Genomic DNA, 72,089 nt, shown 5'->3' on the forward strand with positions numbered 1-72,089 from the left:
TTCCTTTTGCCGTTCTGATCCCTGTTGTGGACCTCTGTAGACTTCTCCACTCATTGGGCACCTGCCTGTCGACTCACTCAGAGTTTAGAGAGTTGATGTCTCTCCTTAGTGCCATTATCCAAATCGTAGTGATTTAGGTGTTGTTTTGATGCTAAATCCCTAAAGACATTTCGGAAAACTTGTGGATGTCACACACAAACTCAGCCATAACATGTTTTCACCTTGATGTCACATCAAAGCCTTGTTGGTGAAGAACATCTTTGCATTGGGACACCTTGAGGGAAGAAATGGCTCTGGAGAAAGAGAACACCTGGGGAGGCTTTAAGGACATGCAGGTATTGCATTTGTTCCCCTGCCGTTCAGATGTGAAGCCTTGGCTTGACTCTGGATTAAGAAACCTCCGAAGTTCTCTCTTGGAAGAAGGTGTTGGTTTCCTCCACCTCTTCTTATCATTGTTTCTTCAAAACAGACGCAAAACTGGAGACGTGGTCAGGAACACAAGTCCTATTGCTGCTTCTGCTGCCCCGGGCAGTCTTGGTGGGTCTCAAACCCAAATGTCCCCAGACTCTGAGGAAGGATGAGGTGAACACAGGAAACCATTACAAGCCAGGAGAATTTCTCGTTGGTGGCATAGTCTCTGCAACAAAGGCTGATTTTGAATACCTACGCTTCAATAAATCTCCTCTAACTGAATTATTTATGTAAGTCAAATTTCATGCATTTCATGAGAGCCACTCTATCCCTTTCTGATTTCAGTATCCTCTCTTACCATGAATGGTCCCCCTGATCTATTAACTTTTCTCTTGAACGTTGGGCGCTATCTAACAAAATTAAATTCAATGGTGAAAAAAGTAAGGTTCTACTTTTAGGCAAGAAAAACAAAATGCACAGGTACAGCATATGTGGTACCTTGCTCAAGAGCAGTAACTGTGAGAGGGATCTTGGACTCCTAGTGGACAACCATTTAAATGTGAGCCAGCAGTGTGCTACAGCTGCTAAAAAAGCCAACACAGTTCTAGGCTGCATAAACAGAGGGATAGAATCAAGATCATGTGAAGTGTTAATACCACTTTATAATGCCTCAGTAAGGCCACACTTGGAATATTGCATTCAGTTTTGGTCGCCATGATGTAAAAAGATGTTGAGACTCTAGAAAGAGTGCAGAGAAGACCAACAAAGATGATTAGGGGGCTGGAGGCTAAAAAATATGAAGAACGGTTGCAGGAACTCGGTATGTGTAGTTTAATGAAAAGAAGGACTAGGGGAGACATGATAGCAGTGTTCCAATATCTCAGGGGCTGGCACAAAGAAGGAGTGAAGCTATTCTCCAAAGCACCTGAGTGTAGAACAAGAAGCAATGGGTGGAAACTAATCAAGAAGAGAAGCAACTTAGAACTAAGGAGAAATTTCCTGACAGTTAGAACAATTAATCAGTGGAATAACTTGCCTCCAGAAGTTGTGAATGCTCCAACACTGGTAGTTTTTAAGAAGATGTTGGATAACCATTTGTCTGAAGTGGTGTAGGGTTTCCTGCCTGGGCAGGGGGTTGGACTAGAAAACCTCCAAGATCCCTTCCAACTATTCTATTATTCTATTATTGTCTCTTTCAGTCTCATTTTGTCATTGGAAATCATTTTCCACTCTGCAGCTGATGTGGCTGATTTGAAATTCTCAAGTAAATCACCAGAAGGTATCTTTTCTTTTTCTGGACTTAAAAAAAAACCCACACAAGATCCATTTTTCTTGACATCCTCTGAACACAGCTGGACTGTGGATGGAGAAGAGATGATGGCTTTTCCCTTCTACTCCTTCCTTTCCCCATCAAGGGGTCAACATGAGTACCAAAAATGCAAGACAATTGTATTTTTCTCTGCAGTAATTCAATTTTTCCCTCCACAATTTTTATTCTGAACCAGAATTCACTAAGTAAAAGAAAAAATCCCAGGTCACAATTGAGTTTCTATGTATGAAACTCAGTTGGGATCTCTGAACAATGAATTAGAAAAGGTGGATTTTGTATATGATAACTGCAACAAGATTTTTTTTTATTCCTTCCTTTCCTTTTCTTCTTAGGGTTCAACTTTTATTCCACATAAATTTCTTATGAAATATGAAAAAAAGCCAAAGTTAATAATCACTAGATTACTTTAGATATAAGATGCATTCCTCATCTTAAAAGAAAATATGTTGAAAGATTCCCATTGTTCCATTCAAATACCAGAGACAGTTTTTGGAAATAATCCACTCAAATATATAATGAAATGTTCTCAAACATCTTAGTCTTGGGTGGATTAAAATATTATTCTTATAATTTATAATGATATTGATTGTTTCCTAGTATGATTTGATTGTTTATTTGTACCCTATGATTATCATTAAGTGTTGTACCTTATGATTCTTGATGAATGTATCCTGTCTTATTATGTACATTGAGAGCATATGCACCAAAGATAAATTCCTTGTGTGTCCAATCACACTTGGCCAATAAAGAATTCTGTTTTATTCTATTATTGTTCAAAGGGTTAATTAAATGTTCTTCCCACTGATTATGTTGCAATATATTCATTCTTTCAGGAGAGCACCAACAGAGCACTGGAAATTGCTGTCCTTCCTTATCACCATCCAAGAAATCAACCAGAATCCCAACATTTTGTTCAATGTCACCCTGGGTTACAACATCTACGACAATTATTTCAGTGCACAAATAACTTCAGAGGCTTTGCTGGACCTGTTTTCAGAGGGGGAGGCCAATGTTCCCAACTACAGCTGTGGAAGGCAGAGAAACACAGTGGCTGTTCTTGAAGAGGCTGATACCGACATCTCCATTCAGATTTCAACCATGTTGGAAGCCTACAAAATCCCTCAGGTGTGTCTTTGCTGAGAAGATGAATTTTTAGTCATGCAACTTTCAGGATCTTTTACATCTTTTGTTATCAATGAAGAGCAAAGTTCTAGTATAGGAATTGTATAAAGTAAGGAAGAAGGGTCCGTTGAATGGGGGACAAGAATCTGAGCAGACAAGAATCCCCTGCATGGCACTCTTAATGCAGATTTTGCATGTCTGCTGGCCATTGGCAAGAACATAATGCCACAAAGAAGTGAGAAGAGAAGCAATGTAAAAATAAAATGACCAGAGATTCCCTACAAAAGTAGATGATTCCTCTATTAGGGCTAGATTGTTGGTTTTATGGGTTTATAGAGTTTCCTTTCTTTCCTTTTCAGATCAGTCACAGTTTTCTTTCCCAGATTCCGAGTGATAAAACTCAGCTTCCTTTCTTCTACCCAATGCTTCCTGCTGAAGGAGTCCAGTACCCAGGGATGGTGAAGCTGGTTCTCCATTTCAGGTGGACCTTGGTGGGTCTTCTTGCTCCGGACACTGAGAATGGACAAAGGTTCATGAGGACATTGACTTCCATGCTGATAAAGAATGGCATTTGCCCAGTTTTATCACAACCCTTTCCCCCAGATCTTCAAAAGCTATTCATAGACATGTATCTATACCAAAATTGGAGGAAGGTGAAGGTCTTTATTTATGGCGCAGACATGAATACGTTCAATATAGGGTTTTTAATTATGTATCATATATCTGAAAGCCTTACTGAACCTCTTAGAGGAAAAGTCCTGATCGCCACAACCCGTTGGGACTTTGCAACCAGTATTTACTGGGCAGGAGATTACTTACCCACTCAATACATCCATAGTATCTTTTCCTTTCTTATGAAGAAAAACCAAATGATAAAGTATGATGGATATCTGCAGTCGGATTCTCCCATGGAAGTCTTTGCAAAGAACTCCTTCCTGTGTTCTAATACCAAGGATCCCTTTTCGGTGAAAGACTGGAGACGGTGCAGGGAGAGAGAAGAATGCGGGGCTCTGAGGAAAGAAGAGATGGAGCCGATCCTGGCTCTGGACAGCTATTTCATTTACAACACAATCCAGGCTGTAGTTCGGGCCTTCAATGCTGCTTATTTATCCAGATCCAGGAGGACCACATATAAAGGGGATCAAAACATGAAAAATCAAATGCTGAAAGCATGGCAGGTATTTCTTTTCCCTCACACATCTCTCCATTCTTCTTCTTCTTCTTGTGCCCTATCTGTCATCAGACATTGGAGATCATGTTGGCGATCTCTCCATTGCAGTTGAGAATCAATTTTTGTAATGTCAAGAACCATGTAACGATTCTGATAGTTAAAGGTAAAGGTAAAGTTTCCCCTTGCACATACATGCTAGTTGTTGCCGACTCTAGGGGGCGGTGCTCATCTCCATTTCAAAGCTGAAGAGCCAGCGCTGTCCGAAGACGTCTCCGTGGTCATGTGGCCGGCATGACTCAACGCCAAAGGCGCACGGAACGCTGTTACCTTCCCACCAGAGGTGGTCCCTATTTTTTCTACTTGCATTTTTACGTGCTTTTGAAACTGTTAGGTTGGCAGAAGCTGGGACAAGTAATGGGAGCTCACCCTGTTACGCGGCAGCACTAGGGATTCGAACCGCTGAGCTGCTGACCTTTCGATCAACAAGCTCAACGTCCTAGCCCCTGAGCCACCGTGTCCCTAATGGCTAGTAATAATGATGGCTAGTAATAATGTTGGCTCTGTAATAATAATAATAATAATAATAATAATAATAATAATAATAATAATAATAATAATAATAATGATGATGATGATGATGTAATAATAATTGCTAGTAAAATGATGGCTAGTAATAATTTATTTTGAAAATAAAAATTAAATTGAATTTAAATTTCTATTTTCTATATAAGTATGCATGTATGTTGTGTTGGCTGAAAATCCTCCAAATTCACACCTTTGGGACAACCATGGGATGACCGAGAAGCTCCATAGACACTTGTCTCAAAGGTGCTTTTTCAAAAGTTCTTTGCTTGAGGAAGAATACATTTTTCTTCTCATCCCAAAAGCTTTTCGGATGAGAAGTGAAATGTCTGCTTTTTCCTCAAAGAAAAAACAACACAGTTGCCTTTTGAACAAGCAGCTTTGAGACAACTATGACCTGGATGTTTGAGAACCTCCATAGACAGTCTAACATTTCTGACCCCCGCATGGGTTTTCCATCTGCTCCAGGACAGTCTTTGCATAGAGTGAGTCTCATTCCTCTCAGTATGATCAGAGAAATGAACAGGTCTCATCAAGAAACAACATATGGGGAAATGTGTTTGGGCAGAGAAGCTAAACATGCTGAAGCCAGGTCAGAAGGTGATGGATGGGGGAAAAGTCCAGAAGTAGCAAGACTGAAGAACGTTACATTAAATATTCCTTACATGTTCCATAAAATTTTAAGAGGGTGACTTTAACTAGTAAGAGAGATCATCTTTCTGTTGTGCCTCGTCCGCTTTCCCCACAGCCGAGCCCATCTTATCTGCTTCCGAACGCTGAGGAATGTCCTAGCATGCCTCCCGGCCCCAGCCCTGGCTCCATGCCCAGACAGGCCAAGGAGGAAGAAGTGCCTCCAGCCCCCAGCTCTGGCTCCATGCCCAGGCAAACGGAGCAACTAGACCCCTCATCCTCCCCCACAGCATGTGAGCCTGAGGAAGGTCAATTACCAACAGCTGCAGACTGGAGTGACCCTCGCTTCAGGAGAATTGATAGGCGGCGGCAACAGAAGGAAGGGAGGGGCAGGCCTGAATAAGTGCTGAGTCATGGAGCCACACCCCATGGCCTATATAAAGGATCTGCTTTCTGGCATTCTCTGAGTCAGGCAAAGTCTACCTTATCTTGCTGAAGTCACTTTCTGATCTCCTGCCTGCCTTGAGAACTTTGCTAGGACTTTGGCAGAGCTGCAGAGGCACACCTGATTCGGATTTCCCTGACCCAGCCGTCAGCGGAGGAGTGGGACACGACACTTTCGCAGTGGAGATCTGGGGTCACGTCTCCATGCCAAGTGGTGCATCTATCACCTCAGTTTAGAGTTTCATAAGCACAACCTGCTAGGAGAGCAAAGACCCCCATAGTCATCCTCAAAGTGAGCAAAGATTTTTCTCTCTTCCTATCTGCCCATTGATCTGCACACCAGTTGTTAACAGTATTGTTTCTGTGTGGGAGATTTGATTTAAGTTTGGCTTCATTGGCAAAATTCCTTCAGTGTGATTGTGCACATCCATTTCCTCCAGAGTTTTAAATTTTGGACATCATCAGCTCATCAGTCGGTTTTCCAACTCTGCAGAGACAATTATGAAAGGGAAGAGATATAAAGTGCCTCTGTTCACCACCCTTTTCATTTTGCTTCCTTTTAACAAGATTCTTATTCTGTATTCCTCGGTATACAGATCCTTCGTTACAGCTCAAATGGAGGAGCCTTGACAGAGAACTTTCCGTGTCTAATGTAACATCGCCCCTTTTACTCTTCCGTTCCAGCTTCATCCTTTCCTTCAAACCTCTCAGTTTTATAATAATTGTATTGATGGGGTATATTTGAATGAGAATGGATTGCTGGTGTCAGACCTGGACATTGTGAACTGGATGATTTTCCCCAATATGTCGGTCAGCAGAGGGACCGTTGGGAGTCTAGAAAGGCAGGGATCCTTGGATTTCAAGTTGATGATGAATCTGAATGCTACTGCAAAGATGGAAATGCTGAACAAGGTGGGGAAAAGATAAAACAGAACAGAACAGAATAGAAGAGTTGGAAGGGACCTTGGAGGTCTTCTAGTCCAACCCTCTGCTTCCTACACCATTTTAGACTTTATTCTATCCTTTCTGAAGGTCTTACTAAGAGGATTGCAGAATTGGGGCAAGGATGTCATCTCAGTTCTCCAAGAGGAAAAATATTCATTGGTTACATGTTCAGGTGTCTGAGAAAAATATCCTTAACCGTTAACTGTCTCTCAGTTAAATCTTTCTGTGAGGCAGAAAGATTTAAATTGTGGGGCAACAGGAATCATTCCACCAAAGCAGAAAATCCATCTGACTTTACCTTGAGTATGTACATTGAAAATGTAAACTAAAAAGAACATGCAATTCTAGAAGGAATGCAGAGAAGAGGAACAAAGAAGATTAGGGGACTGGAGGCTCAACCATATGATCAACAGTTTTGGGAACTGGGAATGTTTAGTCTAGCAAAAAGAAGGACTGAGGTGACATGATAGTAATCTCCCCATATTTGAAGGGTTGTCACAGAGAAGAAGGTGTCAATCTCCAAAACACACAGGGCAAGAGAAGAAGTAACAGATGGAAACTTATCAAAGAGAGAGAGATCCAAGCTAGAAGTAAGGAGAAATTTCCCGTCAGTAAGAACACTTAATCAGTGGAACAGCTTGCCTTCAGAACTTGTGGGTGCTCCACAACAGGAGGTTTTAAAGAAGAAATTGGGCAGCCATTTGTCCAGAATAAGGTATAAGGTCTCCTGCTTGAGCAGGGGACTGGACTAGAAGACCTCCATAGTCCCTTCCAACTCTGTTATTCTGTATTCTGTAAAAATTATGTGTGAGAAACATTAGAAGAGAGGATAAATAGGCAACAAGCAACCAAATCAGTTTGATGAACTCCAAGGTGGGTTGCTTTTTTTTTTTTTTGAGGCTTCAAATTTAGCAAAAGATAAGCCTTAAATTGGAGATCCGCAACTTTTCTTTTTACCTGTTTCGGAAATACACTAAATCATGCCGTGGATGTTATTTCTTTCTCTCTCTGCCCAGCCCCTGCCCCATTCCAGGTGCGTGGAAAGTTGTTCTCCTGGATTCATGAAGGTGGCTCAGGAAGGGAAGCCCATCTGCTGTTACAATTGTCGTCCATGTGCAGAAGGAACCATCTCCACCATGGAAGGTGGGTGACAGCAGGAGAAAGTCTTTTTGGGAGGAAAATGACTCTGACATTTTCCAGGAGCATGTATGTTTGAAGACTTGGCCAGAGTTTTGATCAAAATATACATTTATTTCATAATTATAAGAAATTATCTTGGAGGTTGATACTGGTCAAGTAAACTGGGTTACAAATTATGGATAAAGATATAGGATAAGTGTGAGTTGAGTACTATGAGACAGATGACATCTCTTGTTCTTCATGTTTTACATCACATCTTCCATGTTTCACATCATTGTTTACCTCATTGCTCTGAATAGTGAGATTTCTCAGATTCCAGTATATATTGTTTGAACCTTTTTTTCTTTTTTTCTTTTTATTTGAAAAGTTTTACAAAAACAAATAAATTTTTCTCCCCCCTCCCCCTCCCTCCCCACTCCCTCTAAAACCCCCCTCCCCCCCAGACTTCCCGGAGCAAACACAAGGTATAGTTCAAAAAACTAACATTCATACATTAAATTTTTAAAGTCTAACACAATTATAATCCTTCTCTTTCGCATATCCTGACTTCCTCCTTTAAAATAAAAAATTACGTCCTTCATTCAAAGGCCGTCTGATATCTCTTAGTCTGATATCTATTTTGAATATAGTCAATCCATTTCTTCCATTCGTTTAAATATTTTTCTTGAGTATTGTCTTTCAAAAAGGCTGAGATTTTGGCCATCTCCGCCAAATTAGAAACTTTCAATATCCATTCTTCTATTGTGGGTAGTTCTTTTTTCTTCCAGTACTGTCCAATCAGTAATCTTGCTGCTGTTATTTTTTTTTTTATTTCGATTTTTATACCGCCCTTCTCCCGAAGGACTCAGGGCGGTGTACAGCCAAGTAAAAATACACTGTATACAAATTAAAAGAAATTTAAAAGGAAACATATTATGATATGGCCGAAAAATTTAAAACAATTTAAAATATAAAAATATAAATAACCCCAATAAAATTTTAATCCAGTCCCGCTTGAATAAATAGGTGCGTTTTCAGCTCATGGCGAAAAGTCCGAAGATCAGGCACTTGACGTAAACCAGGGGGAAGTTCATTCCAAAGCGTAGGAGCTCCAACAGAGAAGGCCCTTCCCCTGGGGGCCGCCAACCGACATTGCTTGGCGGATGGCACCCTGAGAAGGCCCTCTCTGTGTGAGTGTACGGGTCGGTTATCAAGTTCAAAATCAATTTAGTATCAGTTACTGTATAAATCCATCGTAATCCCTAAAAGGAAAAATTGTGGTTGAAACTTAATCTTCTTCAAAACATTCTGCATAATCCACCAAATTTTTATCCATATATTGTTTGAACCTTGACTGGGTCTTTGGATGGTGATTGATCGGATTGTTCCATGTTTTGTGGGACCCATTTCTATGGGCAGCCACAGCTTCGAGTTTCAAATTTTCTCATAACCCAAGAGTCACAAAACTATCTTGGTTGCTTCTAGACACTAATGAAATCACTCTGTGCAGCTTCCATTCTCTACTTCTTGTTATGATGACAATCCAGATTAGAGCTCTCACAAAGCTGGCAAATCTGATGAACTAAGCTGACAGTTTCAAACAGAATAGAGCTGGATGCATTTTATAAAAGGACATCTTTAAGGGGGATCCTACTCTTGCTCTTTTTCAGATGCAGACAAATGTATCAAATGTCCGGAAGATCAACATCCAAATATCAGTCGAGTTCACTGTATTCCCAAGATGAAAAGCTATCTTTCTTATAAGGAAAATCTGGGGATTATTTTGACTGCCATTGCCTTGTTCCTCTCTTTAATTACAGGCTTTAGCTTGTGGATCTTCATTAAATTCCTGGAAACACCAATTGTCAAAGCCAACAACCGGGACCTCTCTTACATTCTCCTGATCTCCCTCCTGCTTTCCATCTTGACCTCCTTCCTATTCATTGGCCGGCCAAGACGAGTGACCTGCCTCCTCCGACAAACAGCCTTCAGCATTATCTTCTCAATTGCCATTTCTTCAATCTTGGCCAAAACAGTCACAGTGGTGTTAGCCTTCTTGGCTACAAAACCAGGGAATAAAGTGCAGAGATGGTTGGGGAAGAGCTTGGCCAACTCCATTGTGCTTTCTTGTTTTGGCCTCCAAGTTGTCATCTGCAGCATCTGGTTGGGAACTTCCCCCCCATTCCCTGACTCTGACATGCACTCTCAACCTAGAGAGATCATCCTAAAATGTAATCAAGGTTCTGTCTCCATGTTTTATGTTGCCCTTGGGTACATGGGCTTCTTGTCTGCTGTCTGCTTCACAGTGGCTTTCCTGGCCAGGAATCTCCCTGGGGTCTTCAACGAAGCCAAGCTGATCTCCTTCAGCATGCTGGTCTTCTGCAGTGTCTGGGTGTCCTTTGTGCCAGCCTACCTGAGCACCAAGGGGAAGTACATGGTGGCCGTGCAGGTTTTCTCCATTTTAGCATCCAGTGCTGGTCTGCTGGTCTGCATCTTCAGCCCCAAATGCTACATTGTCGTTTTTAGACCAGATCTGAATACCAAAGAATATTTGATGTCAAAATAAAATTTAAAAAATGACTTTTAGGGATCTATTATTTTGTTCAAAAATGTCATTTAGTAGGCTTGATTAACGGGTTTTGATCATTTAATGTTTGTTTGTTTATTCATTTTTAAACCTAAATGGTGCCCATCTTGGCTAGAGATGTCTCCAGGCAGCTTACAATCAAGAAAAAAGAAGAAGAAAGATTAAAACAATAACTAGTACTACTAACATTTTAAAAATTGGTTTAAAATTGACAAGTAAGGGAAGACACGGAGCAAGATGCACATGGAGAGGACATATTCCTCCTATTCCTAAAGCTATTCCCATTCCTACTCCTGTACAGTCCTAAAGAAATTACTACTCATCTACAGTACAACCAATAACAATACATTTTTAGCCACAATAGTGTGGGTGAAATTAGCTTCCAGATGAATGGGACAGTTTAGTAAGCAAATGGATATATAAGGAATGTAGCCTTGCAGCTCCTAGTGACTTATGGTAAGTTTCATCATAACATCCCAATATCAACCCCTGAGTCTGAAGTTTGCAAATAGTTCTTATATCTAAGACTATTTTTCTTTGCAGATAACAGAATGGCAAGAAGTAACCTGTGATTTATTATGCTAAGACACTGAGCTTGTCAATTGAAAGGTTGGCAGTTCAGCGGTTTGAATACCTAGTGTTGTGTAACGGGGTGAGCTCCCGTTACTTGTCCAGCTTCTGCCAACCTAGCAGTTTCAAAAGCACCTAAAAAATGCAAGTAGAAAAAATAGGGACCACCTTGGTGGGAAGGTAACAGCGTTCCGTGCGCATTTGGTGTTTAGTCATGCCGGCCACATGACCACGGAGACATCTTTGGACAGCGCTGGCTCTTTGGCTTTGAAACGGAGATGAGCACCCCCCCCGCCAAGAGTCGGGAACGACTAGCACATAACTTGTGAAGAATCTCATCTGCCCACCCTTCCTGAAATTGGTCATTCAGGGCAACTTCATTCTACAAAGTGGGTTTTTGAAGGAAGAACATAGAAAGGGATAGAATAGAATAGAATAGAATAGAATAACAGAGTTGGAAGGGACCTTGGAGGTCTGCTTGGACCCCCTGCTTAAGCAAGAAACCCTTCAGCATTTCAGAAAACTGGTTATCCAATTTCTTCTTAAAAACTTCCACTGTTGGAAGATTCACACCTTCTGGAAGCTAGTTGTTCCACTCATCAATTGTTCTAGCTGTTGGGAAATTTCTCTTTGTAAAGTTAGTCCATGGTTCAAGAGCAGGGTCAGGGTTTAAAATTCAAGAGTGAAATTCATACACAGGGATCACATTTGAGCATTAAATGTCATTTCCAGCAAAGAAAAGAGAGGGACTCCACAGACTCTTCTATCAACTGTCACTCCTTGGAATGTTGCTCCAGCCAACTGTCACTGATCGGAATCTTGACTGTTGCTAGGCAACTAGCCTAACGGAACCTCCCTTCTGCTTTCCTTCCTCCTGGGCCATGTCAAGTCAACATCTCAAGTGCAAAAAGGAGGAAAAACATAGAGGGAAAATGGCTACCTTGTCTTGGTCGCTTCTGGATATCCCATAATTTAATTAGATCATTATTAAACATAATTCTGAGGTGTATATATTATTTAATTCCTTGAATAAAATTCTCTCCAAAGTCCATACCTTTCAGACTCTAAATGAAATTTCTCAAAAGTTTTCCCTGCATCTAAGAAGATTAATTCAGCTTGTTTTTCATTACATTGTGTGTAAATATTCTATTTCATCCAATACAATTCTTGCCTTGTCTTTCGTCTTTTATGTAACAATGTACTTTGATCTTCACAAGTAAATTCTTCAAAAACGCAACTATATAACAAAAAAGGCTCCAAGAGTTGTTAACTTAATTCTACGTAGCTTCCTTTCCAAAAACACCACGCTACTGACCAGAGCATATAAAACATTTGCTAGGCCAATTCTTGATTACTGCTCGCCTGTCTGGAACCCATACTATATATCTGATATCAATACAGCTGAGAGCGTCCAAAGGTATTTTATGAGAAGAGTTCTCCACTCCTCCATAACCAATAAAATACCTTATTCCACCAGACTTGATATCCTGGGTCTAGAAAACTTGGAACTTCGTCGCCTTCGACAGGACCTGGGTTTAGCTCATACAATCATCCGTTGTAATGTCCTTCCTGCCAATGACTACTTCAGTTTCAACTACAATAACACAAGAGCTACCAACAGATTTAAACTTAATGTCAACCGCTCCAGTTTAGATTGCAGAAAACACGATTTCTGTAACAGAATTATCTATGCTTGGAATGCATTACCTGACTCTGTGATCTCTTCTCATAACCCCAAAAGCTTTATTCAAAATCTATCCACTGTTGACCTCACCACATTCCTAAGAGGACTCTAAGGGGCGTGCATAAGAGCACAAAAGTGCCTACTGTTCCTGTCCTATTGTTTCTTCCCCTATATATATATATATATGCTTATACACCTTGTTTCTCCTCATATATATGTTTATATATTATATAATCTTTTAAATAATAAAAGATTATATAATATATAACAATAATATAATTATAATAATATATAATAATTTTATATAATAAATTACAACTGTCTGGTTCGGTTCTGCAACCCAACAAGAAAAACACAGACTTCAGAGGATAATTAGAACTGCAGAAAAAATAATTGCTACCAACCTGCCTTCCATTGAGGACCTGTATACTGCACGAATCAAGAAGAGGGCCGTGAAAATATTTACAGACCCCTCGCACCCTGGACATAAACTGTTTCAACTCCTACCCTCAAAACGACACTATAGAGCACTGCACACCAGAACAACTAGATACAAGAACAGTTTTTTCCCGAAGGCCATCACTCTGCTAAACAAATAATTCCATCAACACTGTCAGACTATTTACTGAATCTGCACTACTATTAATCTTCTCATCGTTCCCATCACCAATCTCTTTCCACTTATGACTGTATGACTATAACTTGTTGCTGGCAATCCTTATGATTTATATTGATATATTGACCATCAATTGTATTGTAAATTTTGTACCTTGATGAACGTATCTTTTCTTTTATGTACACTGAGAGCATATGCACCAAGACAAATTCCTTGTGTGTCCAATCACACTTGGCCCATAAAATTCTATTCTATTCTATTCTATTCTATTCTATTCTATTCTATTCTATTCTATTCTATTCTATTCTATTCTATTCTATTCTAGCCTCCGTGTTTCCAGTGTCTTTCTCCCCACTTGGAACTGAACCCAGATGGACATTTCTTCCAACACTGGAAAACAATGGAAATAAAATTTTCACTTCAATCCAGTGGCGAAATCTGAACCAGTTTACAACTGGTTCGTTGGCTGCACATGCGCAGCTGTGCGCGTGCATGTGCAGTGTGCACCTCACACCAAATGTGAGAAGCCTATTCATGCACGCCAAAAGGAGGCATGAGGTAAGTAGAACAATGTGTGTGTGTTGGGGGGTGATCAGCTGTGGCACGCAATCTTTTTTTTTTACTTTTAAAAGCATTTTTTACAACCTATTCGGCCGAATAGGTCGTAAAAAATGCTTTTAAAAGTAAAGTAAAGAGGCTCTGACAATCAGGCCTTTTTATTTTATTTTATTTTGTCACAACAGTATACACAAGCATCAACATAAATCAACAAAATATCATATAAGCATATATATGAGCAAAAGTATGTAATAATTGCATTAATTTGATATAATGAAAGGGAACATTAGGACAGGAACGGTAGACACTTTTGTGCTCTTATGCAAGCCCCTTATAGACCTCTTAGGAATGGGGTGAGGTCAACAGTAGATAGTCTTTGGTTAAAGCTTTTGGGAGTTTGAGAAGAGGCCACAGAGTCAGGTAGTTGTTCCAAGCGTTAACAACTCTGTTACAAAAATCATATTTCCTGCAATCAAGATTGAAGCGGTTAACATTAAATTTGAATCTATTGTTTGCTCTTGTATTATTGTGACTGAAGCTGAAGTAGTCTTTAACAGGAAGGACATTGCAATAGATGATTCTCTGTGTTGAACACAGGTCTTGTCGGAGTGGGCGGAGTTCTAAGTTTTCTAATCCCAGGATTTCAAGTCTGGTGGCGTAAGGTATTTTGTTGTTTTCAGAGGAGCGGAAAAACACATTTTTTAGAAGAAGTGGCAAGCAGGCGACTGGGCGATTGGGTGGGCATGGGCAGGGAGGCAGCGATTTTTGCTACCATTTCTCCGAACCACCTTCCACCATCACTACCGGATCGGTTGATCCGGCCCGAACTGGGAGCATTTCACTCCTGCTTCATTCATAAACCATTTTAAAATCATCTCCACCTTAGGATTCATATATGGAGATCTAATAGAAAACAAAAGCACGCACAGGCTCAACTCTTAACATTGGACAGGGTTCAAGGGTACTGATTACTTAATAGGTATTAGGACACAGCACTAGAGTTAAGTGTCACCAACCTAGAATGTCACCAAACATCATAGCTCTAGCTGACATCTCCATTGTTCTCTGGAGACACGATCTCTCTTTGAAGGACAGCAGAAGTCTATCTGCTTATCTTCCTCCAGCATCACTTTCTGGGCATGTCCTGACACAAAAGACCACAACCATTAGCGAACACTGCTCCCAAGAGTGGATTTGTGATTTTTCACTAAGATACTAAAAATCTGCAGCTGTCCATTTACAATGTGGGGCCCTGGAAGGAGTTCAGGATCCCAAGAGGAGAAATTTCTTCTCACTGTAATTTTCATAATTCTGGTGTTTTGCTGGTGAACTGTTCTGCTACTTCTTGCCTTTGACATAAACATCAGTGAAGAAATATGAAAGGGATCTTGCATCAGAAAAGGAAAAAAATACCACAGGTCATGCTATATGGCACAAGTTAAGGGACAGACAGAGATTGTGCTCTTGAAGGTACTTTTCTCTCCTTTCCAGGTGAAGATTGGTTTGTCTCTGTCTGAATCAGGAAAGTGAGGGTGCTTTGAATTCTTCTAATTCTTGTTGTTGTTCATGCTTAGAAACAGGAAGGGGATTCATTCAGCCCTATAAGTTATGGTTCTTCTGCTTCTGGTGCTGGTGATGTCTCGTGCAGTTTCTGTGAACCTTAGAATGAAATGCCCACTGAATTTTGAGAACCGGGATGTGGAAAAACCATGGAACTATTACAGGCCAGGAGACCATTTCATTGGCATAGTCACCACTGAAACAACATCATCACCTAGAATGTTGCCTTTCAACATGGCTCCTTCTAGTCCATCTCGCTCGTAAGTTATTCAGTGTGATAGAGTTTCATTCCCTCCATTTGCAGTTTTAATGCTCTTCTTTTCTTTTGATTTGACTTACTCCTTGCTGATATTGCAGGACCTGTCTAATTTCTTGAATCATTCAGTTATCCGTGGCTTTCATCTTTGATCTTCTATTGTGGGAGAGACTCAAATCCAAACAAGAAGCAATTAAAATCTGAACCAAGTCCAGATTATTTATCCATTCTCATTCAATCACTTGAATACTAAGTGGGGTTTAAAGTAGTGACTGAAAGGGTTGCAGATTCTTCTGCCACCTCATTTTCATATTTATATAACCATTCATTGATACAATATTCAATGCCTGATCCTTAAAAGAACAGAGGATGAGTTCGTTTTGCAGTTGCTTTTCTGGGTCACTTATAAAACATCCTCTTCATTTTATGGTAGTTCTACTTCAATGATTGAACGATTCTGAATACAGGTTACTGGGCAGATGAATATTAAGACTGGTAGAAATACTGGTGTACTTGTGATTCTTAACCGTGGTGGAGGACTATCTCCATTCCATCTTCTCAGTGTTCATAAAAGCTACCAGCTGATAGGTGGCTATCATTTGTGTATGTCTTTTGATCTGTAAGGCATTGACACAGAAGCTTCGGTGAAATCTCCCCGGTTCTATCTGGTTCACTGGACCGGTAGCACCGGTGGTGGTAGGCTCCACCCACCCGCCAGGACGTCATTACGTCCCATTTTTTAACAGCTTGCCTGTTTGGAACCCTCACCACATCTCTGACATCAATACAATTGAACGTGTCCAGAAAAGAAGAGTTCTCCATTCCTCTGAAAACAACAAAATACCTTATCCCACCAGACTCGAAATCCTAGGCTTAGAAAACTTGGAACTCCGTCACCTTTGACAAGACCTAAGTTTAACTCACAGAATCATCTATTGTAATGTCCTTCCTGTCAAAGACTACTTCAGCTTTAATTGCAATAATACAAGAGCAACCAATAGATTTAAACTTAATGTCAACCGCTTTAATCTAGATTGCAGAAAATATGACTTCTGTAACAGAATCATCAGTGCTTGGAATACTTTACCTGACTCTGTGGTCTCTTCTCATAATCCCCAAAGCTTTAACCAAAAACTTTCTACTATTGACCTCACCCCATTCCTAAGGGGACCATAAGGGGCGTGCATAAGCGCACAAACATGCCTACCATTCCTGTCCTATTGTTTTTCTTTTCTTCTTCCTATATATATATATATGCTTATACCTCCTTATATTTACTCATATAAGTGTTTATATACTATATAATTTTTTTGTATGATACCTACATATATTGTTGTGACAAAATAAATAAATAAATAAATAAATCTGCAAAACAGGCATGTGCGCGCATAGCACACATGTGCTCCTGCACGCACCCATTCCCGAAGATAAGTGTCTTTCACTGCTGCACAAGAGGCTTGTGTAAGTAGAGAGGATTAAATTTAAAAATGATTTTGTTGTTTCTGTTGATGATGATGATAATAACATGAACCTATCTTACAGCACAGGGCATTATTTTAAACTGCTAATCATGGTTTTCGCCGTTCAAATGGTTAACGAGAATCCCCAGCTCCTACCAAATCTCACTCTTGGCTACAACATGCATGACAACTATGTCAGCACCCTTGCTACTTCAGAAGCCTTGCTGGACATCCTCTCTACTGGGCAAGCCAATGTTCCCAACTACAGCTGTGGGAGGAAGGAAAACCTTTTGGCTCTTGTTGATGCAGCTAAGAGGGAAACCTCCATTCAGATGTCAACATTAGTAGGTACCTACAAAGTCCCACAGGTTTGTGTGTGTGTTTCTCTATCTGGTAAATTGTGGTCGGGCAGTGGTGGGTGAGCGATAGAACCAGCCATATTTTGCCTATGTAATTCAAGAGCTGCTTTTCTCCATGGCCTTCATTGGTATCATGGCTATGGGTTGGGGTACACTCTGGGGAGGGGGGGAGACATATCCTCTTATGATACCTTCCCCATTGCTTTGGGGGCTTTTGCTGCACACTTGTGAAGGTGAGGAGAGGCTTTGTGTCCAATCAAAGGGACTTCTGACTGCTGATTGGTGTTCATAGATGCATTGTGCTAGCCTTTTGCCTCTCTGTCCTACACAGAGGCTGTCATAGTCCTTACACTCTATGTTGTAGATCAGGGGTCTCCAACCTTGGCAACTTTAAGACTTGTGGACTTCAACTCCCAGAGTTTCTCAGCCAGCAAAGCTCTGGGAGTTGAAGTCCACAAGTCTTAAAGTTGCCAAGGTTGGAGACCCCTGTTGTAGATGACTCTTTACCTAGTATGTTTTGGAATGTTTTGGTGGAACCAGCCAATCTTCTGGTTGGCAAGAAACCAACTTTAGTTGGTTTCTTGCTACAATGATATCATTTGGTTGTAATAGTTGTAAAAGCTTGTTGGTGAGATGTTTTTTTGATGAACAGCAGTGTTATCCTTTTCACATCTTGTGTTAGTTGTGTTATATTAGGTTGGATAATCAGGAACTTTTGGATGAAATTGCTTGGATATCTTCTTTGTTGGAAAATGTTGTATAGATGGTCTGTTTCCTTTTTGTGATGTTCAGGGTTGCTGTATTGTCCTTGTCTAAATAATGTCCAACCAAGGAACCAGCAAGACTACTTCCACCCACACTGACTGGGCCCAGAATAAAAAATATGAGCAAACCCCATTCCCTACTAGCGCAGATGAAATTACGTAGTTTGGTAATGAAATGTCTACAAGAAAACAATCAAGCTTAGAGAGCATCAAATACCTCACATTTCAACTTTGAGCTATAAATATTATCCTCTATTCAGTCTAAGATTATTAGTAAATAAAACTCAAATTTATGGTCTTTGGAAATGACACTGTAGCTATAAATGGCTGTCTGATGATGAACCAGAATGAATTAATATGTTTTCTTATCTAGGAGTAGTTTTCTCCAAGACTGGCTCTAACTTCCCCCTTCGCCAAAGGAGCTGATTTAAAACAAGGGCTGAAGTGAATTTGCTGCTTAAATTTCAAAAAAACCAAACAAAGCATAACACATCCCAATATTTTACTGTCTATCGTGCCAAGGTTACGTAAATGCTCTTATGCAGAGCTGATATTTAGTACTTAAAATATATCACTGCTAGAACAAAATCTGAAATGTATCTTATAGGTGGATAAAAGAACTTCAACTGCTGCCCTCAGAATTGATTTCAGAATGTATGTATTTTTGTTCTTTGTCTAAAATCCAGACCTATATTTAATAGTCTAAAATTAAAGCTGTGGAAAAGGAGAGAATGCCCAAATTCTGTCTTGTACAGTAGTGGCCAAAATTTTGAAAACCTTTTGGGAAAAGTGTATTTTTGAGGTTTGATGACTAATAACAACACCCTAATCCTAACCCACTGCTGGAATGGCCTGGGAATAGTCCAGACCTTAACGCAACTGAAAATCATGGAACCGGCTAAGGAAACTTGTTAGTCAGAAGCGACCCAGCAATAAAACCCAATTAATAGAAGCAATCACTCAATCCTGGTCTCACATTATAAGAGCTGCAGAACTGAAAGATTTGATTCACTCCATGGGAAGAGCACAAAAGTGCTTACCGTTCCTGTCCTATTGTTCCCTTCATCATATCAAATTGATATAGTTGATGCATATTTCAAAATATGTTGTTTTATCTATAACAATTGTTGTGTATTCTGTTATGACAAAAGAAAAAAAAAAGAAGTAAGGCCGTAATTCAGATTAAAGGTTACCCAACTAAGTATTAACTGGCATGATAATTTTTGTATATCTCATTTTTTTCTTTGTGTTTCACTTTTCTTCTTTATACTGTAACTGCTATTCTAATAGAAAATCCTTCATAACAGTTATTGCATTACATTCTTGATTAAATTACCTTTCCATTGATATATAATTTTATGGTACTACTCCCAAAAAAAGTGGTGTTATTAGCTAGTTTTAGAAAACACACTTTTCCCAAAAGGTTTCCACAATTTTGGCCACCACTGTAGAAGAAACCAATTTTTAATTAAACCCATCTTGGATTGTACAACTGACCGATTGTATCAGGAGCTTCGGTCTCCTTGTGTTTTGCACAGCTGGAGAACGAGCTAAAAAGATTCCTGCACAAACAACCCAGGATATCAAAGTAGAGAGGGAGATGGCCATCCTCATTAAGGTTGGAACATTAATATTGATGAGCCTCTACAAATGGACCTTCCAAATTGCCAAATATTTCAATGCAAAAATATGTTAGGATGATATTTACTCAAGATTTGAGCAATTGGACACAATGGCTAGCTAGGGAAGATTTAACCCAATCCATGCTACAGGACACGCTTACATTTGCAAAGCTCCAGAGTTAAAATAAATAAATAAATAACATTCTTATTCATTCTTCAATTGTATAAGGAAGAGAGAGAAAAGTATCTTGGACTGTACAATTGGAGAACAACATAGTGTCCTTTTATGACCCATGCACTAAAATAAAACCTACATTTCCTGAGAATTAAAAAACAACATATACTATAGATATTTATTTGAACAAAACAGTTCAATTAAGATCTGCATATGTAGGTCGATGATATGATGATGATGTTATCCATTCAGTCGTGTCTGACTCTTGATAATTCTATGGACCTGGTCTCTCCACATCTTCTGATCTTGCACTGCTTCTTTGAGTTGCTCTATGTTGTGGCTGGTGTCAGCGTTGATGGTATCTGGCCACCATGTTCCTTGACAGCCTGGTTTCCTTTTACCGCTAACATGACATAAAAATATGATTTGAATTCTTTATATTTATTCTTTTTAACTTCAGTTGTTTTCTTCTTTTAGTTTTATGTACAGTCTCATTATCGTTCTATGCTTTACATCCTGTATCTAAATATGGTTCAGGGCGTAATTACTAATGTGTCATTCCAAGATGTTCATGACTAGGAAGTTGGATTTATTAAAATCTAGTATTCTGAACTTCATTTGACCCCAAATATATCATAGCATTCTTCATTACTTTTTCAGATCAGTGATGCAATTGTTTCAGAGGCTCTCAATGATAAAAACCGATTCCCTTTTTTCCACCGGATCCTCCCCAAAAAAGGGATCACATATCCAGCAATTGTCCAACTGCTCCTCCATTTCAGATGGGCCTTGATTGGTCTCTTTACTTCAGACACAGAAGAAGGAGAGAATTTCATGAGGACTTTTACTCCTATGCTTGTCAGGAATGGAATTTGTGTGGTTATATCACGACGATTCTCAGTGACTGGGCATACAGAACCTCTCAGGGATGCCATCTCTAAGTGGAGACAAGTCAACGTCTTTGTGAACTACATAGAAACGGTTAACGTTTGGGACAGAATCTATACTTTGCAGTTAACATTTGAAGGTGTGCCAGGACCAATTGAAGGGAAAGTCTGGATCGTGGAAAGCATCGAGTATTTGGTATTGGGACGGGAGAATCTTGACGAATATGTCCATAGTATTTGGAGCTTTGCTTTTCAGGAAAAAACAAGGCCAGAAGATTCTGAACCCAGCCAATTTGTGAAACTGAAATTTGCGGATCGGTCTTTTCACTGTTCTTATTCAAAGCACATTTCTTCTGTGAAAGATCGAAAAAGATGCACCCAGAAAGCACCGTTGGAGCCTGGAGAGGAAAGGAGGAGTATATGGATCCCATTTCACCTCCATTTACACAGTGTTGTTAGGACTCTGGCCTATGCCTTGAAAGCTGCATATTCTTCCAGATCCAGGAGGAGAAGTAAAAAGGGCCAAGAGAGGTTGGAGGCCTCAAGACTGCAGCCTTGGCAGGTATGGAGTCCCTACTAGGATCCATGAAACTCCTAAGGAGTGTTGTGACCCAGGCCCAAGTAGGTAGTAGGTCAGTGGTAGGTAGTAGGTCAGTGTAAAAACAAACAGTGTAAAAACAAACTTTATTAAAATAGCTGAGAATTACTTCATCTCAGCGTAGTCCAACTAAATTAAAGCAAATTCCTCGCAACACAATTCCTCAGTCCTATCACCAACCTTGGTCCAATTAGAAAAACTGCCAAAGGCCTTTCTTGGCAAAAATTCAGAAGACACCGATACGAAACAAATACAACAAGTCAAAGCAATCAATGTTGTTTTCCGGCAAAGAGTCCAAATGTCATTGCTGGTCTTTTAAGCCTTATGGGAGGGGCCAATCATCTCTTGGCCCTACTCCCGAGTTGTCCTCTTTGCTTTAGCTGCTCTTGCCTTCTGGCAGCTCTTCTCATGCATGCATTAGGAACAGGCTCATCCTGTTCCTCTGCCTCATTACTGTCAGTCTCTGGAGGCTCTGGAGTCCACACCTCACTCCCCGATGGCCCTGGTCCCACCTCTGCCTCTGAAGCAGAGCCCTCATCTGGGTCTTTCCCAGCCTCCAGGACTGACCCATGCTCTTCCTCAGCCTCATCGCTGTCTGACTCCATTGCCAGCTCCACAGGCTGCTGGTGGACCACAACAAGGAGCGGGTTATCAACCTCCTTCTGCTATAAAGGGCCAACAGCTTGGCCAATCTGGGTGGCCAACAAATATGATAGATAGATAGATAGATAGATAGATAGAAAATTTCAAAGTGTCGAACTATGATGCATATATTGGTGTCAAAACTTCTACTTTTGGAACAATGTATACATTTTTACATAAATTGCTATATGTAGGATATTATGAGTAACAGTGTAGAATTTTACATGGATCAGTTTGAAGGACACCATGAGGTCATATAGCCCAACATTCTCTCTTCAGGAGTCCAAATTGATGTGTTTCTGAACATAGAATAATAGAGTTAGAAGGAACCTCATAGGTCTTCTAACCCAACCCCTGCTTCAGCAGAAGACCCTATACAGATCCTTTTTTTCCTAAGGTGTTGATGAATCTCATTATTTGTTTCTTTGTTCAATTATTTCTGACGAACTCTAAAATCTTCCCCTTAAAAGGCAAATTTGGTCAATTACATTTTGTCAATACATATTCCCGCCCCCCCAATATATGATTGACCAATTTATCAGAGCCTTCTTCAATTTTGAAGAAAGTGGTAACACCTGTTCTCCCAACTCACTGTATTTACAAGTTTGACAACCGTAGATGAAGGTTTCAAATGTGAAAAGACCACCTGGGATAGGAAACCAAGGTTTCTGCTTTTAAAATTCCTGGATGTTTCTGTTCTAGTTCCATCCATTTCTGGAGAAGAATGAATTTTGCAACATTTCCCATCGGAAATTGTACTTGGACCGAAAGGGAGATGTAACAGCAGATCTGAATGTCATAACCTGGGTGTTTATTCCCGGGTTGGACCCCATTGACGAAGAACTGGGGAATTTTGAAAGGCAGAGATTTACAGTCAATAAAGATACTCTGTCATTGCTAAACTTTTTCAACAAGGTAGGAAAAATATAGGTGTCCAGTCTCTGTTTCCAAAAGCCTGAGCACCCATTTCAAGTTGGCTTAGTCCAGTGGTGGGTTGAATTTACCTTCACTACAGGTTCAGAACTGTGAGCACGCGTGTGCACACACACACACGCAGAGCGTCCATGATGACATCCAGGTGGGTGGGCGGAGCCTTCCGCCGATGCCACTACCGGTTCGCCTGAACTGGGGTGAACCGGTAGAAACCCACCACTGGCTTAGCCTAATCATCAAGGTGGTTGTCCTTCCCTGAGAATTGAATGTGGGGAGTAGAAATATCACAGTTTTTTTCAGACTGCTTGGAAAGCAGGTGTCCTTTACACGCTAAAGTATGGAATATTGTTTTAAGCTGATTCTGAACTATTCAACATAAGATGCTGGATCTCAATTTTTCAGAACACGGATCATGGGCCTCTTGTGCATCCTATACAATCTGGTATTTCCGTAAAACTGATGAGAGAGGCCCTCAAGTGCTGATGATTGTGCTACCGATAGATTCGATTTTTCTTGTTCCTTGTTCTAAAATAGCAAAGGAGAAGGCAATTTTGTTAAACAGTCCCCAAGTTCAGGCTTGGACTGAACAAGAAGAGACTGGACAATCACTTGTCTGAAATAGTATAGGAACTCCTGCTTGAGCAGGGGGCTGGACTAGAAGGCCTCCATGGTTCCTTCCACCTCTATTCTGATTGATTGATTGATTGAAATGAAGTGGAAACAAAACACCCCCTTGATCCCTGAGGCAAATATGCCTTGGGATTCAGATTGTTTTGGCTGGGCACAGTGTCCCTTAAAAAGGAAGGACCATAGTCAGTAAAAATTTTAAGCAGGCCAGATGCGGCCATAATTATCCATAGTTTCCTTTCACTCCAGTGGGAGAGAGCACTAGGTCTCCTGCTCATTGGAAGGAAGTCCAAGGTATTGAGTTCACCTGAAATCCCAGTGACTAGTCTGATGTGAGATAATTCCCTGCCCCAGAAAACTGGAGCAGTGAAACATGACTTTGATTGAAAAAAAAAATATTGGAAGTAACAAGAGATAATTTGAAATTAAATGTTACTTAGATTTGGCTTTTGGCTTGCAAGAGGGCATTTCATCCGATAGAACAGAATATAATTTTTTATTGGCCAAGCATGATTGGACACACAAGGAATTTGTCTCTGGTGCATAGGCTCTCAATGTACATAAAAGAAAAGATACCTTCATCGAGGTACAACACTTAATGATGGTCATAGGGTACAAGTTTAACACTTAATGATACAACACTTAATAATAGTTATAGGCTACAAATAAGCAATCAGGAAACCATCAATATCAATATAAATCATAAGGATTACCAGCAACAAAGTTACAGTCATACAGATAACCTTTGACTCAGGGGTCTCCAACCTTGGCAACTTTAAGTCTTGTGGATTTCACCTCCAGGTTTCTTCAGCCAGTGAGTCTATCTTTCCATGCCAGTTGGTGTCCCCTCATTGGAGTTCTTCAACAGAAAAGACCTTATCTTGGATACCTAGCTGGGCCTTAGAAATAACTTTTTCCAACAAAGGGCTCATATCCATCTCCTGCAGCAAAGGATGCTTGACATTTTGAGGGACAAAATGTCCTTATCTCATGACCTTATCTCTATGTCCTCTACGTACATTTTAGAAACTAGGCCAGTGGTGGGATTCAAATAATTTAACAACCGATTCTCTGCCGTAATGATTTCTTCCAACAACCAGTTCATCAAACTGCTCAGAAAGTTAACAACCGGTTCTCCCAAAGTGATGCAAACTGGCTGAATCCCACCACTGCACTAGGCACTTGGTTTTAGTCTCATATCACTAGAATGGAATGGAATGGAATGGAATGGAATAGAATAGAATAGAATAGAATAGAATAGAATAGAATAGAATAGAATAGAAAAGAAAATATGGAATAAGGATTGAGTGGAGTGGAGTGGAGTGGAGAGGTGTGGAATAGAATAGAATAGAATAGAATAGAAAAGAATAGAATAGAATAGAATAGAATTCTTTATTGGCCAAGTGTGATTGGACACACAAGGACTTTGTCTTCGGTGCATATGTTCTCTAAGAGGGCATCCATATAAATTAAAGTAAAATATACAAATAAACAAGGATCTTCTCTTTTAACATTGACACCTCTATTGCAAGGACCCTTTCCTATGTATCTTAACCAGGAGACTATTTTAGACTACTTTCAAAGGGGAGCAGTTTTCCAACGTTTTATGTAGTCTTGAAGAAACCTCTGCACAGTGATGAGCTTCTTTCTTCACCACAGTTTTATTCTATTTTTTTTTACAAATCTAATAGAATAAAACTTTATCAAATGGTTTAGAATAATGTTGATTCTATCATTTAACACAGGGGTCTCCAACCTTGGTCCCTTTAAGACTTATGGACTTCAACTCCCAGAGTTGAAGTACATTTGAAGTACAGAACTGAACGGATTTGAAGTCCACAAGTCTTAAAGGGACCAGGGTTGGAGACCCCTGATTGAACATGAATGCATCGTCCTACTTTAAAACCATGGCTATGTGAAGAATGGAGCAATAAATTTTAACGCAGCCATGAGAAGGAAACCACCGGTCGCCACTTAATGCTCACACCTTTTCTTAATTCCATCCCTCTTAACTTTATTAAATAGAAAAGTCCTTTATTTCAATGACACAATTCCAAAAGCAAAAGGGATGAATGTCTGTGGAGATTCTCCAGGTCATCCAGGTCATGATTGTCCCGAAGGTGTTTTTTCTAACTGGACTTTGCCGCTCGGAAAAAGGACCTTTGTGACAAGCGGGATGAACTAAATGAAGAATCTGTCAGTAGTTATATCTCCTGCAACTATTTGGAACTAGTTAGAGAGTTTGGAACTAGTTAGAGCAGGGGTCTCCAACCCTGGTCCCTTTAAGACTTGTGGACTTCAACTCCCAGAGTCTCTCAGCCAGCAAAGCTTCAATTCTGGGAGTTGACATCCACAAGTAGCCTCCCAGCGACCTGTGTGCTCTCACAGGGAGGGCCTCCTTAGGGTGCGTCGGCCAAACAATGTCGGCTGGCGGCCCCCAGTGGAAGAGCATTCTCTGTGGTAGCTCCTGCCCTGGGGATTGAACTACCCGTGAAGCTACGCTTACTCCCTGATCTCCGGACCTTTAAGCACGAGCTTAAGACTTTTTTCTTTCATCAAGCAGGGCTGGCCTAATGATAAATTTTAATTGAGGGTTTTTTAGCGGGGCTATTTTATTTTATAATTTTATCTACTTATTTTAAATATTCAGCTCATGGAATTAGATTTTTAAATATATATTGTATTTTAATTCTTTTGTACATTTGTTTTATCTATGCTGTACACTGCCCTGAGTCTTCGGAGAAGGGTGGTATAAAAATTTGAACAATAAATAAATAAATAAATAAGTCTTAAAAGGGACCAAGGTTGGAGACCCCTGAGTTAGAGAGTTATCTAGGTGAAGACCAGAGACTCGGACCAATATTCATTTTAACCTTTATTTTCCATGCTGGTTTTTCTGTTTAGTCGCTGCCTCAGTCCAAATGTGTGGAAAATTGTCACCCTGGATTTGTCAAACAGGCTCAAGAAGGAGAGCCAGTTTGCTGCTACAACTGCGTTCCTTGTCCAGAGGGGACCATCTCCACTCAGGAAGGTGGGTCACACCAAAGAAAAGGGCAGGTCTTGTGGAAGTTGAATTCATTCAGAGCACTTTCATGAAAGAACAACTTAAAAGACAGATTGGGCCGTGGTAGCTCAGGCTGTTAGAAGCCTGTTATTAGAACACAGCAGCCTGCAATTACTGCAGGTTCAAGCCCGGCCTGAGGTTGACTCAGCCTTCCATCCTTTATAAGGTAGGTAAAATGAGGACCCAGATTGTTGGGGGGGGGGCAATAGGTTGACTTTGTAAATATACAAATAGAATGAGACTATTGCCTTATACACTGTAAACCGCCTTGAGTCTTCGGAGAAGGGCGGGATATAAATGTAAAAAAAAAACGAAAAAACCATGCTTTTTTGTTCATCTTCTACAGTAATTGCTCAATTTATTATCTAAGGTGAGGAATAGCAAAAAGAAATTGAAAAAGGAGCTAGTTAGAGAGAGTAACATAACATAACATAACATAACATAACATAACATAACATAACATAACATAACATAACATAACATAACATAACATAACATAACATAACATAACATAACATAACATAACATAACATAACATAACATAACATAACATAACATAACATAACATAACAATATAACATAATAACAGAGTTGGAAGGGACCATGGAGGTCTTCTAGTCCAACCCCCTGCCCAGTCAGGAAACCCTACACCATTTCAGACAAATGGTTATCCAACATCTTCTTAAACATTTCCAGTGTTGGAGCATTCACAACTTCTGGAGCACTGTTCCACTGATTAATTGATCTAACTGTCAGGAAATTTCTCCTTAGTTCTAAGTTGCTTCTCTCCTTGATTAGCTTCCACCCATTACTTCTTGTTCTACCCTCAGGTGCTTTGGAGAATAGTTTGACTCCCTCTTCTTTGTGGCGACTCCTGAGATATTGGATTTAATAGACTGGGCAAGCTTTATTACTGCCAGTTTTTTTTAAAATTTGTATTTATCTGCTGAAGGGAACAGAAAAGAATAACAGAGTTGGAAGGGACCTCGGAGGTCTTCTGCTCCAACCCCCTGCTCAGACCGGAAACCCAATACCAAGCTATTCTCCAAAGCACCTTGACAAGCCTGAATTTGATTGGGGTGTGGGATTGTTGGTATCCTTGGACATCCTAGTATGAATTCAGCTTGACATAGCTTGGGATTGGAGTGGGATGGAGCCTTCAGTCAAAACATCATTCCTAGCTGATGAGTCATCCACATTCCATTGTCTGGCTGACTGGAGGAGAAGGAGAGATGTTGCTAAGCAACCAGCTCCCATCTTGGTTGGACAATGTGACCAATGTTTTGGAAACTTGAGAAACTGAAAACTTACACTGAAGTGAAAAGCCCGGGAACGTTAGTACTGGCTTTTCACCAGTTAGTGCCAATATGGTATGTTTAAATACATTTGTACTTTGAGAAAGGAATGCCTGGAAGTTCAATTAAAAGGGCCTCTGGTGGCTCAACAGACTAATGCAGTCTGTTATTAACACAGCTGCTTGCAATTACTGCAAGTTCAAGTCCCACCAGGCCCAAGGTTGACTCAGCCTTCCATCCTTTATAAGGTAGGTAAAATGAGGACCCAGATTGTTGGGGGGCAATAAAAGTTGACTTTGTATATAATATACAAATGGATGAAGACTATTGCTTAACATAGTGTAAGCCGCCCTGAGTCTTCGGAGAAGGGCGGGATATAAATGCAAATAAAAAAAAAATTGTGATGGATGCATTACTTGGAACCTGACACACCTGAGGGCAGGACAAGAAGCAATGGGTGGAAACTAATCAAAGAGAGAAGCAACTTAGAACTAAGGAGAAATTTCCTGACAGTTAGAACAATTAATCAGTGGAACAACTTACCTCCAGAAATTGTAAATGCTCCAACACTGGAAGTTTTTAAGAAGAGATTGGATAACAATTTGTCTGAAGTGGTGTAGTGTTTTTTGCATAAGCAGGGTGTTGGACTAGAAGACCTCCAAAGCCCCTTCCAACTCTGTTATTCTATTTCTATTCCAGGCAAATGGCTGTCCAATGTCTTAAAAGCCTCCAGTAACGGAGTACACATAATCTCTGAAGACAAGCCATTTCAGTGGTTAATTGTTCTGACTATCAGGAAATTTCTCTTTAGTTCTAGCTTGTTTCTTTGCTTGAGTAGTTTCATCCATTGTTCCTTGTCTTGCTTTCTGGTACTTTGGAAAATAGGTTGGCCCTTTCTTTTTTGTGGCAGCCCCTCAAATATTGGAACATATGTTGAGTGCAGTTTGTCAGCCAGTTATAGTTTTCTTCTATATGTTAAATTCCAGGAACATCAGATATATTTGAAACTTGAGGAATTATGTTAGGATTATTATTGGAAGGATTATTGCAATACATTCATTATGGGGTCACTGGGATCACTGGTCCACAATTTGTGTTGTGTTAAATTATGGGGAGCCCTCATTCCATTGATATTACCAATGTTCCCATTAGTCATTCCAGATTATTTGCAGGACTAGCTTTTTCTGCCATTTTACTAAATTTCATAAGATAGATATATCTTAAAATACTGATTCCAACATATTAAGAATTGTCATCCTGCAGAATTCAGGAAAGTGTATCTAGAAAGATTAAATCAAAAAATGGCTAGAGAGAATTACCCAACTAAAAATGGAATTCAAACCGGAATTTTATCTATTGGGAATAATTCGTTCAAAAATGGATAAATCTTTGCAATATCTAATACTTCATTTATTAATGGCAGCAAGGATCTCTGTAGCACGTGTATGGAAACAAAATAATGTTCCAGGAGAGGAAATAATTATTCAAAAAAATTTACGATGTGCAGAAATGGACAGGATGACGTTAGAAATCAAGGAAAGGAAAGAGTCGGATTATTACAAAGTGTGGAATAAATTGTATGATTGGTTCCCAAGTTTTGCCCAAATTCCATAGATCTTAGCTGCGTATAGTATTTATATATAGAAAACGGTGTTCTTATTAATGTTATTCTGAGGAGATGTTAAAACATGCATTCAGGAAAATGTTTTTAATTTTATTTATTTATTTATTTATTAAATTTTTATACCGCCCTTCTCCCGGAGGACTCAGGGTACAGCCAAAAGATAAAAACACAGAAATGTACAATTAAAACGACAATTTAAAACCGAGCATATTTAGAAAAAATGGCCACATTTAAAAGTTTAAAATTTAAAATTATAAACCATATAATAATAAAACCCCAGTTAAAATTTTAAAATATTTAAAATATTATAAATATTATAAATATTATGCCAGTCCCGCTTGAATAAATAAATGCGTTTTCAGCTCACGGCGAAAGGTCCGAAGATCAGGCAATTTTTTTTTTGTTTGTTTACATTTATACCCCGCCCTTCTCCGAAGACTCAGGGCGGCTTACAGTGTATAAGGCAATAGTCTCATTCTATTTGTATATTTTTATAAAGTCAACTTATTGCCCCCCCAACAATCTGGGTCCTCATTTTACCTACCTTATAAAGGATGGAAGGCTGAGTCAACCTTGGGCCGGGCTTGAACCTGCAGTAATTGCAGGCTTCTGTGTTCTTAATAACAGGCCTTACCAGCCTGAGCTATCCGGCCCTTGACGTAGTCCAGGAGGAAGTTCGTTCCAGAGCGTAGGAGCTCCCACAGAGAAGGCCCTGCCCCTGGGGGCTGCCAGCCGACATTGTTTGGCGGACGGCACCCTGAGAAGACCCTCTCTGTGAGAGCGTACGGGTCGGTGAGAGGCATGCGGTAACAGCAGGCGGTCCCGTAAGTACCCGGGCCCTAAGCCATGGAGCGCTTTGAAGGTGGTGACCAAAATCTTAAAGCGCACCCGAAAGACCACAGGAAGCCAGTGCAAGCCGCACAGGATTGGTGTTACATGGGAGCAACGAGTTGCTCCCACTATTACCCGCGCAGCTGCATTCTGGACTAGCTGCAGCCTCCGGGTGCACTTCAAGGGCAGCCCCATGTAGAGAGCATTGCAATAATCCAAACGGGAAGTGACAAGAGCGTGAGTGACCGTGCATAAGGCATCCCAGTCAAGGAAGGGGCGCAACTGGCGGACCAAGCGTACTTGGTAAAAAGCCCTCCTGGAGACGGCCGCCAAATGATCATCAAACGACAGCTGCCCATCCAGGAGGACGCCCAAGTTGCGCACCCTTTCCATTGGGGCCAATAACTCGCCCCCGACAGCCAGCTGCGGCTGCAGCTGGCTGTACCGGGGTGCCGGCATCCACAGCCACTCCGTCTTGGAGGGATTGAGCTTAATGCCAGTTGATTAATGCCAGTTCTTGTCCCAAGAAGCTGCTTCTTTAAATCTGAATGGAGAGATTGTTAAAAAAAAATATCTTTTTGGTATTCTCAGATACAGAAAAATGCACCAAATGTCCACTTGATCAATATCCGAATGAGGACCGAGTCCAATGTATCCCCAAAATAACAACCTTCCTGTCTTATGAAGAAAGTCTGGGCATCATCCTTGTATCTTTTTCCCTATTCTTGTTCTTAACCACAACCTTTATTTTAATTATATTCATTAAATACCGAGAAACTCCCGTTGTCAAAGCCAACAACCGAGACCTCTCCTATACCCTCCTGGTCTCCCTCCTGCTTTGCTTCTTGTCTCCTTTTCTTTTCATTGGTCAACCAGGGAAAGCTACCTGCCTTCTCCAGCAAGCAGTGTTCAGCATCGTCTTCTCAGTTGCCATTTCTTCTCTCTTGGCCAAAACAATCACAGTGGTGCTGGCTTTCTTGGCCAAAAAGCCAGGAAATCAAGTGAAGAGATGGTTGGGGAAGAGCTTGGCCAACTCCATCATCCTTTCATGTTCTGCTGTCCAAATTATTATCTGCTCCATCTGGCTGGGAGTTTCTCCCCCTTTCCCTGACTCTGACCTCCACTCCCAACCCAGAGAGATCATCCTGAAATGCAACGAAGGCTCTGTTATCATGTTCTACATCACCCTCAGCTACATGGGCTTCCTGGCTGCCATCTGCTTCACGGTGGCCTTTCTGGCCAGAAATCTCCCTGGGGCCTTCAATGAAGCCAAACTGATCACCTTCAGCATGCTGGTCTTCTGCAGTGTCTGGGTGACTTTTGTGCCCACCTATCTGAGCACCAAAGGGAAATACATGGTAGCCGTGCAGGTCTTCTCCATCTTGTCCTCCAGTGCTGGTCTGCTGGTCTGCATCTTCATCCCCAAGTGCTACATTATCATTCTGAGGCCAAAGCTGAATACAAAGGAGCAAATATATGTGAGATAGGGGAATTTTAAGCCTCAACATTTGTCAACCATCCACACCTAGGAAATGGTCAATCTCCTCTCCATGCATAAGTTGGCCAGTGATTTTTCTAGAAATATTTAAAGGAGCTTGGAAGATAATGCCCTCACCATGTACAGTAAAGTTCCAAAATGTCCGACTGAGCCTTTTTGAATTCTCAAGACAGCATATCTGTCTAATGCCTTTAGCCTACTGAGGCCCGAGATGCCACATCCTGCTTTTTGAAACATGACATTTGTGCAATTGGAACCTTGTTGATATGCCCAAAAATATAGGGGAGAAAGCTCTATAAATCCCGTTATTTTAGTTGTGAGTTTTAGGGGCAAGATTCTGTCAGTTCCCTGCTGGGGGAGAGTCCAAGTCAACTTTCTGCGGCTCTCTTGTTCAGCCTTCCTCTGAAAATTGGCATTTGAAATAAGAAGGAAATGCTTCATCGACAAATTGTATAATAGAAGTAGAAAGTGTCTGAACATCATTGAGATTGTCATTGAGATTGCAACCCTCTGGTGGCTCAACAGACTAATGCAGTCTGTTATTAACAGCAGCTGCTTGCAATTACTGCAGGTTCAAGTCCCACCAGGCCCAAGGTTGACTCAGCCTTCCATCCTTTATAAGGTAGGTAAAATGAGGACCCAGATTGTTGGGGGAAATAAGTTGACTTTGTATATAATATACAAATGGATGAAGACTATTGCTTGACATAGTGTAAGCCGCCCTGAGTCTTCGGAGAAGGGTGGGATATAAATGCAAATAAAAAAAAAATCAGGTGAATTTTGGGAGAAGTTGGCCTAAAGAAATTTCCAGCATTTTTTTTTAAAATTTTTATTTCATTTTGTCACAACAGTATACAAACATCGACATAAAACAACCACACACCATATAAGAAAAATATATATATAAGCAAAAGAATGCAATAACTGTTAATTTGATATAATGAAAAAGAACAATAGGACAGGAACGGTAGGCACATTTGTGCTCTTATGCACGCCCCTTATAGTCCTCTTAGGAATGGGGTGAGGTCAAAAGTAGACAGTTTTTGGTTGAAGATTTTGGGATTTTGAGAAGAGACCACAGAGTCAGGAAGTGAGTTCCAAGCGTTAACAACTCTGTTACAGAAGTCATATTTTCTGCAATCAAGATTGAAGCGATTAACATTAAGTTTGAATCTATTGTTTGCTCTTGTATTGTTGCGATTGAAGCTGAAGTAGTCTTTTACAGGAAGGATATTGCAATAGATGATTCTCTGTGTTAACCACAGGTCTTGTCGGAATCGGCGGAGTTCTAAGTTTTCTAATCCCAGGATTAGAATTTGGTGGATTCTCCAGAGGATCATCATGCATTCCTCCTTCATTTAGTCCATGTAACACATTTCAGTTCTGCTAGTACTTTTACTCAGTATGGGTTTAAAGAAGAACAGTTGAGAATGAAGGCAAATATATGTGTACCAGGATAATGTTGCAGGATCCAATCTGGGTCATTCACTGGCACAAGCTTTCCAGCTCATGGTGGAGGGAACCTCTCTTTCTGTAGAATGTGTCTTTCCAGAAAAAGACATTGTCTCTCTAGAAGGAGAGAGAGAAGTTCCCTGAGGATGGGCTGCATTCCAAATCCAAAAGTTTGGCAGAATAAACCGCTGGTTGCAGTGAAAAAACAAACAAGCTTTATTCAAACAGCTGAGAATTACTTCATTCTTAGCGTAGTTCAACTAAATTAAAGCAAATTCCTCCCAACACAAATTCCTCAGCCGTATCAGAAACCTTGGTCCTATTAGGCAAACTGCCAAAGGCCTTTCTTGGCAAATGTTCAGAAGACACCGGTACAAAAATAAATGCAAGAAGACGAAGTACCAATGTTGTTTTCCGGCAAAGCCCAAACACCGTTGCTGGTCTTTTTTAAGCCTTATGGGAGGGGCTAATCATCTCTTGGCCCTACTCCCGAGTCATCCTCTTTCTTGAGCTGCTGTTGCCTTCTGGCAATTCTTCTCATGCGTGCATTAGAAACAGGCTCCTTCTGTTCCTCTACCTCACTACTGTCACTCTCTGGAGGCTCTGGAGTCCACACCTCACTCCCAGATGGCCCTGCCCCCACCTCAGCCTCTGATGCAGAGCCCTCATCCAGGCCTTCCCCAACTTCTAGGACTGGCCCACACTCTTCCTCAGCCTCATCGCTGTCCAACTCCATTGCCAGCTCCTCAGGCTGCTGGCGGACCACAACACTGGTCCTGGTGAGTGAATCAGATTCAATTCTGCCAGACCTATTGTGAATTTCATCTGTGAATACCAAGTTGGCTCCGCAGTCCCATTCCTGAAGCTCAGAGTCTAGCATAAGGGAGGTGTAATGTATCTTTAAATGGTTTTGGCGGGAAACAAGCACGTTGCTGATTGGTTAAAGCCGCCGGTAGAACTGTATATAAGGAGAGGTTTTTTCCCCAGCCTGTTGCTGGGTTCACCATATATTAAAGAGCTGTTGTCACTACCCTGGTCTCCAGCCTCGTTACTTCCCGAACTTAACACTGGCGACGAGGATGGGATTTCGAGGCTGAGAGCATCAGGAACGAGCTGAACGCACGGAGAACCGAACCCAGCAAACTCAGGGCAGAAACGCGGAGATAGCCAGCTACACTCCGCCCGCACCGTTTGACCCAGCCAGGGAGAAATGGGGAACGTACATGACCCGTTTCGAAAGCTTCCTAGAAGCAAACGAACTGCAAGGAGTTCCAGACAACCGCAAAAGGGCATATTTCCTGAGCCACTGCGGTCCTGAGGTCATCGACATTGCGGAAGCCCTGGCAGAGCCAACGCCGGTACAATCGGTACCGTGGCAAACTCTGCAAAATCTATTGAAGAACCATTTCGCGCCAACACCGTCCAAATACGTACGGCGTTTTGAATTTGGGGAGCGCAGACAGCAAGAGGGCGAATCCATCAGCGATTACATGGCCGCCCTGCGAAAAGCCTCCAAGGACTGTGGGTACCGAGATTTGGATGAGGAGCTGTTAGAGCAACTCATCAGTGGGGTCAGAGACATGCGTTTGCGGAGGCGGCTGCTATCAAAAAGCAATCTAACGCTGGCAAACGCTCTGGACGAAGCCAGAGCTCATGAGATGTCCACCCAAGCGGCGGAAACCCTGCAAAGCCACTCGCCAACGGCGAGCACAAGCGAAATCAACCCCGGTCCATAGTGAAGAAATCCAGCCCGAGTCAGGCGGCGAGGATGAGGAAGGAGTTTGCCTCACGAGAGAAGGGGAAAAGAAGACCGGGATGAATGCGGAAGTTGCGGAGGGCAACACCAGCGTCAACGATGCAAGTTCAAGGACGCTACATGTCGGTGCGAGAAGAAGGGCACCTGGCTCAAGTCTGTCGAGCACCCCAACCTTCCGCCGAAAATTCAAACCAACCAATCAGAGCGCGGGATCGGCAAGGCGACCGCGATTGGTCAAAACAAAAGGCGCGAACTCAAATCGAATGACCGTGATCATAGGCCGTGCAGCAACCCGCCGAGAAGAAAATTTTCACTAAACCAAAAATCGAAGGAGTGCCGTGCCGACTAGAAGTGGACACCGGGTCAGCGATCACAATCATGTCCTGGGACACTTTTGCAAAAGCTTTGCCGAGAATCGCCAAACGCAAACTGCAAACACAACGGGTACGAGTGGACGACTACCAAGAGAATCCCATCCCTGTTCGAGGGACCACCTCCGTCCGCGTCGAGTATGGACCACACAAGAAGACCCTGCCCATCACGATAGTCGAAGGGACACTGCCAAGTCTGTTGGGACTAGACTGGTTCCGTGCATTGGGCATGGGAGTGACTGGCATCTACAGAAGTGACTTTAACCTAAAAGACACACTCATGAACGAGTTCGAAGATGTCTTCAAGGACTGCCTGGGCAAGTACAAGGGGACCCCTATTTCCTTCAATTTAGACCCCCAGGTAGCCCCCATTAGGTTAAAGGCAAGGAGAGTCCCTTTTGCCCTTAAACCTAAGATTGACAAGGAGATAGACAAGCTCATCAGTCAGGGGATTCTGGTGCCAGTCGATCACGCAAAGTGGGAGACGCCAATCGTCACCCCAGTAAAACCAGATGGGTCAGTTAGAATCTGCGCTGATTACAAGGCGACGTTAAACAAAGCCTTGCAGAAAAGCGCTTACCCGGTCCCCGTGGTGCAACATTTGCTGCACTCGCTGGGGCAAGGACACGTCTTTGCCAAGTTAGATTTGGCTCAAGCCTATCAACAACTACCCGTAGACGCCAACACAGCCGAAGCCCAGACGATTGTGACTCACAGAGGTGCTTTCAAGTGTACCCGGTTACAGTTTGGGGTGAGTGTGGCACCTGGTCTATTCCAAAATTTAATGGAGCGACTTCTGCAAGGGCTCCCGGGTAGTCCCTATTTCGATGATGTATTGGTATCAGCCGAAAATTTAGAAGAATTGGGGGAGCGTTTGAGAAGAGTTCTGGGCATTTTCCGGTCAGCCGGTCTAAAGGTTAAAGTGAACAAATGCCAGATAGGGGTAGAATCCGTAGATTTCTTGGGCTACAGAATAGACAAGGAGGGAATTCACCCCACTGAAAGTAAGGTCAGAGCAATACGAAAGGCTCCAGCGCCCAAAAACAAAACAGAGCTACAGGCATTCCTGGGTCTAGTGAATTTTTACGCGGTCTTTTTAAAAAATAAGGCAACCGTTGCCGAGCCGCTACATAAGTTACTGGGAAAGAATACTGCTTGGTCTTGGGGAAAGTCAGAAGCTAGGGCTTTCGAAGCAGTAAAAAACCTACTCTCGAGCGATAGCTTACTGGTTCAGTATCATAGCTCATTGCCATTGGTATTAGTCTGCGATGCTTCTCCTTACGGGGTGGGGGCTGTGCTCAGCCACAGGTTTCCAAATGGCACAGAAGCCCCAATAGCCTTCTACTCCAGAATGATGTCCTCGACAGAGAGGAACTATAGCCAGTTGGATAAGGAAGCGCTAGCTATTGTGTCAGGGGTAAAAAAGTTTCACGAGTACGTTTTTGGTAGAGACTTTGAAATTGTGACAGATCATAGACCACTGTTAGGGATACTGGCTGGCGACCGCCCAACGCCTGTGGCACTGTCGCCACGACTGACCCGATGGACTATCTTCTTGGCTGCCTATTCCTACAAACTGCAGCATCGGCCGGGAAAAGAGGTGGGGCATGCGGACGCATTAAGTAGATGCCCACTACCAGGAGCGATCGAAGACCCCACTCCGGGGACGCCCATACTGTTAATTGACTCTCTGGACTCTGGCCCAGTCACATCTAAGGAGGTGGCTCGGGCATCATACCGGGACATTACTTTGAGAACTGTACTCGGTTGGGTACAAAGAGGGTGGCCCGCTGCGCCGGGCGAGCGTTTTAAGGAATTTGTAAAAAAACGTGGGGAACTGTCGGCTCAAGGGGGGTGCCTGCTATGGGGGGATAGAGTGGTGATTCCAGAAAAATTGAGGAAAAGGGTGTTGGACCTCCTCCACGAGGGTCACCCAGGGATCGTTAGGATGAAGGGTTTAGCAAGAAGCTATGTGTGGTGGCCCTTAATGGACTCAGAAATTGCTGAAAGGGTAGGGAAATGCCAGGCCTGCCAGGAGTCCAGACCGCTACCCCCAACGGCCCCGGTTCGGGAATGGGAGAAACCCCAGGGCCCCTGGTCTAGAATACACATTGATTTTGCCGGCCCCTTCCACGGCCAAACCTTCCTGGTCGTAGTAGACGCCTATTCCAAATGGCTGGAAATCATTCTCATGAGATCCATGACAGCCGAGGCCGTGATCTCAGTCCTAAGGCACCTATTTGTAACCCATGGGTTGCCCGACACGCTAGTGTCCGATAACGGTCCACAATTCACGGCAACCCAATTTGAAGAATACTTGGCAGAGGAGGGCATCCGACATGCCCTCTCGGCGCCTTTCCACCCTGCGACGAATGGCCTTGCAGAGCGTTCCGTCCGGGCGCTAAAGAGGCATTGTCAGACTTAAGCCAGGCGACTGGCAAACAAAAATAGATATTTTCCTGGCAGTCCAACACAGAACCCCTGTGTCACAACCGGCAGAAGCCCAGCCGAATTGTTAATGGGCGGCTCAGGTGCCCCTAGACCGTCTACATCCAAACTATACCGGAGGGTTACAAGGGAAATAGGAAAAACAAGAGAAATGGACATAGGCGACCGGTGTGGGCACACAACTATGGTGAAGGCCCAACCTGGATAGCAGGACAAATCCTAAACAGAACAGGTCCCAAATCATACTTAGTAGAATTAAGGGACGGTCGAGTATGGAGGCGCCACATAGACCAAATCTGAGCATAGCTGAACAATCTGAATCAATAGAAACGGGCCCTGACTACACAATGTTTGATTCCACAGCCGACTCAAACCCGGAGAACTCGCAGGACTTAGCTGAAATTCCGGAGGTCCAGCGACGCCCACAGGTTCCAGTAGAAAACAGCAGGGACGACTCTGCTAATAATCCAGGGCCGGATGGCCTAGAGAAAGAGCTGAGAGGAGCAAACAGCCCCTCCGGTCAGCTCGACCCACTCCCAGGGAATGTACTGCGCAGGTCCGAAAGAGTCAGGAGACGCCCAGTCTATTTGCGTGATTACGTCGAAAAATAATATGTAAATATCATGTAAATATAGGTAAAGTGTTTTCTGGGGGGAAGGAGTGTAATGTATCTTTAAATGGTTTTGGCGGGAAACAAGCACGTTGCTGATTGGTTAAAGCCGCCGGTAGAACTGTATATAAGGAGAGGTTTTTTCCCCAGCCTGTTGCTGGTTCACCATATATTAAAGAGCTGTTGTCACTACCCTGGTCTCCAGCCTCGTTACTTCCCGAACTTAACAGGAGGCAATAAAAGTCTATTGTTATATTAGCTGTGAGTGTTATTCTGTGTTGCCATGCACTGTTTTCTATCAGTTTTGGGTGGTGTTTATCTGCAAAGCCAGTGGAGACCGCATAGCACAGGGCTTGCCAGAGATTCTGCTAGCAGCTGCTGTTTCAAGTATCCTTGGCTGGATAGCACAGTGGCTTAGGGTTTCTTTCACAGAGTCGGGCACTTGCATGGTTGACCTTGAGTTTCTACTCAGATTCCAGTACAAAAGAGAGCAACTGGCAAGGCATAAGGTGACTATCCATTATGATAATGTGTCCTCCCCCCCCCCCATTTCATCTGGGCTCTGATAAACTCATCATGAGCTGATTAGAACTTGATCCTTGAAGATATACTTTTTCTTTTGCAAAGGTTTTTTTTTGCCCACCTTAAAATCCAAATTGCCAGGTAATTCAGACAAAGTAAAAAGCAGGCATTAAATGTGTGTGTGTGTGTGGGGGGGGTGTCAAGACTTTTTATAGGGTATAGAAACAAATGATGCATCCCTTTGCAATATGTGATATATCAGAAAGCAAGTGATCAACTAATAAAAGACATTGATTACAGGTGAGACGTCAACAATGAGAAGCCTCTTGATTCTAGATAACATTCCAGAAGTGGCAAATTTATGGGTTATATTACTGTTTCCCAGCAGGGTTTGCACCTAATGTAAAACCTGCAAGCGTATTCAAGTAAGTCCAAGTCTATTTTATAGGGTAGAAAAAGATATGATCCATACAGTACATTTGATGTGTATGTTGTCCGCGTTCCAGAAAACCCCCTCCTGCAGAAAAGACTCCAAAGCAAACATCTTTCAAAGTTGGGGGATCCGGGTTTTACCTCCAAAATCTCCACTCCCGTGACCCCTCAGCCAATCACATGCTCCAATCGCTCCAATGTCCCATCTGGAGAAATCACTCCGGCTCGGCCTGACCTTGACCAGCAGGAAGAATGTGATTATGTCTAATGGCCCCTTCTACCAAATCCCCCCTCCTGCTTTCCCACACCTGGGAAAGTGGCAGTGCAAAAGCCTTTGGCCTAGTATGGCTTCCAAAGCTGACATATGTAATACAACAGAAAGCAAATGATCAAACTATAAAAGTCAATTTTATTGATTTTTTTAAAAATGTTGAATATTTTATCTTGTTTTTCTTGATTGTAAAACACCTAGTCATCTGTTGTCAGGATGGGCAGTGTACAAATAAACAAGATAAAATATTTATTATTTATTTATTTATTAATTAATTCAATTTATATACCGTCCTTCTCCCGAAGGACTCAGGGCGGTTCACAGCCAAATAAAAAACAAATTACACCAAAAATTAAAAACATTTTAAAAATCTAATTCAATTAAGCTGAAACAAAAATTTAAAAACTATAATAAAACCATAATAAAACCCATGTTAAAATTATGTTAAGCCAGCCCTGCGCGATAAAATAAAAAGGTCTTTAGTTCGCATTGGAAGGTCCGGAGGTCAGGGAGTTGATGTAACCCTGGAGGCAGCTCATTCCAGAGGGCAGGCGCCCCCACAGAGAAGGCCCTCCCCCTGAGGGTCGCCAGACGACATTGTTTGACTGATGGCACCCTGAGGTGACCCTCCCTATGGGAGCGGACAGGTCGATGGGAGGCAATTTGTGCCAACAGGCGGTCCCATAAATAACCCAGTCCTATGCCATGGAACACTTTAAAGGTGGTAACCAACACCTTGAATTGCACCCGGAAGACCACCGGAAGCCAGTGCAGCTTGCGCAGGAGAGGTGTTATATGGGAGCCTCGAGTTGCTCTCTCTATTACCCGCGCAGCCGCATTCTGGACCAGTTGGAGCCTCCGGGTGCTCTTCAAGTGGAGCCCCATTTAGAGAGTGTTACAGTAGTCCAGGCAGGAAGTGACGAGGGCATGAGTGACTGTGCATAGGGAATCCCAGTCTAGGAAGGAACACAACTGGTGTATCAGGCGAACCTGATAAAAAGCTCCCCTGGCGACGGCCGTCATATGCTCTTCTAAGGACAGCCATACATCCAAGAGGACGCCTAAGTTGCGGACTCTCTCCCTAGGGGCCAATGACTCGCCCCCAACAGTCAGCGATGGAGGCAGCTGGCTGCACCGGGATGCCGGCATCCACAGCCACTCAGTCTTGGAAGGGTTGAGTCGAAGCCTGTTCTTCCCCATCCAGACCCACACAGCCTCCAGACACTGGGACATCACTTCAACGGCATTGTTGGGGTGGTTAGGGGTGGAAATGTACAGCTGAGTATCATCAGCGTACAGATGACATTGCACCCCAAAACCACGAATGATCTCAGCTAGCGGCTTCATGTAGATGTTGAACAGAAGAGGCGAGAGAACCGATCCCTGTGGCACCCCACACATGAGGTGCCTCGCGGCTGATCTCTGCCCTCCTGCCAATACCGTCTGCGACCGGTCAGAAAAATAGGAGGAGAACCACCGAAAAATGGTGCCCCCCCACTCCTAAACCCTCCAGCCATCACAGAAAAATACCATGGTCGATGGTATCAAAAGCCGCTGAAAGATCTAATAGAATCAGGGCAGAGGAATAGCCCCTGTCCTGAGCCCTCCAGAGATCATCTACCAACTCAACCAATGCCGTCTCCATGCTGTACCCAGGCCAGAAGCCGGACTGGAATGTGTCAAGATAGACAGTTTCATCCAGGTACTGGGGGAGCTGTCATGCCACCACACTCTCAACAACCTTCGCCACAAAACAAAGATTGGAGACGGGACGATAGTTCAATAAAATAGCTGGATCCAGGGACGGCTTCTTGAGGAGGGGCCTTAGCACCACCTCTTTCAAGGCAGTAGGGAAGACACCCTCCATCAAAGAAGCATTGACAATTCCCTGAAGCCAGCCTCGTGTAACCTATTGTGTGGCCAGTACCAGCCTGGTGGGACACGGGTCCAATAAACATGTGGTCGCATTCAGCCTCCCCATATCCTGTCCATGTCCTCGGGAGCCACAATATCGAACTCTTCCCAGATAATATCACCAAGACCTACCTCCGTCATCCCGTCCAAATCTATCCAGTCTGAGTCCAGACCATCCTGGATCTGAGCGATTTTATCGTGCAGATATTGTCCGAAATCCTCAGCACGCCCTTGCGAGGGGTCCTCCTGAGCTCCCTGATGAAGGAGGGAGTGGGTCACCCCAAACAGGGCAGCTGGGCAGTTATCTGCCGATGCAATAAGAGCGGAAAAATACTCACATTTTGCCGTTCTTATCACCACTAGGTAGGTCTGAATATAAGACCTTACTAGTGTTCGGTTGGATTCAGAACGGCTGGCCCTCCATCCACTCTCTAGGCGTCTTTTCCAGTGCTTCATCTCTCTCAGCTCCTCAGAATACCAAGGAGGCAGTCGAGATTGGCACTGGGTCAGAGGCCGGAAAGGCACGATGTGGTCCAAAGCCCCTGCCGCCGCCCTTTCCCAGGCGGTGACTAGTTCTTCAGCCGAGCCGTGAGCTAGATCCTCAGGAAATGGCCCAAGCTCCGTCAGGAACCTCTCCGGGTCCATCAGACACCTGGGACGGAACCAACGAATCGGCCCTGTCTCCCTGCGGTGGGGGTTGGCGGTTCGAAAGTCGAGTTGAAGGAGAGAATGATCTGACCATGACAGGGGATTAATGACTAAGTCCCCTAATTCTAGATCATTCAACCACTGTCCAGAGACAAAAATTAGATCCAGAGTGTTTCCCCCGATGTGAGTGGGACCACTAACTAACTGGGTCAGGTCCAAGGCCATCATGGAAGCCATGAACTCCCGAGCTGCCGCTGATGCTTCACCGACCGATGGCAGGTTGAAATCCCCCATAACCATAAGTCTGGGGGTATCAACCGCCATCCCGGCTATCACATCCAGCAGTTCGGGCAGGGCTGCTGTCACGCAGCAAGGAGCCAGGTACGTAATCAGCAAACTCACCTGTATCTCTTGACCCCATTTCACAAAGAGAGATTCACATCCGGATATCTGTGGTACAGTGGCCTCCCTCGGTTCCAGACCTTCGTTAATAATAACCGCCAGCAGAAGTAAATTCCCTGTGTGTCGAAGAATCTTCCTCCAGCATCACATTCTAGACATGAACTGACAGGAAGAACCACAACCATTGCAGAACTGGGCCCCAAGGGATGCATCTGTGATTTTTCACAAGCACACTTTTCTCTAGCCTCTCATTTAGACATGAAATCCCGGGAGAACTTCAGGATCCCCTAAGGAAAAGTTGCTTCTCGCTCTAATTATCACCTGCCCAGTCTTCGAGACCACTTCTTCTACTTCTCCAGTGACTGCTTTTTGATGTAAACTTCAAACGAAAGCAACATGCAAAGCTTCAGAAAAGGATAAATGCCTCATGTCACGTTAATGTGTGGGCGCAAATTTTGGGGCTGAAATTCTTCAATGAAACTTTTTCCCCCTTTCCAGAGGAAGCTCAGTTTGTCTCTGTCTGAATCAGGAAAGCCACTGGCATTTCCATCCTGGGAGAGTGCTTTGGGTTCTTCAAAGACTTCTTGTTAAAAAAAAAGGAAGGTGACTGATTGCTCCCCATCAATTATGGAGCTTGTGCCTCTGCTCCTGATGCTGCTGGTGTTCCAACCAGTCTCTGGGAAGCTCAGACTGAAGTGCCCACTGACTTTGGAGCACCAGGATGGAAAAAGACCATGGAGTTATTACAAGCCAGGAGATCATCTCATTAGTATGATCCTTACTATAACAAGAATATCCCCTAGAATGTTTCCTTTCAACGCAGCTCCTTCCACTGAGTTTCCTTTGTAAGTCACTCAGTACGACCAGTCCTAGTTTATTTTATTTTATTTATTTAGTTCATCAAACATGTACGAGATAACAGGTATAAGTATAAACATGGACATGAGCACATGAAATGAGTACAGATAAATGGGGACAGTGGAACAGGGACCGTAGGCATGCTGGTGCGCTTATGCACACCCCCTGCCAGACCTCTTAGGAATGGGGTGAGGTCCACGGTAGACAGTTTAAGGTTGAAGCTATGGGGGTTTGAGGATGTAACAATGGAGTCGGGTAGAGCATTCCAGGCATTGACCACTCTGTTGCTGAAGTCGTGTTTTCTATAATTGATCTATGGTTTGCCCGTGGAATTTTACTTCCTCCTATATTGCAGGACTTTCCTAATTTCTAATTTCCTAATTAATTAATGGGCCAAATTGAATAGGTTTTTTAAACGGGTTTTTAACTGTATATTGTATGTTTTATTGTGTTTTACCTGGCTGGAAACCACCCTGAGTCCTTCGGGAGAAGGGTGGTATAGAAATTAAATTATTCTATTCTATTCTATTCTATTCTATTCTATTCTATTCTATTCTATTCTATTCTATTCTATTCTATTCTATTCTATTCTATTCTATTCTATTCTTCAATCATTTTTATTTTCTATGGCCTCCTTTTTATTTGTCTTATTCGGGTTATCCGAGTCACTTAGGATGTATCCTTTTCCTTTTCTAATGGTTCTTTTCATGATTTCATGATTTTGCAACCTGGTTAGTGGACTGATGAAAATTAGTTTCGCTACAAATAATGGCATGTTTGCGATTCTTAATCCTGGTGCAGGACCAGTGGTGGGATTCAGCCAGTTCGCACCACTTCGGGAGAACCAGTTGTTAACTTCCTGAGCAGTTTGGTGAACTGGTTGTTGGAAGAAATCATTAGGGCAGAGAACCGGTTGTTAAATTACTTGAATCCCACCACTGTGCAATACTATCTCTATACCAGCTTCCCGACACGAATAAAAATTACATGATGATCAGTGCTTTTGAAGCTGCTAAAATGAATTTGAAATGATACGTTGTAATAATGACAGACATCTAATGGCTAAGGTTTATAAAATGCTGTTACAATTAAACCTAGAAAGTGTAGTGAATATGTTAAACATTGCATAGTTCAGTCAGCAATAAATTTTGGTTATAATGTAATGTTAGAGCAATGGGAAACTATGTGGATTAAAGGACTAAAATTCATATTGAAATATAACTTTAAAGAGAACTTCTATAAAATGATGTACCAATGGTATTTAAACACCAGATAAACTGTTTAAGGTAGTTTCAAATATTTGTTGGAAATGTAAGTCTAAAGAGGGTACTTTTTATCACATGTGGACATATGACGAAGCTGAGATTCATGGTTTAATTCAGAAAAATTTTAAAAACAGCCTTACAATGGAAACCACAAATGTTTATTTTAATAATATTAGATAAAGAAATGGGAGAAAATTGGAACTTTGTTGCTTTAGACAAAATAATTCTATACATCGAGAAATGGAAAGAAGTGCTAATTTCCACAATAGAGGAATTGATTGAAAAAAAATGATGGAAATGATGAAGCTGACTGTATTAATTAATGTATTAATTAATATTATTAATTAATTAATTAATTAATTATTAATTACTGTATTAATTTAAGGCAATACATTAATTTAAGGCAATTTAAGGCAATACTACAATTTTGTAGTTTCTTGGAAAGAGAAAAAAATGGAATTCTGACTTTGAGTTTTAACAATTGAGTATATTATTGTTATAGAAAATGTCTAATAGTTACTATTTAGTGTAAATAGTAAATTGATACTAAAATATCATTAAATATCTTACTACAGTACACTGAAAAAAGTTGGAAGCTATTGAATTTTGTTTCTTTTTTTAAAAAAAATTCCCTTTTCCCTCACTTTATCTCCTCTATTCCTGTTACTTTCCTTTTATTTCATTGCTTTTATTTCTATTTGTATTTTATATAAAGAAAAAAATAATGAAAATACATTATAAAAAATAATGGCTTATGACTCAATAGGCTTGTGGAAACAGAGGATTAAATTTTTTTAAAAAGTATTTTCTTGTTTCTTTTGTTGTTTATGATAATCCTATGAACATGATTTACAGTAGCCTCTCTGTTGGTCATGCAAAACTGCTCTGCAATATTTTTGCCATTCAAGAAGCCAACAAGAATTCCCAGCTCCTGCAAAATCGCACATTGGGCTACAACATCCATGACAACTATCTGGACATACTGGGCACTTCAGATGCCTTGCTGGACATGCTCTCTACTGGAGAAGCCAATGTTCCCAACTACAGCTGTGGCAAGAAGGACAATCTGTTGACTCTTCTTGATGCAGCTGACAGGGACATCTCCACCCAGATGTCAACATTAGGAGGCATCTACAAAGTCCCACAGGTTTGTGCATGCCTATTTCTATCTGGTAAAATGAGTTGGATGATGATAGATGAGCAATAGATCCAACCTTCTCCTATATAGAATTCAAGAGATGCCTTTCACCGTGGCCATTCTGGTGTGCCATGTCTGAGGAATGGGATTCACAGCAGGGAGGGAGCAAAGATCAAAGCAAACAAATCCTCTCATAACTTCATCATCATCATCATCATCATCATCATAATCCTATCACTCTGGGGGCTTCTGGATGCACGCTTGGAGATGAGGAGAGGTTTTGAGTCCATTGAAAATATCTTCTGTACAAAAGAAAGGTGCAGCAATGACGGGAAGCTCATATTTTGTACATAAACTTAAACAAAATAATAATATTTTCAATAGTGAACAAATCCCATCTCTTTTGGAATATTGGCTATTCTTGCCAGCTTGATGAAGATATTGACGAGTACTGGGCCTAAGGCAAAACCATAAGATACCCCACTGCATACTACCCTCCATGTATATATACTTCCATTAAGAACTACATGTTGAGTGTGGTTGATCAGTCAGTTACTAATTGATTTGATGGTGATGCTAACTAATCCACATTTTTATCTTCTCAAATAGTAGGTTGTGGTCTACTTTATCAAATGCTTTACTGAAGTCCAGGTAAATTATGTCCGCAGCATTTCACTGGTCCATTAATTTTGCCAAAGAATTAAACCCACATTTGGCTTCTGGTTATATCTTTGCTTGCCTCTAGATGTTCACAAATTCCTTGCTTGTTTATCTTTTTCAGAATCTTTCCAGGTACTGATGTCAGTCTGATAAGTCTGTAGCTTTCTGGATCGGGTAATTCCCTGATGCCCCAGGATCTTTGAAAGTTACAGTTCAGTGGTCCCACAATCACATTTGCCAGTTCCTTCAGAAACCTAGGATGTAATGAATTTGAACCTGTTGGTTTGAATTCGTCTAGGGCAGACAGGTGTCCTCATATCATTTTTTTCCTATGTTGAATTGCATTCCTAATCTTTTGATAGGTTGGGCTGCTTTTCCTTTTGCATACATAAACTGAGCAGTTTTGCTTTCTCCGTGCTTGTAGTTACCTTCCTGCCAATTTCTTTCATTAATGAAGCAATTGTTTCCTTGACATTTTTCTTGTTTTTTACATGTTGTTTTTTACATGTTGAAAGAAGCTTCTTTAGAATAGAATAGAATAGAATAGAATTTTTATTGGCCAAGTGTGATTGGACACACAAGGAATTTGTCTTGGTGCATACGCTCTCAGTGTACATAAAAGAAAAGATACGTTTATCAAGGTACAACATTTACAACACAATTGATGATCAATATATCAATATAAATCATAAGGATTGCCAGCAACAAGTTATAGTCATACAGTCATAAGTGGAAAGAGATTGGTGATGGGAACTATGAAACCGAACCAGACAGTTATAGAGGTGCAGAACCGAACCAGACAGTTATAGAGGTGCAAATGACATTTTATTTTATTTTATTATTTTTATTTTATTATTTTATTTATTTTATTTTATTTTATTATTTTATTTTATTTTTAGATTTGTTGCAAATCTTAGTTTATTTTGAGCCTTAGCTTTCCTGACTTCATCTTTGCGGGTTTGGGCCGTAGGCTGATATTCTGTGCCTCTTTTTCCATTTTTTATACTTGTCCCTTTTTTTGTCTTTCAGTTTATCACAGAATTCTTTGTGCTGACTTCTTCTGGGATCTCTTATTTTTCTTCTTCATTGGTATTGTGCTAGATTGGGCTTTTATAAACTCACTTTTTAAAGTTTTCCAAGCTTCTTGGGTGATCCCTTTGAGCATTTCCATCCTTGAAATCCTTTCTGAGCAATCTCTAAGTTTGTTTAAAATCAGCTCTCTTAAAGTCTAAGGCTCTAGTTTGACTTTGTTGTATTGCCTGTGTCTACATTATGTTGAAAGGGGACATGGTGGCTCAGGGGCTAGAACGTTGAGCTTGTCGATCGAAAGGTCGGCAGCTCAGCGGTTTGAATCCCTAGTGCTGCCGTGTAACGGGGTGAGCTCCCATTACTTGTCCCAGCTTCTGCCAACCTAGCAGTTTCAAAAGCACCTAAAAAATGCAAGTAGAAAAAATAGGGACCACCTTGGTGGGAAGGTAACAGCGTTCCGTGCGCATTTGGTGTTTAGTCATGCCGGCCACATGACCACGGAGACGTCTTTGGACAGCGCGGGCTCTTTGGCTTTGAAACTGAGATGAGCACCGCCCCCTAGAGTCGGCAACGACTAGCACGTATGTGTGAGGGGAAACTTTACCTTTACCTTACATTATGTTGAGTTCCAATAAGGCATGATCACTCTTCCCTAAGGTTCCTTATGAGCTGCACTAGTTAAAAAAATATCCTGACTGGTGGAGCCCTCTATTGACATGTTCTTCTACAGATATAGAGTAAATACCATATTTTTTGGAGTATAAGACACACTTTTTTCCCTCCTAAAAGAGGCTACAAATTTGGGTGCATCTTATACTCCAAATGTAACCCCGCCCATCCACCAGCCCCTATCCTTCAACCTCTGCACATCCTCTTCCTGTCTGCAGAGATTGCCACTGACAATCATCAACAGAAGAGGATTTTTTTTCCAATCGCTGTATATTTGCGATAGACCTTTTCTTCTAGTAGTTCTGTAGCTGCTGGTCCTGGTTGCTCAGCCAACAATTCTGAGTCCCATAGCCCATTTTTCACTAGATGTGCTGGAATTCCAATATATAGTGCAGTCTTTGTTAACCAAGGTGATGACCGTGATGACAGAACTGGTACAGATTTCTGTAATTTATATCTCACCATGTGTTTTATGGGAAAGACACACTTTGTCCGACTCCTCTGAGGAGACCTGTCCAGTATATTGAACCTCTGGCATAGCTCTCCTCTTCCTCAGAACACACAAGCCCCACAACCACATCACAGTGTCTGTGCCACTGGGAATTAATATTATTGGTCCGTGACAATCAGCCATATGTACAGATCGAATTTGACATTTTTGCCTCCCTATTGAGTCCTTTCCAAGGATCTGGGATAGTCACATCTGGATGTTCTAAGGAATTACATAGGATGTAAGCTGTCCCAAGTAAAGCCACCTTTTGCAATTGACTGCTAAATGAATTGGTCAATGCTCATGTTATTCTAGTGGTGCTCCAATTGTTTTGGAATTGCATCTAAGGCAGTGGTGGGATTCAAGTAATTTAACAACCGGTTCTCTGCCCTATTGATTTCTTATTATAATAATAATAACAACAACAACAACAACAACAACAACAACAACAACAACAACAACAACAACAACAATAATAATAATAATAATAATAATAATAATAATAATAATAATAATAATAATATTTTAATTTGTATACCGCCCTTCTCCCGAAGGACTCAGGGTGGTGAACAGGCAAATAAAATACAGACAGAAACATACACCATAATTAAAATAACCCTTAAAAAACTGATTCAAATATGCCGAAAATTTAAAATAACATTACACCCCATACAAATTACAAAAGTTAAAACCCACAATTAAAATTTAAAATCAGGCCAGTCCAGTTTATAACAACCAGTTTGCCAAACTGCTCAGAAAGTTAACAACCGGTTCTCCCGAAGTGGTGCGAACTGGCTGAATCCCACCACTGATCTAAGGTGCCTATTACTATCGGAAGTACGTTTGCTTTCTTTTGCTATAGTCGTTCTATTTCTATTATTATTATTTTCTCTACTGCCTTGCAAGTACACTGAATGCTTCTGTACTGGAGACAAATTCCTTGTGAGTCTGATCACATTTGGACAAATAAAGTGTTCTATTCAATTTAATTTGTGGACCTTCAGAGATAAAAAACATAACATCTATTATATCAAAGTCAATTATATAAGTTATATATATATATATATAGCGAGAGAAATTAATATCTTGGAGTGCACATTACAAATATGACATTTTGGATCCTTACATTAAAACAACATATTCTGTATGGTCAGAATTCACAAAAATACATATAATATGGCATTTATTTGAATAAAAAAATTCATTTTGGGTCTGATTGTGGTAAGATGTAGATACAGAAATATAATTTACATTAGTTATTGTTATTCTTTTTAAACTTTTTATTATACTTTATGTACACTGTTATAAATTTTCTATACTTTTTAACCTGTCTAATGAATAATCAACAATAAGGTATTTTATGTCCTCATGAGAACCAATTTAAATTTGTTAAAATCTTGCATTTTGTATTTGATCTTGCCCCAAATATAATACAGAATTCTTCCTTGCTTTTTCAGACAAGTTATGGAATTATTTCAGGAGCTCTGAGTGATAAAACTAAATTCCCCTTTTTCCACCCGATGCTTCCCAAAGAGGGTGTCGAGTACCCAGCAATTGTCCAACTACTCCTCCATTTCAGATGGACCTTGATTGGTCTTTTTGCTTCAGACACAGAGAAAGGAGACAATTTCATGAGAACTTTTATTCCAGTGCTTGTCAGGAATGGGATTTGTGTCGTTATATCACAACAATTTTCCACAACTGGACAGACAGAACCTCTCAAGGCTGCCCTGTCTAAGTGGAGACAAGTCAATGTGTATGTTCACTTCATGGAATATGTTTCCCTTAGAGCCCAACTTCTTCCAGTCCATTTAACATTTATGCATTTGTCAGGAGCCATTGAAGGGAAAATCTGGATCAAGACAGGCCTGGGGCACTTCATAGTTGGTTGGGACAAACTTCTCAAATATGTCCATAGTATTTGGTCCTTTTCTTTTCAGGAAAAAGAAAGGTCAAAAGATAATCAATTCATTATCTTTGTGGAACCTCATTTTCAAGACCAGTCTTTTCACTGTTCTTTTTCAAAGTACAGTTTTTCTGTCAAGGGCCAGAGAAGATGCACCCAAAAAATGCTGTTGGATACCCAAGAGAAAAAAAACAGTATCCGGATCAAAACTCACCACCATCTTTATAGTGCTTTTAAGACTCTGGTCCATGCCTTCAGTGCTGCCTATTCCTACAGATCCAGAAGGAGAACAAAAGAGGGCAGAGAGAGTTTTGGGTTTCTAAGGCTGCAGCCCTGGCAGGTATGGGATCCCCCCAAGGATCCATCAAAATTTCTTTGGAGAAGAAATCCAAAGGAAAAGAAGGAGAACGATCTCAACCTTCTTGTGCTTAAAGAATGTTAATGGGTTGGCTTATTTATTCACTCAGGTGATAATGTTCCAAAGAGCAGGAAACATGACAGATAAAATCTGATAATAAACAATTGCACCTGAGGTACAATAAACAATTGCACCTCCAAAGTACTTGAGGGCAGGACAAGAAGCAATGGGTGGAAACTAATCAAGGAGAGAAGCAACTTAGAACTAAGGAGAAATTTCCTGACAGTTAGAGCAATTAATCAGTGGAACAACTTGCCTCCAGAAGTTGCAAATGCTCCAACACTGGAAATTTTTAAGAAGATGTTTGGATAACCATTTGTCTGAAGTGGTGTAGGGTTTGCTGCCTGGGCAGGGGGTTGGACTAGAAGACCTCCAAGGTCCCTTCCAACTCTGTTATTCTAAATTGATTTTAAAAAGATGTATGCATTTTTAAATAAATTCCTGTCTTTTTTTTTGCATTTATGATTAGCATCGTAAAAATTTACCATAATTTTCAAGGATTATTTGAAGCTATATAGCCCAAAACCTCCTCTCTGACGGAATCCTAGTTAAAGTTTGAAGGAGAGGCCAAACTCCTCTGATTCACTACCTCAGCTAAAACTGCTTCTCTTTTTAGAATCTTTTCCCTCTCATTCAGTCAGAATCTCCTCTCTTGTGATTGAGATCTTGTAACCATATCTGATGCTCTGGAATAGCAGTAAACAGATCTTAAGTTCTGGTGTAAGCAAAAAAGTGCTATATCCTCCCTTCTTCCATTAAGAGATTGTATTATTTGGACATGGTGGCTCAGTGGCTAAGATGCTGAGCTTGTTGATCGAAAGGTTGGCAGTTCAGCGGTTCAATAGAATAGATAGAATAGAATAGAATTTTTTTATTGGCCAAGTGTGTTGGACACACAAGGAATTTGTCTTGGTGTATGCTCTCAGTGTACATAAAAGAAAAGATACGTTCATCCGTAGTGAGTCACAGAGAACAATTAGAAATAAAGAAACCATTAGAGAGCATTTCACCGAGGCAGCCTTCGTCGGTGCCATCTTCCCTAATGCCGCGTAATGGGGTGAGCTCCTGTTCCTTGTCCCAGCTTCTGCCAACCTAGCAGTTCTGTGGCTCCCGAGGACATGGACAGGTTGCTGGGGAGGTTACATGCAACCACATGTTTACTGGACCCATGTCCCTCCTGGTTAGTACTGGCTACTCAGGAGGTGACACGAGGCTGGCTCCAGGGAATTATAAATGCTTCTTTGATGGAAGGGGTTTTCCCCGCCGCCTTGAAAGAGGCGGTGGTGAGACCCCTCCTCAAGAAGCCTTCCCTGGATCCAGCTATTTTGGGTAATTACCGTCCAGTCTCCAACCTTCGCTTTGTGGCAAAGGTTGTAGAGAGTGTGGTTGCTTGGCAGCTTCCCCAGTACCTGGAGGAAACCGTCTATCTAGACCCGTTCCAGTCCGGTTTCCGGCCCGGGCATAGTACAGAGACAGCTTTGGTCGCGTTGGTGGATGACCTCTGGAGGGCCAGGGATAGGGGTTATTCCTCTGCCCTGGTCCTATTAGATCTCTCAGCGGCGTTCGATACCATCGACCATGGTATCTTGCTGCACCGGTTGGAGGGCTTAGGAGTGGGAGGCACCGTTTATCGGTGGTTCTCCTCCTATCTCTCCGATCGGTCACAGACGGTGTTGACAGGGGGGCAGAGATCGACTGCGAGGCGCCTCACTTGTGGGGTGCCGCAGGGGTCGATTCTCTCGCCTCTCCTGTTCAACATCTACATGAAGCCGTTGGGTGAGGTCATCAGTGGTTTCGGGGTGAGTTATCATCTGTACGCTGATGATACGCAGCTGTACTTTTCCACCCCGGATCACCCCAACGAAGCTGTCGAAGTGCTGTCCCGGTGTCTGGAAGCCGTACGGGTCTGGATGGGGAGAAACAGACTCAAGCTCAATCCCTCCAAGACGGAGTGGCTGTGGATGCTGGCACCCCGGTACAGCCAGCTGCAGCCGCAGCTGGCTGTTGGGGGCGAGTTATTGGCCCCAATGGAAAGGGTGCGCAACTTGGGCGTCCTCCTGGATGGGCGGCTGTCGTTTGACGATCATTTGGCGGCCGTCTCCAGGAGGGCTTTTTACCAAGTACGCTTGGTCCGCCAGTTGCGCCCCTTCCTTGACCGGGATGCCTTATGCACGGTCACTCACGCTCTTGTCACTTCCCGTTTGGATTATTGCAATGCTCTCTACATGGGGCTGCCCTTGAAGTGCACCCGGAGGCTGCAGTTAGTCCAGAATGCAGCTGCGCGGGTAATAGTGGGAGCAACTCGTTGCTCCCATGTAACACCAATCCTGCGCGGCTTGCACTGGCTGCCTGTAGTCTTTCGGGTGCGCTTTAAGATTTTGGTCACCACCTTTAAAGCGCTCCATGGCTTAGGGCCCGGGTACTTACGGGACCGCCTGCTGTTACCGTATGCCTCCCACCGACCCGTATGCTCGCACAGAGAGGGCCTTCTCAGGGTGCCGTCCGCCAAACAATGTTGGCTGGCAGCCCCCAGGGGCAGGGCCTTCTCTGTGGGAGCTCCTACGCTCTGGAACGAACTTCCCCCTGGATTACGTCAAGTGCCTGATCTTCGGACCTTCCGCTGTGAGCTGAAAACACACTTATTTAGTCAAGCGGGACTGGCCTAATATTTTTCAAATTTTTTAATTGGGGTTTTATCATTTTAGGGTTTGAAATTTTAAATTTTAAATTTTTTAATACTGGCCATTTCTTCTAATTTGCTCGGTTTTAAATTGTTGTCTTAACTGTATTTTTTCATGTTTTTTACCCTTTGGCTGTACACCGCCCTGAGTCCTTCGGGAGAAGGGCGGTATAAAAATTTAATAAAACTAAAACTAACTAAACAGTTCGAAAGCACGTAAAAATTGCAAGTAGAAAAACAGGGACCACCTTTGGTGGGAAGGTAACAGCGTTCCATGCATGCAGCCCTGCTGTGAACCAGTAGTAAAGGCAAGTAGAACCCACCCCTGGTTTCTGTTCTAGTTCCATCCCTTTCTGGAGAAGAATGAGTTTTGTAACCTTTCACAAGAGAAAATGTACTTGGATAAAAATGGAGAGGTATCAGCTGATCTGAACATCACAAGCTGGTTGGTTTTCCCCAAGGAGGATCCTATCAAAGAGCAACTGGGGAGTTTTGAAAGACAGAAGCTTCTCATCAACCAGGATATGCTGTCACGGCTTAAGTTGCTCAACAAGGTTTGTGAAATATTGGTGTCTTTTCTCTATTTTTGAAATCCGTGGGGCCCATTTCAAAATGACTATGCCTAGTGACCATGGTGGGTGACCTTCAAGTAAAATTTAACACTATCGGAAGTAGAAGATTTAGAGTTTTCTTAGAATGCTTGGAAGACTTCAGTAGTATTGACCAAGAAGTCCTTTAGAAAGGTAAAGGTTGCCCTTGCACATAAATGCTAGTCGTTGCCGACTCTAGGGGGTGGTGCTCATCTCTGTTTCAAAGCCGAAGAGCCAGCGCTGTCCGAAGATGTCTCTGTGGTCATGTGGCCGGCATGGAATGTAGGGATTCGAACCGCTGAGCTGCCGACCTTTCGATCGACAAGCTCAACGTCCTAGCTCCTGAGCCACCGTGTCCCGATAAGAAATCCTTTACATGTTATATAATATGAACACTCTTTAATGCTGATTTGGCCATGTCCAACATGAGATGCTGGGTTGCCATTTTGTAGGAAATAGGTTTTATCATTTTGTGAATCCTCTGGAATCTCCATGAAACTGGTGAGAGATGGGGATTTTGGTGATGATAACATCAATTGGCCTATTCCTTGTCCTCACGTAGCAAAGAATTTAATTCTGTTTACTACTGCCTGACTTTAGTTTTGGATTGAATCTGATGAAATTACACCAAGAATGGATGAAGGTCCTATTAGTCCCAGGAAGAAATAAGCTTTGGAAGTAACTAACAAAATGAAATTCAACAGTGAAAAAAGTAAGGTTCTACATTTAGGCAAAAAAAAACCCAAATGCACAGGTACTGTATATGTGGTACCATGCTCAATAGTAGTAACTGTGAGAGGGATCTTGGAGTCCTAGTGGACAACCTTTTAGATATGAGCCAGCAGTGTGCAGCAGCTGCCAAAAAAGCCAACACAGTTCTGGGCTGCATAAACAGAGGGATAGAATCAAGATCACGTGAAGTGTTAGTGCCACTTTATAATGCCTTGGTAAGGCCACACTTGGAATAATGCATCCAGTTTTGGTCGCCATGATGTAAAAAAGATGTGGAGACTCTAGAAAGAGTGCAGAGAAGAGCAACAAAGATGATTAGGGGACTGGAGGCTAAAACATATGAAGAATGGTTGCAGGAACTGGGTATGTCTAGTTTAATGAAAAGAAGGACTAGGGGAGACATGATAGCAGTGTTCCAATATCTCAGGGGTTGCCACAAAGAAGAGGGAGTCAAACTATTCTCCAAAGCACCTGAGGGTAGAACAAGAAGCAATGGGTGGAAACTAATCAAGGAGAGAAGCAACTTAGAACTAACGAGAAATTCCCTGACAGTTAGAACAATCAATAAGTGGAACAACTTGCCTGCAGAAGTTGTGAATGCTCCACCACTGGAAATTTTTAAGAAAATGTTGGATAGCCACTTGTCTGAAATGGTGTAGGGTTTGCTGCCTGGGCAGGGGGTTGGACTAGAAGACCTCCAAGGTCCCTTCCAACTCTGTTATTATGTTATGTTAATTAGACAGTGGTGAAATCTGGCCGGGTCTATCTGGCTTGCATGAACCGGTAGGGCCGGTGGCGGGAGGCTCCGCTCACCCGCCAGGACAACATCACATCCTGTTTTTGACTCTTCTGCATGCGCAGAAGAGGCATGCATGCAGATGGCTCTGCACGCTTACATTTATGAACCGGTAGCGAAGGAAAGTCATTTCACCACTGGCATTAGGGTTCAGCTTATCCAGGTTGAAGCAGACCAGATCTGAACAGAATTAACCATGCCTCCCTCCCACCTGACTATGATAGAGCAATTGACTTTCTGCTCCCAGGAAAGATATCTAAGACGTTCAGTTCACATGAAATCACAATGAATGGTCAGATGTGAGCTAAGGCCCTGACTCAGAAAACTGAAGCACTGAAACATGACTTTGATCCATATAAAAGCCCTTCCTTATATCTGAAGTAATGAGGGGCACTTTGAAATTAAACGCTTCTTAGATTTGGCATTTGGCTTGTAAGTGGGGTCTTCATCTGAAAATCCCTTGAATGCATTTTATCTTGATTGTTAACTACCTTAAGCCTCTTGGGGAAAGAGACGAGGCTCCAGATTTAACTAATAATAAATGGGGGTCTGTATTTCAGTTGTAGTTGGTGTCACTTAATTGTAGTTCTTCAACAGAAATGAACTTTTCGTGCATATCTAGATGGACCTTAGAAACATCCCTCATCATACTGGGTTCATACTCATGTCCCATGTGCTGCAGCAAAACTGACTTAGTCTTTTTTTAAAAGAATATTTTATTTTAGTACAAATAATTCCTCTTCCATTAAACATTGTGTCTTCTGGATACTAATGTTTGTGCAATAACAGTTAAAATTTACAATCATATTCATTATTTAATCTATTCTTAACTTAAAACCAATACATTAAATATCTAATACTTTACATCCTCTTCTTAATTTGCTTAACTCTATTAACTATTTTCTATATTTTACTCATCTACTTTTATTTCTAATTTTTATATTTGTCCTCTAACCATCGATAAAATGTTTCCCATATTGCATAATCACCAGTTCGTTCTTTCTCTTTAATTGCCAGTGTTAATCTATTCATTTCTGCACATTGTAATATTTTCCTTATCATATTCTCATCTGTAGGGATCTCTTCGCTTTTCCAATTTTGTGCAAATACAATTCTAGCTGCAGTTATTGCATGAATAATCAAATATACATTTTCTTTACTATAAGTTTCTGGCAGTATCCCCAACAAAAATATTTCAGGTTTTGAACTAATATGTTGTTATATCATCTTTTCCAATCACGTACATATTTTTGTCCAATATTTTTTTAGCTTCTACACATGTCCACCACATATGATAATATGAGCCAGGTATCTGATGACATTTCCAACATTTAGCTGATTTATCTTTAAACATCTTCGCCAGTCTTGTTCTCATGGCCTCTTCTTCCATCTCATCTCACTACACTTATAGACCTTGGACCAGTGGTAGTCAACCTTTTTATACCTACCACCCACTTTTGTATCTCTGTTAATAGTAAAATTTTCTAACTGCCCACCGGTTCCACAGTAATGCGCCGTGTATTGTTGTCTGTTCATGCCTCTCGCGCATCGTGGATTGGGTTGGAGGGGGACGCCGGCTACCAGCTCTGCTTGTCTCTTACAGCTGGGTGGTGTTGGGGGGAGATGCGCGAGCTATTCTGGGACGAGGCTCTTTTGCTTGCAGTCGCACTATAGCGCCATTTAGTTTCACTTACGTAACGTGAACTGAACTTATACGCGGGTGATACAAATAGTATATTTTCAGAAATTTAAATTGTCACGGGGAATTTTATGAAAACCTAATGAAAATGTTTTTAAATAATGCTATGAAATTTTTTTAAAAAGTCAATTAAATTTAAAAAAGAGAAAGTGCTTCAGTATTGGCCAAACCCCCTACCACCCACCATGAAAGCTGGAACGCCCACTAGTGGGCGATAGGGATCAGGTTGATGACCACTGCCTTAGACAGTCCATTTTAGTTTCATTTGACCTAGATGGCAACCATATAATTTGAAGGGAAAATACAAATAAACAAAAAAAAACACCATATACTTTAAAGTTGACAGCCCTAAATTGTAATTATTTTTCCCTTTGTATTTTAACTGGAAAACTGTGCTAGATTTCTTCAAAGAGGAGAATCTTTGCAATACAATATTTTATGTTGCCCAGAAAAAACCTTTGTAAGTTATACCAGTTAGACATTTCTTTCTCCCTCATAGTTTGATTCCATTTTAATAAATCTAATACAATAAAACTATAACACATTTTATAAAATAAATTTTATTCTAAAATTTAAAATCAATACATCATCATTCTTTCAAACCACGGATATGTGAGGAATGGAGCAATTCATATCCGTACAGCGATGAGGAGAAACCATTTCTTGTCACCGAATCCTTAAATCTTCTCTCAGTTATAATCTTCCAGAATTTGTTAGGTAGAAAAGTCCTTTGTTGAAATGAGATATTGCAGAAGCAAAAGACAGGTACTAAGTGAAGAATCTGTATATATATAGTGGTATCACCTGCAATTTAAAGTTTACCTCAGCAAAACCCAGAGACTTCATGTCAACCTCCATTTTGCCTGGATAGTGACTCCTAACACATTTTCTTTGGTGCGCCTTCTTGTTTTGCTTAGTCTCTGCCACAGTCCAAATGTGGGGAAAAATGTCATTCTGGATTTGTCAAGCGGGCTCAAGAGGGAGAGCCAGTTTGCTGCTATGACTGTGTCCCTTGTCCTGGGGGGACCATCTCCACTGAGGAAGGTGGGTGACACCAAAGAAAAGGGAAGGCCTTGTGGGAATGGATATACCCAGAGTGTTTTCATGGAAGTGAAAAAAAAAAAAGCCAACACAGTTCTGGGCTGCATAAACAGAGGGATAGAATCAAGATCACGTGAAGTGTTAGTGCCATTTTATAATGCCTTGGTAAGGCCACACTTGGAATATTGCATCCAGTTTTGGTCGCCACGATGTAAAAAAGATGTTGAGACTCTAGAAAGAGTGCAGAGAAAAGCAACAAAGATGATTAGGGGACTGGAGGATAAAACATATGAAGAACGGTTGCAGGAACTGGGTATGTCTAGTTTAACAAAAAGAAGGACTAGGGGAGACATGATAGCTGTGTTCCAATATCTCAGGGGTTGACACAAAGAAGAGGGAGTCGGGCTGTTCTCCAAAGCACCTGAGGGTAGAACAAGAAGCAATGGGTGGAAACTGATCAAAGAAAGAAGCAACTTAGAACTAAGGAGAAATTTCCTGACAGTTAGAACAATTAATAAGTGGAACGACTTGCCTTCAGAAGTTGTGAATGCTCCAACACTGGAAATTTTTAAGAAAATGTTGGATAACCATCTGACTGAGATGGTGTAGGGTTTCCTGCCTGGGCAGGGGGTTGGACTAGAAGGCCTCCAAGGTCCCTTCCAACTCTGTTGTTATGTTATGTTATGTTGTTATGTTATGTTAAGTGCAAGTTAAAAGACAGATTGAACCTCAACTGTTTTCTTCCTTATTTTGAAAGTGCACAATTACTTATCTAATGGGAAGAATAGTAAAGAGACCTTTACTACTAAGCAACTTAGAACTAAGGGGAAACTTCCTGACAGTTAGAACGATTAATAAGTGGAACGACTTGCCTGCAGAAGTTGTGAATGCTCCAACACTGGAAATTTTTAAGAAAATGTTGGATAGCCATTTGTCTGAAATGGTGGAGGGTTTCCTGCCTGGGCAGAGGGTTGGACTAGAAGACCTCCAAGGTCCCTTCCAACTCTGTTATTATGTTATGTTATGTTATGAAACCTTGAAGGAGGGGCTGGGAAGAGATAGAAGGCTGAGGCAGATTGGGCAAGTTTTACTACAGTCAGTGAAAATATCTCTTCTGCTTTTCAATTTGGATGTCTCATTCCACTCTTACGTTTCAAAGAGCAAGTGAGTTCTCAGAAATTTGAGGAATTGTCTTATGTCCATCCTCTGAAAATTTTATTCTACACAGTCCATTCTACATAGGCCTCCACTTGAGGATTACTCAGATTGTGTTGCTGGTTCACAATGAGGTGGTATGGACAGTGATGGATGCACATCCTTACAAACAGACAACCTCTGCTCCCAGGATCCATTACACATTATTTTGGGGGGCTACTTTCCTCAGCCAGCCAACAAGATATGCATCCTGTTAGTTCAGTATATTAACAAGTGCCATACGGCATGTCCCAGAACTTTGCCTAAAACAATTAAGTAATTATTTACATCTAATGTTGTAGGCTCTTTTGAGAGTTTTGCACATTACATAGGGAATCATTTAAGAAGTAGGACTTCTCACAATTTCATAGACTTTAGCTACAGTTTTTTTTAAAAAAAGTGATATTCTTATATTTCTGTGGAATTCTTAAGAAATACACTACATTTGGAATTTCCCTCCGTTATCAGCTGTTCTCCCAAGAGGGTATTTGTTAAAAGGTAAAAGGACAGAATGTTAAAGAAATGCTACTTATTGGTTTTCTCAGATATGGAAAAATGCACCAAGTGTCCAGATGATAAATATCCAAATAAGGACCGAGTCCAGTGTATCCTCAAAGTTAAAACCTTCCTGTCTTATGAAGAACATTTGGGTATCATCCTGGTCTCTTTTGCCCTGCTGTTGTTCCTAATCACAGGCCTGGTTTTAATTTTATTCATTAAATACCTGGAAATTCCCATTGTCAAAGCCAACAACCGGGACCTCTCCTACATCCTCCTAGTGTCCCTCCAGTTTTGCTTCTTGTCTTCTTTTCTCTTCATTGGTCAACCAAGGAAAGCCACCTGCCTTCTTCGACAAACAGTTTTCAGCAACATCTTCTCAGTTGCCCTTTCTTCTCTCTTGGCCAAAACGATCACGGTGGTGCTGGCATTCCTGGCCACAAAACCAGGAAATCAAGTGAAGAGATGGTTGGGGAAGAGCTTGGCCAATGCTATCATTCTTTCTTGTTCTTCTGTCCAAATTATCATCTGCTCCATTTGGCTGGGAGTATCTCCTCCATTCCCTGACTCTGACTTCCACTCCCAGCCTGGACTGATTATCCTGCAATGCAACGAAGGCTCCATTGTCATGTTCTACATCACCCTCAGCTACCTGGGCTTCATGGCTGCTATTTGTTTCATAGTGGCTTTCCTGGCCAGGAATCTCCCAGCGGCCTTCAATGAAGCCAAGCTGATCACCTTTAGCATGCTGGTCTTCTGCAGCGTCTGGGTGACATTTGTACCCACCTACCTGAGCACCAAAGGGAAATATATGGTGGCTATTCAGGTCTTCTCCATCTTGGTCTCCTGTACTGGTTTGCTGGGATGCATCTTCATCCCCAAATGCTACATCATCATTCTGAGACCAGACCTGAATACAAAGGAACAGCTGACAACCAGACATAAGGTGGAAATGTGAGACAGGGGAATTTCCCTTTTCAAAATGTTCCAACAGGCTAAACTTTGAAAATGATATAAGCTGTTCTCCATGCATGAGCGGGCCAGCATTTTGTCTGAAAGAAATAAAGGGCAGCTGAATGACAGACGCTCCCATGCTTGTCGAACTGAATTTCAAGATGGCCACTGAGCACTTTGGAGCAGTCAAGGCATCTGATTTGGCCTGTGCCCTTATGTTATGTCCTGCACCTGCAGTGGCGGCCCCTAGTGGTGGAGATGGTTTCTTGTTCTGTTCTGATTGGCTCCCGCTTTGACAGCAGAGTATAAAAGGGCTGTCAAAGCAGGCGCGCTGTTCTTGTGTTGTTGCTGGTCTCTGTGAGTTAAAAATAAACGCTATGTGTGAACATCTGTGGAGCCTCAATTATTACGGAACCCACAGAATTTAATACCTTAGCCTCTCTGAGGTCTGAAATGCCACACCCAGGGGTTTGAAACATGATAGTCTTGCATTTAGGATCCTGTGGGTTTACCATAAATAAACTGGGAACTCTCTAAAAAAATTCCATTATGTGTATCATTGTCCATCTGCAATTCAGGTTCTTTTTAATATTGGCCTCAGCATCATCAGCATAAGGAAGGTAGAGAGATGCCTCCCATCCAAATTAGGAGAAGGGTATTGTGGATTATGCAACTGGCCCACTAAATTATTATGCTGAAGTTAAACATGAGAGGAGTTAAAATACAGCATCATGCAATTTCTATGAAACCATTCTGCATACTGAGATGATTGAGCACCCTATGGGAATGGTGTGAGGAAGGCAGGTGAGATTGGGAATAGACACCCAGTAGAAGTTTGGATAATTCATTCATCTCCATCATCTTTCAAAGTTCAAGCCCTCATCGACTTTGTGAGAGATGGTAACAGGACAAAGTAAGAGATTGCTAGGAGTGGATGTTATGTCTCCTTCCCCACTTCAAACCCACGAGCTGGCCTTCAGCCAGTGGATTCACAGCTCTTATCAGTCCTGGCAGAGAAATCATAGCTGCCTGCCAAAGTTCAAACAAATGACTCACATAGCAAGACTTTCAGCTCTTTTTGAAACAGTTCAGCTAAACTTTTGCTTCCCGTGGAGTGAGAGCACTCCCAAAGCTCCTTATATATCCTGTGGGGTGGGGCTCCTGCCCCACCCTTCCTTTTGATGATGCCGCCTCTCTAATCTTCTGAAGCGCGGGTCAAGCCAAACTTGATTATTATTATCAGCTGGGTCTGAAGGCGTAGCCTGGGGAAGGGAGGAATCAGGGGATGACAGCCTCATTACATCCTCCGACTGGTCTGGTTCTGGTTCCTGGAGCCGAGCCACAGGAATCGGTGCTCCCGAGGTAAGCCTTACCAGCCCTTCCCCCTCACTTTCGGAGTCACTTTTGGGCATGGGGCCAGGTTCGGGGACTGGAATCAGAACAGTGGGTGAAGTAAGCACGACCTTGTGACACTATGACCATTACAGCAACCATGAAGGCCATCTTGGGTCACCATGAAACAACCTGGTTAAAGGGGCTCTGGTGAAGTTGCAACAAGCCCAGCAAGCTGACAATTGACAATATATTGCATCAGAAATTATTATGAGATACAAACAGACTGATCAATGAAAAACATTGCAGCAATGTTGAAGGACTAAGAGTCAGAACAGCAAAATAGCAATAGCACTTAGACTTATATAGCGCTTCACAGTGCTTTATAGCCCTCTCTAAGCAGTTTACATAGTCAGCTTATTGCCCCCAACAATCTGGGTCCTCATTTTACCAATCTCGGAAGGATGGAAGACTGAGTCAATTTTGAACCATTCAGAATGAATTCCTGGAGTGAGCAGTGAGCTAGCTTGCAGTACTGAATTCTAATCACTGCATAACCAACGGCTTTTATAATACTAATACATAATAGGAACCTTGAACACAGTCAGTTTGGGAAATAAAACAGAAGAAATTGTAGAAAGAATGGAAAGAAAAGGCATTGAGATAATGGGATTAACTGATATAAGATGCAAAGAACACAATAGTAAGAAAATTCACACTTTTTTTGTCAGGAGGGGCCAAATAAAGAATAGAGGGGGCTTTTTGGTACATGCAGACACAGCAAAGTGCATATGAAACATCAACAATTATTTGGGCAGAATAATAACATTAAAAATCAAGAGAGGAGAACAAATTGAAATATATGTACAATTACTGTTTCCCCCCGACTATAGTTAGTTTTGGGGGAAGAAATAGGGGTGGGGGATTCTGCCTACCAAGTATTCATCTGGCTAGCGTCCTTAGTCTGGTCAGCTTCAGCACATTAGTTTGCTAGTTTTGAGCGTGTGCATGTGCTTTTTATTCCCTATTGGGGATAAAAAATAGCTTCTAAAGCACAGCTGATTGTCGGAGAGAGAAGTAATGAGAAAATCAGGCAAAGTGTGGAAGACTCACTAGCGCTTCATTAGGGCTGAAAAACAGCTTCTAAAGCACAGCTAATTGTCAGAGGGAGCAGCATGAGGAAAGCAGGCAAAGCGTGGAAGATCGCTTCACTCACTAGCGTCTTGTTAGAGCTGAAAAAAAGCTTCGAAAAAGCTACATTTGGAGTATGAAACATACCCAAATTTTCAGCCTCTTTTAGGGGGGGAAAAGTGTGTCTTATACTCATAAGATACAAATTAGATGGACATGACCTTATAGATGACCCTCACTCTGTCAAGGACCTTGGAGTACTCATTTCTAAACATCTAAAAAATTAGAAATGTTTAATAGCAAAATATATCTGGTACCGGCTCCTTGTAAATTATCCCAGAGCAACTAAATTGGCCAAATCTGTTGGCCTTTTGTACCACAAGGGGGCTGATACCTTGTGTTCTGTCCTCCTTCACCTCCGTCCGAGTGATGGCTTAATTAGCCGGCACTATCAGCTCTGGCAGCAGAATAGTGAGCATCTACTAAGTGTCTCTGTTATCTCCCTCGACGCTGATGAGTCACCCAGGAACAAACTTCAGCTCTTAGTTAATCAGTTGATTTGCCTGCTACAAAGAGGCCCAGCAGTTCTTGCTGCCTTTATATCCTGTGGGATGTGGCTCCATGACTCAGCACTTCTTAGGCCTGCCCCACCCCTGCTTCTGTTGTTCCCTCCTCTCCTGACTATGAAACCTAGGGTCCAACCAAGCCTGATTGCCATCAGCTGGGTCTGAAGGCGTGGCCTGGGGAGGGAAAGAGTCAGGGGATGGAGGCCTCATTATCTCTTCCACCTGGCCTGCCTCTGGCTCCTGGAGCTGAGCCAGGGAAGCCGGTGCTCCCGAGGTAAGTCCTGATGGCCCATCCCCCTCACTTTCCAAGTCATTTTCTGGCAGGAGGCCCGGCTCGGGGGGCACAGACACAACACCTTGATACCTTGGAGTACTCATCTCAAATGATCTAAGTGCCAGAGCTCACTGTAGCAGCATTGCCAAAAAGGCATTAAAAGTTGTTAACCTAATCGTGCGCAGCTTCTTCTCTGATAATATTGTATTACTAACTAGAGCATACAAAACATTTGCTAGACCAATTCTCGAATGCAGCTCATCTGTCTGGAACCCGCACTGCATATCGCACATTAATACAATTGAGAGAGTCCAGAGATATTTCACGAGAAGAGTCCTCCATTCCTCTACCTGCAATAGAATACCTTCTGCCACCAGACTTGAAATTTTGGTCTTAGACAATTTAGAACTACACCGCCTTCAGTCTAAACTAAGTGTAGAACATAAAATTATGTGCTACAATGTCCTACCGGTCAATGACTACTTTAGCTTCAACCACAACAATAAACAAGAACACAATAGATACATACTTAAGGTAAACCTCTCTAAACTCAATTGCAGAAATTATTACTTCAGCAACAGAGTGGTCAATGCCTCAGATGCACTACCTGACTCTGTGGTTTTATCCCCAAACCCCCAAAATTTTAACCTAAGACTGGCTACTGCTGATCTCACCCCATTCCTAAGAGGTCTGTAAGGGGCGTGCATAAGCGCACCGGTGTGCCTACCGTCCCTGTCCTAATGTGTTGTTTTTTTTTTGCATTTATATCCCGCCCTTCTCCGAAGACTCAGGGCGGCTTACACTATGTTAGCAATAGTCTTCATTCTATTTGTATATACAAAGTCAACTTATTGCCCCCAACAATCTGGGTCCTCATTTTACCTACCTTATAAAGGATGGAAGGCTGAGTCAATCTTGGGCCTGGTGGGACTAGAACCTGCAGTAATTGCAGGCAGCTGCTGTTAATAACAGACTGCATTAGCAGTCTGAGCCACAGATATCCCTTTTTATTCTTATCAATTCTATGTATTCATAATCATGCTTATACTGTTATCTGTTATCTAATACATGCTTGATGAAATAAATAAATAAAATCTAATAACAGCAGCAAGATTATTAATAGGACAATACTGGAAGAAAAAAGAAGTACCTACAATAGAAGAATGGATATTGAAAGTTGCCAATTTGGCTGAGATGGCGAAGATATTAGCCTTTTTGAAAGACAATACGCAAGAAAGATACTTAAAGGAATGGGAAAAATGGATTGACTATATTCAAAGTAGATATCAGACTAAGAGTTATCAGACTGTTTTTGAATGATTATGATGTATTATTTTTGATTGTTTTCGGGGGAAGTTAGGAATTGATGATTGTAGGGGAAAAAAATAAACAAGCTCAGAAAGCAAAAAGAAACCCTTATTTCAATATTGAGCTACAAATATTCTCCTTTATCAATTTGATTGGCTTTTTTGGCAGCTGCAGCACACTGGTTTCTCATATTTAAGCCATGGTCCAGTAGGAGCCCTAGATTTCTCTCACAGTTGCTGCTCTCAGCCAGATATCAACTATTCTATAAATAATAATAATAATAATAATAATAATAATAATAATAATAATAATAATAATAATAATAATAATAATAATGTTTTAATTTGTATACCGCCCTTCTCCCGAAGGACTCAGGGCAGTGAACAGGCAAATAAAATACAAACAGAAACATACACCATAATTAAAACAACCCTTAAAAAACTGATTCAAATTTGCCAGAAAATTTAAAATAACATTACACCCCATAAAATTACAGAAATTTAAAACCCATCAAAGTTCAATTAAAATTTAAATTTAGAAATTAAAATCAGGCTAGTCCAGCCATACGAAATAAATAGGTTTTAAGTTTGCGGCGAAAGGTCCTAAGGTCAGGTAGTTGTCGAAGCCCGAGGGGAAGCTCGTTCCACAGGGTAGGAGCCCCCACAGAGAAGGCCCTCCCCCTGGGGGCCGCCAGTCGACACTGTTTGGCTGATGGCACCCTGACGGCACCCACCACTGGTCTGAAGTCAATAATGATCAAAAAAAAGAGGCAAATGATAGTCGCCCATCAAATTTAATATTTGTAAATGTTGAGGAAATGGGAAGCAGATAAGAATCACAAATAGCCTGTTATTTATAGCAGCAGTAATTGTCATCAGGACAGTACCCAGTTTGCAAAATAACTCCTTTTTAAAAGTACAACTATCATAAAAGGGAAGGGGATATTTCATAAGTGATCCAGAAAAGCTGTTCTAAAAACAAGTCATCCTCTATTCCTATAAGGATCAGGCATTATAAAAATATGGGAATGATCATTCAGAGCTGTGGAGTTTGGTGCCAATCTAGATTGTTGATACTTCACTTTAGTGCTCCCTCTCTTCTTAACACCAAGGAAACAATCTGTACCCTTAAGCCCTGCCTGATGTTAAAAGAAAGTCCGCTTTGGGATTTTCTTTTCTATGAGATCTCCAGATATTAATCTTAATTTGGAGCCGATTTTAAAATTCCTTGGGCCAGAAGCAATATTTCATTTCGGGCTTATCTGTGGTAGTCAAAACATCCACATCCCTTTTATAGTGTCCTTCCGAACCAGTAGGTGTTGCCTTTACTCTATTTCTCCACTTTTACTGCAAATTTTAAAATATCCAAAATGTCCAAAGATCTCTCTTTAAAAGTGTCTCAAGTTGAAGTAGCAATACAAATATATTCCAATATTTTTTTAATCAATTGAAATCACTAAAAATAACCAGTCCCGTCTTTCCTATAGCTTTAAAGTTTGCTCCTCTCTGAAAGTTATTTCCTTTCTTTTTTGGATCTGTCAATAGCTAAAAATCTTAGTCAATGCTATTTGGGTAACAGGGAAAAACTCTGCCTTCTCCTCTAGTGAGTCCCACTTTTTTAAAACATTGTTTTTTGGGGGAAAATCTGCAACAGAAGTTAGGGAAATCTCACCCAGATCAGCCACACTGTTACAGAATCATTCTTCAGTTCCTCTTTCGGTCTGGATATCACAGCCTTGGTCTGGCTGTAATGGCCGTCTTTTTGTCCCACTGATTTGAGGGATTTCTCTGGATCGAGTGTGGAGACTGCCATCTCCTTGTGATCTACAATGTCCCTTATGTCTTCATCACCCCTCGGGGGTGACTTTGAGACTGTAGGATTTCCTGGCGAGCAGAATTTGGATGGATTTCACAGAGCCCCATTAATTCACACCATCTCACCACGACGTCATCCAGTCTCCCTTGCAAACCACTTCTTATAAACCTTGTCAAGATCTTGAGGTCAGCTCCACCTGTGCCTTTCTGACAATCTTTGTACACAGCTGGCCAAGGTTGAGGGCCTCACTGCATCTGGCTTCATTCCTGTAATCCCAGCCAAGTGATCAACTCAGTAAATGGGAAGATTTCTGAGTTGGTTGTGCTGTGCAGAGTTGGCAGGAAACCTCAATCTTTACCAGGAGAACAACTTTTAATACCCTCATGAAGGAAGTGACAGGGTGATGAAGCAGGGGTGATCCTGAAGGCCAGAGAATTACACAAGGTCCATATCACTTCATTGGTGAGGGCAGGGAAGATGTGCTGGAGGAGAGGAAACTGACAGAACCCCACAGCCAATCTGACCCAAGCAGCCTCAGCCTCGTGCAAGGTGCAAGGTGGGAGAGTAGCAGTGACTACTCTCTACTAGTAGTACTGTGATACTCTACTAGTATCACTGGCGCGGATGGGTGAAAGTGCTACCATGGAACATCTCATGCCAGAATCTGAGTCTGGCTAATTAGCTCTGGAGCCACCCATGCGGGTGTTGTTCCCCAGGTGTTAGGTGTTGTGCCAACACCTAACATCTTGTGTTGTGCACCTGATTCACCAGTTGCGCCCCTTCCTAGACTGGGACTCCTTACGCATGGTCACTCATGCCCTCGTTACTTCCCGCCTGGACTATTGCAGTGCTCTCTACATAGGGCTCCCCTTGAAGAGCACCAGGAGGCTCCAGCTAGTCCAGAATGCGGCTACGCGGGTGATAGAGGGAGCACCTCATTGCTCCCACATAACACCTATCCTGTGCGGCCTGCACTGGCTGCCGGTAGCCTTCCGGGTGCAATTCAAGGTGCTGATTATCACCTTTAAAGCACTCCATGGCCTAGGACCGGGATATCTACGAGACCGCCTTCTGCCACCGATAGCCTCCCAACGACCTGTGCGCTCCCAGAGGGTGGGCCTTCTCAGGGTGCCGTCAACCAAACAATGTCGGTTGGCGGCCCCCAGGGGGAGAGCCTTCTCTGTGGCAGCACCGGCCCTTTGGAATGAGCTGCCTCCGGGGTTGCGCCAACTCCCCGACCTCCGGACCTTCAAACGTGAACTTAAGACTTTATTATTTCATCGTGCAGGACTGGCCTAAGCGTAATTTTAAATTGCAATTTTAAATGGGTTTTACGTCGGTCAATGATCATTTTAGTTCGATTCGGCCTATTAAATATTTGTTTTTAATTCTGTTTTTAAACTGCTGTTTGTATTTGTATTTTTAAATATGGCTTAAACCACCCTGAGTTCTTCGGGAGAAGGGCGGTATAGAAATTAAATTATAAATAAATAAATAAATAAAAAAAAAAATAAAAAAAAAAACCAACAGATTCACTGGTGCTGGCCAGAAGATCAGGCTGAGGCAGAACCAGAGTTTATTGTGCTTCTCTTGGGGGATTCACTGGGCTTTTGATGCCTCTTGGGGTACTATGGTTGGATTTTCTCAGCCTCAGCCAAGCCCAGCATTGGTGGGGTCCCAACAGTATATCATAGCAGAGCCACTGTACTGGCTTTGTGTGAATGTCTTCTTAGGTTGTTGACAATTCTGGGTACCCAGCAAAATTAAGCAGAGTGAGCCAAATATCATTAACCATTAAGTGATTTTGTGGTCTCCTAGAATTCCCCAGTCAGCTAAAGTTGAGAAATACTAGTGTAAATACTAGTACATCTCTCAATTTATAATAATAATAAATAAATAATAAATAATAATAATAAATAATAATAATAATAATAATAATAATAATAATAATAATAATAATAATAATAATAATAATAATAATAATAATAATAATAATTTAATTTGTATACCGCCCTTCTCCCGAAGGACTCAGGGCGGTTCACAGCCAAATAAAATCGACAATAAATAGGTACAATACAAGTAAAAACAGTAATAAAAAACTTATTAAATTTGGCCCATAATTAAAATGCATAAAACCATAAAACCCCATTTAAAATACAAATGATAAAACTAATTCTATGCCAGTCCTGCGCGGAAGAATAGATACGTCTTCAGCTCGCGGCGGAAGGTCCGGAGATCAGGAAGTTGACGAAGTCCTGGGCATCCTTGTTTTTATTTGTTTCCTAGTACTATTTGATAGCTTATTGTAACCTTGACTATCACTAAGCATTGTATTTTTTTATTCTTGATGAATGTATTTTATTCTCCTTGTGTACACTGAGAGTGTATACACCAAAGACAAATTCCTTGTGTGTCCAATCACACTTGGCCAATAAAGAATTCTATTCTTCTATTCTATTCTAATGGTTGTTGACTGCACAATTTCCATTGCAGTCTAAAAGGTGTTTTTTTTTTTGAGGGGGTCATTCAGGCTTCTAGGGGGTGAAATAGATGCCTCAAACGTCTGTTTATGCCCCCCATTTTGCTTCGTAAACCTCACTAGAAAAATCACAATTTTTAGAACTTCCCACTGTGGGGGTGCTGAAAAAATTGAGAAAGAAGCACCTGTTATGATGATGTTGCTGCGATCTTCCTCTCCCATATGACCTCCTAAAAGGAAAGGTGAACCGGCAGAGACAATGAAAAATCTAGAAGAGCGTTTACTCAGTTTTAGCAACTTTAAGAGGTGTCTTTAAGAGATGTGGATTTTATTTTTTATTTATTTATTTATCAAATTTTTATACCGCCCTTCTCCCGAAGGACTCAGGGCGGTGTACAGCCTAAATAAAACACAATATATATACAATTAAAATCAAAATTTAAAATAAAACATATTACAAAAAGGCCAATGTTTAAAAATTAAAATTTTAAATTTTAAAAAATTTAAAACCCCACAACAATAAAACCCAATTAAAATGTTAAAAAACCATTATGCCAGTCCAGCTTGAATAAATAAGTATGTTTTTAGCTCACGGCAAAAGGTCCACTTCCAGATACTGCAAAATCCCCATTCCCTCCCCACTCCTGGGGGAAGGATACTGCAAAATCCCCATTCTCTCCCCACTCCTGGGGGAAGGATATTGCAAAATCACCATTCCCGTTCCACTCTGGGGCCAGCCAGAGGTGGTATTTGCCGGTTCTCCAAACTGCTAAAAAATTTCTGCTACCAGTTGTCAGAACCTGCTGGATTTCATCCCTGCCCTGAAGTATGAACTTTGGGGAAAGGAAATTGGAAAGGGGCTGCTTTTAGGGGGTGACCTTGGCAGGCATAAACATGGCTCCATTAACACTAAGACCTTATTTTCCACAGGGTAGCACACTTTGACAGCACTGATCTTCAGTGGGGAGGGAAATCCAAAGTTTGAAATTCTCCAGCAACAATTATTTGCCCAAAGCCAAGTTCTCAACCAGAAAAGTTTTCCATTTAAGCCTTCTGGGTCAGTGCGAGAAGTGAACTGTATTTGACTCCAGATGTCTGCCAAAAGTCTCCCCTGGAGGACTACTCTACCAAAGAGGAGAGCTAAAACTTTTTAATTATAATTCTCCCTGTCAGGCGAGATCTCTGACTAATTCAACTAGTTCTTGGACTCAAGAGATCGTTGCGCATTTCTCTGGAGAGAAATGAAAGGGAAATAATCCCCACATGGTTCATAATAGTAGGGTGGAGCTAGAATTAAATTGGTCATCAAGAATTGAGAGGTTTAGGAACTCCGGCTTTGAAACTGGCCCCAGAGGGAGTTCAGAACACCTGTGACAGAAGCAAAAGAAATCTTGGTATTTGTTGGCATAGCAGTCAAAGAGAAAACAGTGGGGGATAGTTGGTGCCCGAACATGTCATGGATCTGAAACAACTGCCTGCTAAGTTGGGAGAGCCGAAATTTACTTTCCTTTGAAAGCTAATAGTCAAGGGCATTGCCACAAAAGGGCTGATGCAACAGTGTGGCAAGTCTCTAAGAATAACATCAAGCTCCGTCAAAAACTAGTCATTAAAACTTTGCATAGTTTAAAAAAAAATCGCATACACAACGAGGGAAAGTGTTTTTTGTGTCATTGGAAGTGAGTTCTTGTTCACAGGGTCACTTCCAGGTCTGCAAAGGAGCTTTGGCAGGTGTTCCAACTTCTTCCCTGTAATTATGAAAGTGCTGGGTATTTCTTCC

At 41.7% G+C, this 72,089-nt stretch overlaps 1 protein-coding gene across 1 annotated transcript; it reads left to right on the forward strand.

Annotated features, from left to right (window-relative positions):
• Positions 1-17,155: 17,155 nt before the first annotated feature.
• LOC131190468 (vomeronasal type-2 receptor 26-like) lies at positions 17,156-31,953 on the forward strand. Its single transcript, XM_058167791.1, has 6 exons — positions 17,156-17,413; positions 20,980-21,170; positions 21,351-21,414; positions 22,795-23,007; positions 26,557-26,683; positions 31,058-31,953. Exons 1-6 carry the CDS (start codon positions 17,156-17,158, stop codon positions 31,951-31,953), a joined length of 1,749 nt encoding a protein of 582 aa, XP_058023774.1.
• Positions 31,954-72,089: the final 40,136 nt, after the last annotated feature.

Source organism: Ahaetulla prasina, chromosome 2 (assembly GCF_028640845.1).
Source record: "Ahaetulla prasina isolate Xishuangbanna chromosome 2, ASM2864084v1, whole genome shotgun sequence".
Classification (NCBI taxonomy): Eukaryota; Metazoa; Chordata; class Lepidosauria; order Squamata; family Colubridae; genus Ahaetulla; species Ahaetulla prasina.

Excerpts from the sequence above, each read along its gene's own strand:
- LOC131190468 (XM_058167791.1), top strand. The coding sequence starts at position 17,156 with ATGGTTTTCGCCGTTCAAATGGTTAACGAGAATCCCCAGCTCCTACCA. Across the intron at positions 17,414-20,979 it reads GTACCTACAAAGTCCCACAG|TTAACATTTGAAGGTGTGCC; the intron begins GTTTGTGTGTGT and ends TATACTTTGCAG. Across the intron at positions 21,171-21,350 it reads AAACTGAAATTTGCGGATCG|ATCCAGGAGGAGAAGTAAAA; the intron begins GTCTTTTCACTG and ends ATATTCTTCCAG.